This window comes from Martes martes, assembly GCF_963455335.1.
Source record: "Martes martes genome assembly, chromosome: X".
NCBI lineage: Eukaryota > Metazoa > Chordata > Mammalia > Carnivora > Mustelidae > Martes > Martes martes.
The window spans coordinates 97964426-98036514 of NC_137897.1; the positions used below are offsets into that span (position 1 = coordinate 97964426).

General features: G+C 37.0%; 1 protein-coding gene across 1 annotated transcript in view; it reads right to left on the reverse strand.

Annotated features, from left to right (window-relative positions):
* LOC308337732 (DDB1- and CUL4-associated factor 12-like protein 2) overlaps window positions 1-22 on the reverse strand; it is a gene marked incomplete at its 3' end in the record, with an annotated part of 1416 nt that extends 1394 nt beyond the window's left edge. Inside the window, exon 1 of the mRNA XM_080795901.1 lies at window positions 1-22. This exon is cut by the window's left edge and continues 1394 nt beyond it.
* Window positions 23-72089: the final 72067 nt, after the last annotated feature.

The window sequence follows — 72089 nt, forward strand, 5'->3', positions numbered from 1 at the left end:
TGGGCGGCGGGCGAGTGGCGGCGGCGGCGCGGCGGCGGCGGCGCGTGGCACCCGTGTCGGCCGTGGCGGCGGCGGGGACCGCGGCGCCTCCGCGTTAGCCGAGAGGTCGGGCTCTCAGGGGCCAGGAGGCGGGCGCGACGGCAGGGCGCGGAGCCTACCGAGTCCCGGGCGCGGCAGCGACGAAAGAGGAGAGGGCGGCGAGGGCGGCGGGCCCGGCGTGGAACGCGGGCCCGAGGGAGCGGGGCGCGGGCGGATCGCGGGCGGATCGCGGGCGGATCGCGGATCGCGAAACGAGTGCAGCGACAAGCACGGCGGCGGCGGCCGGGATCTAGGCGAGGGCGGGAAGTGCGGCCGGCGGGGCGGCGGGAGCGAAGTCTGAGTGGGACGAGGACGATGCTGGGGGACCGAGTGTGAGGGGGCGGAGGCAGCAGGAGGAGCCGGTCTAGAGCAAGCGAGGGGCGCAGGGTAGCACACGCCAGGCTGGGAGGGGTCGGAGAGGGGCGGGAAGTGGGGGGAATGGAGCCCGCGGTGGGGAAACTCACCCAGGGCCAGCGCTCCCGGATCCCCAGCCAGCTCTCGAGGACACATCCTAGTGCGCCTGCCCAGGACCTCTTGCTATCTGACTCCAGGCGTTTCACTATCCTCAGGATAGCAACCAACTAGCCTTCTTAAAATCTGTACTTAAATAAAATCTGAAAGCTAAAATAAAGTCAAGTATGAAGCTGGAAGGAGCTCTAACAATTATACTATATGCACAAACGTGTGCTTAGTGCAATCCTAGGAGATCCTTTGCTGTAATTAGTCTTCGAACTTGGCAAAGAATGGGGATGTTTAGTAGAGGCTGGGAGACCCTCCTCTTAGGTCTGTCCTTGCAGCATACCTGTCTCAGCCCCTCCGTTGGGAATGTGTTATACATTTCAAACAATTTCTTCTGAATTCCCAAATTGAGGTCCCTGAGTTTCCACACCATAATCCCTAAGGGGTGTGTTCCAAATGTAGTTGCCTGGGCTGCATTTCCTGCTGGAGGTAAAGTGAGGACCCTGTGATCCAGGGCAGCCTCGGGAACCTTGAGGACTGCATTGAAGATGCCGGTGGGGGCTGGGGATAAGACAAGGGTGTTCCTCCATGGTTTAGAGTTCTCTTGAACCCCAGAGAGGAACCCTGGAGTGGAGTAGAAGAGATATAGGCGAGGCATACCTCTTTCGCTGCTCCAGGGAGGAAAGAAAGGTTCAGTCCCCACTGTCAGTCCCAGAAGGAATCCCAGGTACCTGGGCATAGGCTTGTCTTGCATGGGATGGCCCCTGGGGCATGGGGGTGGGGGGCGGAATTCATGGATTTCCATAGGCACAGATGGGGAAGAACTTTCCAGAAGGACATAACCACGTAGACACAATTATGAAGTGTGGTTATTCAGATTATCTATTTAGCAGCCTCAGAATTTGGATGCTCCATATCTGGGTTTGCAGCTTCAGAGCAACCAATTTGGCTGGAAAGCCTATATTTAGACATGCTCAATTGCACAGTAGCAGTTATCAGCTCTGCAGACACCCCAGTCTTCCTCCCAAATCTTTGCTGAGTGGGTGCATGTGAGGAGGTGAATTAACTTTTCTGATCAATCAAGGGAGAGCATGGGAGTTACTTTGTTGTTGATTTTCTCCTCCTTCTCCGAGCCCTTTTGCACCCTCACCTCAAATGCAGACTCCAAGAACAAAAACCATAGGCCCTTTGCACCACTGCCATCCAGCTGGTACATACCAATACGGACACCTCCCCCATATTCCTCCCTATGTTTAATGCCCTATCAGAAGGGTGAGGGTGGTGAAGAAGGAGTGGCCTGACAATGAAAAACATGTTGACCGCTTCATAATTAGAACTCTTATTACTAGAGAATAAATGACTACAAATTAATTTAATTTACCATAATGTTTTATTTTTAATTCCGCCTCAGAACAATGGATGTTATATAGTAAGACTTCATGCCATACTTTTTACCATTGTAAAGGCTGAACATTTGGGAGATTGATAGATACAGATAGGTATAGATCGCTAAATATAGATATATTTCAATTGTAAAAGTAAATAATTCTTATAACATTTATTATTTATTGGGAGCCTATTTGTGTCATTGGCTGGAGGACTGTGCTAAACATTTCAAATGCACATTCAGCTTCACAATAACTTTGTATGGCAGGTTCTATCTTTATAGCCATATTTTAAAATGAGGGGACTGAGGCCCTGTAAGACTAATAACTCCCCCATGGTCACACAGCTAGTAAATGGTAAAGACATGTTGTGGAATCCATGTCTGACTCCAAAGCTTTGAAGACTAACAAATGCCCTATATTATTCAATAAGTACAATTTTTCTATTTCCATCTCTTTAAAAACCATGTAAACTATCCCTGTGATGGAAATTTTAGAGATGTTGCATCTTGTGCACTTTTGAAACATGGTCAGAATTCCTAAAATAAAGGAATAAATACTGAATGCCTCTTATAAATAACACTCCAAATTATATATAAAGGCAAAATATGATTAATGAGATATATTTTCTTTTTTACAAATTCTTTTTAACTATTATGAAATACAATAATATGTGTCTACATTGTTGTAAAAATAACACCCGTATAAATAGTCTAGGCATTATGTCTCTCCAATTTTTTGATAATATAATTATGCAATATTTATGTATAATGTGTTTGTAGTCACTGTTCAGATTACTATTTTGTATTGATAAATGAGGTGTGATAATTTCGTCTAAAATACTGGGTGTTATATGTAAACAGTGAATTTTGGAACACTACATCAAAAACTAGTGCTGTACTGTATGATGACTAACATAAATAATTAAAAAAAATAATAATAATACAATATATGCAACACATTTAATTTATGTCTATACTTTCAATTTTTTCTGAGTTTTTAATTTAAAGATATAAGATTTATAGACCAGAGTCAAGTGATATTGAGAAATTTAGAGTGTTGTATATCAGCTTGCAAATTTGAACCTTCTTTATTGGTATCTCATTACTTCCATTTTTAGGAAACCACAATGTCTGCTAAAACCGAAGTTATACACCGTACATTTATAGTTAAAGTAATATATGAAATGACATGATAAAATTTCAGGAGTCTGCATGGTCTTCTGAGTGTCAGGGTCTGTCTTAGGTATTTTTGTTATCTATGAGGGCCACTCTGTATGAGTGCAAAAATCTTGTCAGTCATTACTAGTTTATTTCTGTATTTGTTACTACTTTTTGCTACTAACAGACCCCTGGATAAATTTGTATTAGCCATACCTATTTCCCCTACAGATTCCCCTCCACTGGGTGAGGACTTATATGAGTGGTTTCAGATCACTATCTTATCCTATTCTCTAGTTACTTCATATTTTTAAATGTTATTTTCTTAATCAGATTATAAAGTCCTCAAGGGTTTATTTAACATTTCCTACTTCATTCACACCACCGCATAGTTCTAGGTATGCACTAAATGATTTATAAAACTTGTAATTATCCTGTTAATAAACTAATAAAGGAGAGAAAGCAAAATGAAATATCAAAAAGTGGAAGTAAGATCTTTTGAAATCAAATGACTTGAAATGTAAAAGTGAAGGATTTGAGTTGATTTGTAATAATGCCACATAACTTGTTTGAAGTTATCCTCTAGATAATATAAATAACTTCAAACAAGTTATGTGACATTATTCTATTTATCTCTCTATATTTATATGTTTCTTTTCAGCTTATTGGACAATTTTATCAACTGTGTCTGTCCAGCTTTCTAATCTCTAAATGAAAAAAAAAAAAGGTCTATTTAGCCAGTAAACAAGTTAGGTTACTAATTTAAAATTAGTTAAGGCAGAAGATTCATTTCACTATGGTAGCATGAATATAAGTTTGGCTATTAGGTATGATTCAAATTATTTTGAAAATGTTACTAATTTTAGCCTCAAAGCTAAAGGAGAAAGAAAAAGTGGGATAATAGTAGAACAGATGGGCCAGTAATAGTCTTTTTTGTAGAAATATTCAATTATGAAAGTTTATTTTATATATTCTTCTATACAAAAATAGATTTTATGAATATAGACTTAATAGATTGGAGCAGATTCTCAGGTACAAAGGCATCTGGCTTCAGAAATGGGATTATATAATCATTTCTGATATATTGTGTAATGATATAAAGTAAGGGGCTCCTTAACACTATTTTTGACATCTTGTCTTCATTTGAATGTACAGACCTTGGATTATCTTTATCGATAAATATAAAACCCTAAAAAATAAAATATAGTTAATTAAGCTTATTTTAAAACAATATATAATAATGATAACCTGTTATTTATAATATGCATAAGGCAAACTACTCTTGAATTATTACATTGGATAATTTTTCACCTAGTCTCTAATTATAATACAGTCCTACCATTTCAAGCTGTGATCTTGTCAAGTCTCCTAAGATAAGCAGCTGTGAAGGCTTCCTCCAAACCTCATGATGCAGAAACTGGTAGAGATGACTCAGCAGGCTATGTTTCCCCTACCAAGGCACTACTAAAGTCATATGGTGTCAGATGGGGGAATAAAGGAAAGAGTTATCACATTATTTAATTTACTGGAAACAGAATCATAGGGAAGAAGGTAATTTTGATTCCATGACCTCTGTTTTGCCCTACCCCTTTCCAACTTCTCTAAGAGGAAGGAATGTGTCAGAGCCCAAACTTGGTCTTTGTTTAATAAGAGAGCAGATTCAGTGCTATTATTTGTTTTATGGAAGGCACAACAGTGCATTGATCAAAGGAGTGGACTTCAGAGCCACATAATGTGGTTTGAATTCTAGTTCTATGGTTTGTTAGCCTTGGAACTGGGTCAGCTGGTATACACCCTTTGCATTTTGTCCCTTACCTATATATGTGATGATAATATCACCTGTGCTCTGGGGTTGTTCTGATGATTAAATGAGTGTGTACACACACACACACACACACACACACACACTAAGAACATGTAAACCCTAACGGCTTTCCCTTACTTAGCTTTACAAGAACAACTTGGCTATGGTAATGAGGGTTTTTGAGTGCACACTGCAGTACAATGCACACTTACCATTACCAAAGTCTAGTACATGCAGGGATACAATGTTTGTAGAGCTAGATTTTTGTATACTCATGTACAGCTCATCATTCCTTATTATCTTTCCAGTCTATAGATAAATATTTATATGGGATTATATTAGATTATCAAGGGATAGTTTGGAAGGTTTTGTTCTGTGAACCAGCCATATTGGGGTTCCTCCTGCCAGTAGATACTGATACCAAAATAAATATGCACCCCTGTACAAAGAGTAAATCTTTGTTTAGATTTAGGGCTTTTTCCACTTGCTGATTGTAGTTAAATTGGACAGAAGTGACCGAAAAAAAGTATGTAGATTACGTTCTAATGTCAGATAAGGTACATAAAGGAAGGCATGAATGAGATTATGCTTCTAAAGTTCATTGACAAATAATTCTATTCCATGTTCTATAATGTCTTAATTTGATATATGCCGAGTCATATTTATTTTTCCTAACTTAGACACCAACTTACTCCTAGCTTCAACTCCACCATATATACCAATTTCTTCTAATTCTTTATCTTTCCCCTGAACTGACATGTCCAACTTCCTACTTGGTATCAAAACAGAACTTCACATTCAGCATGTATAAACTCAAGATCTTGATTTTGACCCCCACACTCCTGAACTTTGATTGCCTCTTATCTTTTTTTAAGTATATTGCTTCCTATCTTAATGAATAGTACCACCAACCATCCAGTGTGCAAACTAGAGTCCTAAGAATTATTCTTGACATACAATGCTTCCTCATAATTCAGGCCCAGTATCCTTCTCATAACAGTTTCAAATCAACTCAATTCTCACTCTGTCCATTACTACCATCTTTTCCTAAGCCACTCTTTTGGCTTGACAAGTAATGGCTTCCTAATTGATTTTCCTACAACCATTTTTGCTCTCTTCCATTCAGTTTTCCACACTGCAGTTAGAGTGGTGTTTCAAAATGCAAATATAGTCATGTCACTGTACTGATTTAAACAAACCAACGCTATTGTCTTAGGATAAAGACCCAAATTCTTTTTTTTTTCTAAATTTTTCAAAAATTTATTTTCATTGTTCCAGAATTCATTGTTTATGCACAACACCCAGTGCTCCATGCAATACGTGCCCTCCATAATACCCACAACCAGGCTCAAATTATTTTTTTTAAGATTTTTATTTTATTTATTTGACAGACAGAGATCACAAGTAGACAGAGAGTCAGGCAGAGAGAGAAGGAGGGAAAGCAGGCTACCCGCTGAGCAGAGAGCCCGATGTAGGGCTCGATCCCAGGACCGTGGGATCATGACCTGAGCCGAAGGCAGAGGCTTTAACCCACTGAGCCACCCAGGTGCCCCACCAGGCTCAAATTCTTAATGCAGCTTATAAGGCCCAGCATATGACCTATTTTCTCCAGCCACATTTTTACCTTTTTCTCATTACTTTTCCTGCTCCAGGCACTCTGGCCATTTTAAACTTCATCAATTTATATTATATAACTTCATGCCTTGGATCCTTTCTTGCATGTTGCTTTCTGTGGTTGGAATGCTTTCCATCTGTGGTGTCTCCCTACCTTTTACCCTGCACAGGAACCTTACCTTGCTAACTCCTTACCTTTCAGATTTTAGTTAAGGTGTCACTTTCATTTTTTTTTTTTATTTGACAGAGAGAGATCACAAGTAGGCAGAGAGGCAGGTAGAGAGAGAGAGGAGGAAGCAGGCTTCCCGCCAAGCAGAGAGCCCGACGCGGGACTCGATCCCAGGACCCTGAGATCATGACCTGAGCTGAAGGCAGAGGCTTAACCCACTGAGCCACCCAGGTGTCCCAAGGTGTCACTTTCTTAAGGAAACCCTTTTTGACTCCTCAGACTAGGTCAGGTCTATCATACATAGGGATCCCCTTAACTTTATTTTAATGGAATTTACCACAGGTGAAATTGCATGGTTATTTCTGTGATGCTTTGTTTAATATCCCTATCTACCAAAAGAGTGAACAAAAACTCCATGAGGACAGAAGAAGTATCCATTGTGCTCACTACTGTATCTCCAGTATCTAGCATATCATAGAAACAATCAGTATTTGCTGAATAATGCTGACTGAAATTTTAGAGACCCTGGATCTCTGTTTAACTGGTAAAACAGAAACCAGCTCTTCATGCTATTTGATCAACCACCTCTAATTTAACACAGCTTAGACGGAAGAACTTTTGTTACCTTCAAGTCATATCTCAAAAGTTACCCCCATTATGATAACCTCTTTGACTCTGCCAGGTCAGTTTGAGGGCTTTTGTAAAATAGTACACACTTCCCTTATGGCACTTAACATTCTTCATTGCAGGGATTGACTTGTCTAATTCTAAAATAAGTGCAAACTCCTTTGAAGTAGGGGTATTTTTAAAAACATATTTAGATTCCTAGAACCTATCACAGTACCTGGCATATAGATGGCCCATACACATTTGCTGAATGAATGAACAAATGAATTTGGCTTTTATCCAAACCCTTGCTAATAAAATGTAGTAGCATTCTGAAGCTTGATTCATGTAATTTCAGTTTTATTCTTGAATTACCTCAGGCCACCAGACATCCTGGATCACAGGATACTATTAGTTCAATATTTGCTGGATCAGTTTCACTCACTTGCACTTTAATGTTACACTTTAGGCAGTTATCAAAGGCCATTTTAAAAAGAGCCAAACAGTTATACGGATATCACTTCTGAATTTATTGTAAATCTGTTATGAAGGGCACCGTTTATCATATTGCTCAATGTCCCCTTTCTACAATGTCACACTTAAAATTAATTTTATAATTTAATGCCAAATCTTTTATCTCTGTGGAATTATTGTTTTATCCCTTCTGACCATGAGAAATATATAAGAGTGCAGACTATGAAGTCAGAGAGACCTTGATTTGAATCTTGGCTCCACTTAGGAGTTTAGTTTTGTGACACTAGGCAAGATAGTTTTACCAACCTTAGTAACTTCCCCTGTAAAATGAGAGTAATACCTATTCTCCATGGTTGGAGTGAAGATAGGTATTGTTTCAAAGCACCTCACAAAGTTTCTGGTACATTATACATGTTCAGTATATGGTAACAATAATTTACTTCCCCTGTCTTGGCTGCTAGGAAGCACAAACACAAGCGTGATATTAATCATAGCAACTATATAAACCTTTCCACTTTTTATTTCTTGATCCTTCCTGATCGTGATTTTTTGAATTTTATTCTTTTTTTAACTAAGTTTTTAATTTTAATTCCTATATAGTTAACATACAATGTTATATTAGTTTCGAGTGTACACTATAGCAATTTAACAATTCTATACACTATTCAGTTCTCATGATGAGTATTCCCTTTAATCCCCATCACCTAGTTCACCTATCCCCCTGCACATCCCCCCATAGAAATCATCAGTTTGTTCTCTATATTTAAAAGTCTACTTATTGGTTTGTCTCTTTTTTTCCCCTCGTTCATTTGTTTGGTTTCTTAAATTCCACATAAGAGTGAAATCATATATTTGTCTTTCTCTGATTGATTTATTTCACTTAGCATTATACTCTTTACCTCTATCCATGTGCTTGCAAGTGGCAAGATTTCATTCTTTTTCATGAGTGAATAATATTCCATTGTATACATATACCACATTTTCTTTATCCATTCATCCATCAATGTTAAATTTTATTCTTAAAAGCAACCTCAGTTAATTATAGAAATAAGGCATATAAAACATATAAATATTCTTTAATTGAATATATAAATGCATATATATAAATATATAAATGTTTTCTAACTGCATAAAACATAAATGGATTATTACCTGTGAACTCTGAGCAACAAAAACCATTAGTTTTATTATAACTCTAAAGTTATAATTATCATAGACTGATGTAGAGTAGTAAATGTTGAATTTAAGGGACATGGAAGAAAACCCCAATATTTCTATAAGTTTCCCCCACTTTAGGTACCACAATATCATAAGTACTACGAGTAGAGTTCCTCTCCCAGCTGGTCATGAATATACATGAAGGTGTTATTGACTTATTTTCATCAATAACAATAGAATCAAAGATAGGAAGGATTGCTTAGAAGAAAAGGACATGAAGAAAAGAACAATAGAAGGAGAAGAATATGGTTAAAATATTTTAAGAAGAAAAAACTAGAAAATTTGGGGAGAACACAGAATATTGACTTTGCTTACATCCTAATTTCCTTCAGGTTGCCCCTATAATACTATTCTTCAAGAAGCAACTTAAAAACTAAATAATCACTTTACAACATGTCATTTAACTAAAGATACATATTATAGAACATGCACTTGAGTTTATCACAGATATATTTGTGGGGAAAAACGAGTTTTGAAAAGTGGGCAAGATGATAGGGCAATAAGGTAGTTTGAAATGTGAATGATTAATAACTAATGGTTGCATTTATTTTATAATGATTTATTACACACATGTGATATGCTAAGAAGGTATTAGATATTGGGAAATACAAATATTTATGAGATATAAAGTCTTTCCCTTCAATGAATTGTCATTCTAGTGTGATAAAAAGATAAATGGAAGGTTCAGGAAAAGAGGTCAAGTTTATTCACCAGACACCTATATGGATAACTATTATGTATCAGGATTTTTTCAAGGACCTAGTCATCATATATATTTTAAATTAAAATTTGTCATTCACATGTATTTGCATATATTTAAAAATATACACATTTTATATTTAATTATAATAGCCTCTGGTTTTTGATAATCTATGTTGCACTATGGTTTTACATATATTGTTGCTGTTATTCACAACAAATCTGCATAATAAAGGTCATTCTTTCAACTTTACAGATGAAGACACTGAGGTGAACTATTTCATAGGTGAACCTATTTCAGGTGAACTGAAATAGCTACTTAGTAGAGATGAGATTGCAACCGATGGTCATGCCTTTTCCCCTATTGCACTGTGTCTACTACAATATTTTTTCCTAGCCTTTGCCAGGGCAAAAAAAAAGGGGGGGGGTAAGTGGGGCATGAGGATGGGATCAGGCAAGACAATATGCTCCAGTCCCAGTGCCTGGCCACTGATAGATTTGGAGAGCTACCAAAACCTGGGTGGTCCCCAGACCTTCCTACCTTGCCCTGTCAACATTTGCTAGGTATGGTAGGTAACCTCTAAGGTGGCTCCCAATGATCCCCGTCTCCTAGTTTCCACAACCTTATGTAATCTCCTCCTCTTGCATTGAACTGCCCAATAGAATATTCTATAGTAACCCCTAGAATATGGCAAGATAATGGGATGTCACTTCCCTGAAAGACTGACATTCCTCTCTATGCCCCCACCATCCCTCTCTTATTCTTTCACTAGTTATCTCTGAGAGAATGCCAGATGCATATTGTGAATTTGCCTTATGAAGAGACCCACTTGGTAAAGTGTTGAAGTCAAACTGCCTACAGCCACATGAGTGAGCTTGAAAGTGGATTTCCCCTCCCCTGCCCTAGATAGGCTATGAGATGAGTCCACAGCACTGGTTGACACCTTGATTGCAGCCTGATGAAAGACCCTGAGCTGTAGAAACCCAGATAAGCTATGCCCACATTTTCCTGATCTACAAAAACTGTGAGATAATAAATTTGTTTTATTTTAAGTTACTGTCTGTTGGGGTGATTTGTTCCACAGCAATAAATAATGTATACACTAGGGAACTGATGTTTCCCAGATTTGTAAATAGTTGATTCATCAAGAATGATGGCTGGGCACTGACTCAACACAGTACAAGTCTTGAGTTCTTGAAACATTAAAATATTTGCTACATATTTACCAAGCACTAGACCCATAGTCTATCATTTTAGTTCTTCAAAAAAACTCTATGAAAATACTATATTCAACCTCATTTGGCCAATGATGTAACTAAGATACAGAGTTTTCCAAGTTTGTACAGCCAGTGAAGTAGCAAAGCATTGATTGTACCAAATACTGTGACTCTGGAGTGAACGTTCTTAAACAGTTAGCCATATTGTCTCAACTATTTTATATATTCTCAGTATATTTCCTAGAGGTTTCCTAGGTGGTTCTGTCCCTCCCAGTTTTTTTAATAAGGAAATGAAAGGAATAGTGATCAAATTTATAGGTAAAATTGAACTGGAAAATAGAGTGAATATTATACCTAACAGAAATATATATATATATATATCTATATATATATATAGATAGATATAGATATCTATATCTATATCTATATCTATATCTATATCTATCTATCTATCTATCTATCTATAAATATAAATTGGGGCACTTTCCCACATCTAGCATGGTTACACTTAATGGGAATATGCATTGTATTACCATATTTAAAATATTTAAGTGTAAAATGGAAACAATGTATCTTCACACTTAGAAACTTTGGGATTTTATTTGATAGTAAATTCAATGAGTGAATGGTCCTCTGATTTTAGGCTATAATAATAGAAGTGTAGTACATAGACTGAAGCAAGAGATAAATTTACTCCTTATAAGTAGGTTAGATTATATGTGAGGTGACACAGTTAATATTGGCCGCCTTATTGATCCACTAGAAGGGTGCATTATCAGGACATTGTTGGGGGTGTTGCTTGTCCCCAAGGGGACACTTGGAGAACTTGAAGGTGTGTTTTTTTGTCTTAAAGTTTAGTTGTACCTGACACACTGCAAGCACTTTATTTTATTATAAATTTATTTTATTGCATTTGCTCAAGAAATACATAGTTTTTATAATTATGTGTCTAGGTAGGTTTTATTATTTATGAATTTAAATTCAGTAAAGGGGATGTTGCAAAATATGATCATTAGATCTGATGAGCTTGATAAGAACAGCACTGGAACATATTTAGGGTAAATGAGCAGGGTGGTGAGGAGACCTGAAACCATATCATTTTGGAAACTGTGGGAGGAGTTGAGGTCGTGTGAAAAGGAAAGAGAAATGTTACTCTACGGTAGCATGACAGTTATTTTAAATATTGGTGGCTTGTCCTCCAGAATAGACACTAGAATTGTTTTATGTTTTTCTAAGAGCTAAAATGAGACAAAGAAAGGAAATTTCAGAGGGAAGATTTTAGTGAGATACAAGGGAGACTTCAACAAGGCATTCTTTGATAGAATAGACACCTTCACACGGTTGAATTGCAAGTCACCACATGTAGTCAAGTACTATCTGCTTGAGCAAATAGTACATGTGAGATATTCAATGAAAATGTGTTGAGTAAATAAATAAATTTCATATAAGGGAGTCAAGCATTAAATAGGTCATTTGAATTAAGATAAACTCTAACGTTCTTTCCTACTCTGAAAGTTTGTAATTAAGACTCTAAGAGAAAAATACAAGTATGTTATATATTGCTGTAAATCATGTATTAAAAATGTGGGGGCCACATATATGACAATGAAAAGAAAAATGAAGGCATATTTGATCTATATTTAGAAATGTTCAATTACCTATAGTGCAAAATAGGTGATGACTATCAATCTGTGCAAAATTGCCAAAGTCTCTTCTGATAAAGCATAGATTACTAGTTCAAGTTTGGTAAAAATTTTTAAGTGTACAGGCTATGTAAAACAAGGAAATACTTTTGTTTTGTTAAATTAAATGATGGAAGAAGGCATACATAGCAAGTGTTCTCATTTACTGGATGTATGGTCTGGTGGCAGTAAGTGAAAAATTCAGAAATGAGATTTTAACTCATTTAACTCTTTTTATCAATAAATATTGATACTCTCTTTATAAATAGACACTCATTAATGATCTACTAAATGTATAATGATATGCTAAATTCTGTAAAGCACCTGTAAAATAATGCCCAATGTCTTCAAAAAGGTTCTACTTTGGTTAGGAAGATAGGATAAAAATAATACAGCACTTAAAATAAATTTTTAAATTCTGAACTATAAAATTAAGTGCCAACATAAGGAATCATAAAGAAGTTTTAAAATATAGGAGAGTAGAGAAGGAAATTCCTACTACAGGCTGTGGTATGGAGAGAATTCATGGATGAAATATGACCTTCTTGAACCTTGGATATTATTTGGACAATAAGAGCAGCACCATATAAAACTAGCCTAATGGAAGCAGAATAATTGTGTTATGGAAAAGTGGGAAATTGACTTAAACAATTAAGCTAAGGGTCACCCAATTTATAGAGGGCCTTGGAAGTCATGAACGGTAGTACCAGCAAATAGGGAAGTAACATAGCTTTTTGATAAGATGAATCATACAATGGGTGTATCATCTGAAGGAAATTAGATTAGCCATGATTTACTGGGTGGACTTAATTAGGGGGAAAGCAGACTATAGAGACAAGTAGACTGTAATAATCCATGGGGGAATAGTGTTTTAGAATGACATAATTTCTCTGGGAATAAATTTGGGGTACAAACATGTCTAAATAATACTAACAAGACTTGCATATTGTGTATTACCTGGATATGAAGAAGAGGAATTAGTCAAGTGACTACAATAATCTGAACTTGAGAATTAGAAAAGAAAATTAAAAAGGAAAGGAGAGTAAGCAGGGGGATTTTTAAATTGTTTCAATACTGAACAACTGAATTTGAGAGGGCTCAGTAAAAAACAGCTTCATGACTTGCAAAGTTACTTTAGGATATATCTATCTTTTTATAACTGCCACAAGTACAAAACGGTAGTATTCTTTGGCTTCTTAAACTGGAAGATATAACAGATACAGTAGACTTTTGAATTTGTTACTTAATAATGCTAAAAATTAATAATTCCTAAACAGAGTGTAGTGGTAGGTATCAGGGAAAGCAGGAAGCTACTCCAGCATCATCATTGTTCTCATTCTTTAGAAACTTAGTAAAGGAGAAAAAAATATATAGAGGGATGGAGGATAAAGCATTGAAAGAGGTAGAGGTTTGAGTGCTGGTTGTAATTTCATATCATCCAAATGTTCTCATTAACCATTTCTTTATCTTGGCAAGAAAGACTCTATTTTGCTTTAAAGAACTGCCTTCAGTATCATTGCTTTTTGAAGGCAGATACCCTTAGTTTGGTCAGTACCCAAGCTATGGTAGAAATATAGAGAGTTGCATCCTATATGCATGTGGGAAACTTAAAAGTAAACAGCATATTTTTTCATACCCAAATGTCCTAGGAAATTACTAATGGGATTACAAAACACAAATAATAAAGAAGAAAAAAAAAATCAAGAGGTTTGAATTTCTAGACCTTGGGTCCTATCCATATTATGTTAAAAAAATCTGGTTTAAAATTCCAAGAAAATTGCATTCAAACCAGCTAGATATTATATCTGACTAAAGTGGATCACAGTGCACTGCACATAGTAGGCATTCAATAAATGTGAATGATGATAGTAATGATCCAATAAAATTTTAAGCTTTTCAACATGTTGAGTTGGTAAGTAGCTAAAGTCTTACTCTGTTGTAAACAAAAGAACAAAACAAAACAAAAACACTAGGGATCAGAAGAGACCCCGAATTGCTAAGGAAATGTTGAAAAACAAAAATAAAACTGGCGGCATCATGTTACCTGATTTCAAGCTTTACTACAAAGCTGTGATCACCAAGACAGCATGGTACTGGCATAAAAACAGACACATGAACCAGTGGAACAGAGTAGAGAGCCCAGATATGGACCCTCAACTCTATGGTCAAATAATCTTTGACAAAACAGGAAAAAATATCCAGTGGAAAAAAGACAGTCTCTTCAATAAATGGTGCTGGGAAAACTGGACAGCTATATGTAGAAGAATGAAACTTGACCATTCTCTTACACCGTACACAAAGATAAACTCGAAATGGATAAAAGACCTCAACGTGAGACAGGAATCTATCAGAATCCTCGAGGAGAACATAGGGAGTAACCTCTTTGATATCAGCCACAGCAACTTCTTTCAAGATATGTCTCCAAAGGCAAAGGAAACAAAGGCAAAGATGAACTTTTGGGACTTCATCAAGATCAAAAGCTTCTGCACAGCAAAAGAAACAGTCATCAAAACAAAGAGGCAACCCACGGAATGGGAGAAGATATTTGCAAATGACAGTACAGATAAAAGGTTGATATCCAGGATCTATAAAGAACTCCTCAAACTCAACACACACAAAACAGATAATCATATCAAAAAATGGGCAGAAGATTTGAACAGACACTTCTCCAATGAAGACATACAAATGGCTACCAGACACATGAAAAAATGTTCATCATCACTAGCCATCAGGGAGATTCAAATCAAAACCACATTGAGATACCACCTTACACCAGTTAGAATGGCCAAAATTAGCAAGACAGGAAACAACGTGTGTTGGAGAGGATGTGGAGAAAGGGGAACCCTCTTACACTGTTGGTGGGAATGCAAACTGGTGCAGCCACTTTGGAGAACAGTGTGGAGATTCCTCAGGAAATTAAAAATAGATCTTTCCTATGACCCTGCAATTGCACTGCTGGGTATTTACCCCAAAGATACAGATGTAGTGAAAAGAAGGGCCATCTGTACCCCAATGTTTATAGCAGCAATGGCCACGGTCGCCAAACTGTGGAAAGAACCAAGATGCCCTTCAACGGATGAATGGATAAGGAAGATGTGGTCCATATACACTATGGAGTATTATGCCTCCATCAGAAAGGACGAATACCCAACTTTTGTAGCAACATGGACAGGACTGGAAGAGATTATGCTGAGTGAAATAAGTCAAACAGAGAAAGTCAAGTATCATATGGTTTCACTTATTGGTGGAGCATAACAAATAATATAGAGGACAAGGGTAGATGGAGAGGAGAAGGGAGTTGAGGGAAATTGGAAGGGGAGGTGAACCATGAGAGACTATGGACTCTGAAAAACAACCTGAGGGTTTTGAAGGGGCGGGGTGGGAGGGTGGGGGAACCAGGTGGTGGGTATTAGGGAGGGCACAGATTGCATGGAGCACTGGGTGTGGTGAAAAAACAATGAATACTGTTACGCTGAAAATAAATAAAAAAAATTAATTAAAAGAAAAAAAAAACACTAGGGAACTAGAATGATAACTCTAGCTGACTATACTGGTCACCTAAAAACTTTGTTTTGTACCCTTAACCAACATCTCCTCATTTTCCCCACATCCCTGCCTCTGGTAAACATTGTTCTACTTTCTGCTACTGCGTATTTGACTTTTTAGATTCTACGTATGTGAGATCATGCAGTCTTTTTCTTTCTGTGTCTGGCTTATTTCATTCAGTGTAATGTCCTCCAAGTTCATCCATGCTGTCACAAATTGCCTTCTTTTTTAAGGCTAAATAATATTCACTATACATACATATCTTGTGATTTCTTCATTCATCCACTGATGGACACTTAGATTTTCCTATGTTGACAATTGTAACTAATGCTACAATGAATAGAGTAGTGATTATTTCACTGTATATATGCATGGCAAATCATCAGGTTGTACCTCTAAAGTATATATGCTTTTTATTTAAAAAGTAAAGAAATAAAAAAAAAAAAGTGGGAGACTCCTGGGTGGATCAGTTGGTTAAGCATCAGCCTTCTGCTCAGGTTCTTGGGAGTAAGCCCCATGTAGGGTTCCCTTCTCAGCGGGGAATCTGCTTTTCCCTCTGCCCATCCCCCTGCTTGTTCTCTCTCTCTCTTTCTTCTTCTCTCTCCCCCTCATTCCATCACTTCCTCCCTCCCTCAAATAAATAAATAAAATCTTAAAAAAAAACAAACTGGAACACCCTGCTTTCCTTTGGACTGTATACAGAGTCCTGGTTCCCATAAAGGGAATTGAATTATAACTACCAAGACTTTAAAATTTGGTTCAGTCTCCTTGCTCTTTGTACATATTATGCCAATAGTAGAAAGAATGAAAACAGGGTAATATATGGAAACATCTTTGATAACAATAGAGAATAAACTCTCTAGGCTTTGAAATGAAGGAGAGATTAATTTACATCTACAGAACCTTATGTTCCTAAATGAGCTATTTTTGTTCTCTTGCATGCACTCTCTCTCTTCTCTTCCTGCTGGGTTCCAAAGACAAATCAAAATAAATTTACAGTAATAAAATTAAGTGCTTAAACATGCTGTTCTTGTATATATTCATAAAGGTTTTTTCCCTACCTACTGCTACTTGACATGGAGTTTCAAATACTCTTTATTTCCTTGGTAGGAAAGCTATTTTATCACAAAAGTACAAAATGTCATTTGGGAAGATTAATAACTTTTAAAAAATTACATTGTAGACCATAAAGAATGTAACAATTCGTGGTTGTTATAGAAATGTTACTGAATACATTGAGTTAACATATGCAAACAGCAACAACTCTCCTTCCTTTTTTAACTTTCCAGTCAAAAATATTTTTACAAGTTTTAGATGAAATCATGTTCTGAAATTTAAATCATATGCTTTCCTTGGCATGAGAAAGACTACTGACCTTCCTTAAGTACATAAAGCAGGGTGTCTCATGTTGTTTGAAGATATTTTGAGTTTACTTGTTAATGTGAGCCCTATGTGAACAAGGAGCCTTGCTTGAGCCTGTTTTGAAAGTGGAGGGAGTGCCAGATCCCAGTTCTCCAGTGGAGAGCTGGCAAGTTGCCCTACTCAATATTCATCCACTGAGCAGAAAAATATTGATGTTCACAGAAGAAAAGAATTAAATATGTACTTTAAAAGTGTAAATAAAATGTGTCACTTTATAAGCATTTGAGGATTAGGAAGAATCAGACATTGCAGCTTTTACTGACACACTGACATCAGCCATGGTTAAAAAAGAAAAAAAAAGATAGAATGTCATAGGGTTTACTTACAGTGTCTTGAAATTCTCATACTAATAAAAGTATTATTACTTGAAGCATATAAATACATGAATTATCTAACTTTTACAATCTCTGCCAACAAAACAGAGATCTAAAGTTATAATACTATACAGCGAGGGAAACAGAAGACATTTATTGGTCTTTTTTTAGACTTGTGCTTTTGTTATGGATTAATTTAATCCTCTCTGAGCTATTGACTCACTGATTTACAAAACTCAGGACATGAAGGTAGGCAATTTCACAGAGTATTTTATTTGCTTGACCAGATAAGCAGATATTATTGGGACAAGTTAAAATGATCAGACACATATATTATCACAAGATAATTATATAAATTATATTTCCTACAATGTGTAAATTGGACCAAGATGTCACATTAAAGTTCAGCTATCCCAAAACTCTCTGACCTTGGCAATTAACCCTCTAGACAACACTATAACACTAAGCAAAACTGGGGCAGATGGTGAATCTCAACATACATTCATTATGCAGCATAAATGAATGAAAATAATGTTTCTTTTTGTTTGGGAGCATTTGGAAGTGGTGCTGTAAACAAATACTTTTAAGTTGACCTGGAACTTTAAAAATGAAAAACTAGAATAATTAAAAAGTTCTAGAACTAAGTCCCTTCTTCTATTTCATGAGTGATCAAAGTATGGAAGTAAATATACAACTCATTCTCTTTGTGCCCATCTTTCCATTAGATGCTCAATAAATATTTCTTGAATAGATGAATGAATGAATCTCTTATTAGCTTCCTAAGAAAAAGAGCCATGATTTAAACATCTCTGTATCCTCAGAGCCTAACAGAGTGTATGACACAAACCCTCAGCAAAGATTTATTCCACATACACTCTAAAATATAGAAGAAATGTATAAATACATGTCAAGCTTATCATCAAGTTTCTCCCTAAAAACCTCAAACTCTGCAAAAATACCTCTTATCTTGAATTCTTAAGCATCTGAGGAATTCCATTTAGGGTAACCTATATATTTAATGAAAATATTTATATGTGAAATATAAAAGTAGTGCCTATTCAAGGAAGCACAAAATATCAAATTTTTTCAGCTTTATAGAGGTGTAATTGACAAATTTGTAATATATGTAAAGTGTACAGTGTAATGATTTAATATATGTATACATTGAGAAAAGATTACCACCATTGAAAAAATAACTCTTTTTTTTAAAAAATTTTATTTATTTGTCAGAGAGAGAAAGAGAAAGAGAGCACAAGCAGGGGGAGAGGAAGGCAGAGGGAAAAGCAGGCTCCCCGCTGAGTAGGGAGACAGATGTGAGACCCAGTCCCAGGACGGTGGGATCATGACCTGAGCTGAAGGTGCTTAACTAACAGAGCCGCCCAGGTGTCACTAAAAAAATAACTCTTTTCTTGATTGTTTACATGGCTTAGAAATAAGCAAAATCTTGAGGGACAGACAAATATATTTGTTTGAATTCTGGCTCCACCAAGGTACAAACTGCACAATCTGATGTAAGTTATTAGACCTTTCAGAGTCTGTTTCCTCATATATAAAACATGATTAATAATCTCTCAGTTAACTAAATAACAGATACAAAAGTTCATTGGGGTATAACTTAACTGGATAGAACAGATACTCAGATACACTAGAGTTTTTCAAATCTGTCATTTCTGAATACTTTGTTTCTTACTATCCATAGTTTTGTGAACTTTGCTAAGGTGCATTTAATTAAAATGAAGTTAGTTGATAAATGATGTTTGAATTCTAACAAGAATGTTTAAACATTTATCTAGAGAAAAATTATAAGTTGTGAGTTTCTACTATGCTTTAGTATTAATATTTGCTATGTTTGGAGTTATATTAGAACCCTGACTCTTTTCTTCCTAGCTCTGACTTTGGAAAAAGTAATTTAACCTCTCTGAGTATTACACGTCACACCTCTAAAATTAGGATAAATATACATACTTTACCTGCTTCTAAGTTCGTTCTGAGAAACAAAGGAGGTAATGGGCATGAAAATACTTTGTAAAGTGCCAAGTACCATGAATTTGCAAAATATTTATTATCATTGCTTTCCTTGTGTTAAATTTGGCTTGGTAGTTATGTTCATTCATTTGTTAGAACCTATTATTTACTGCTTAAGAGAATTGATGGAGAATAATGACAGAAATTTCTTAAGAAATACATCACATATCATCTAAATAATACATTTTTATTTTAGTCTCTAGGATAGATATTATCCATGGCCTTGAAAAAATAAATTACTTTTTCATTTTCTGGTTCTCAAAATGAAAGCAAGAACAACTCTAGTGCAGGGTAATATGAGGATTGCAAAGGTAATAATGCATAGTGAGATACTGGATTAAGAAGAACACTGTAATTACAAATATGTCAGGGTGTTTCCTATGGTCAGTAAGAATTTTTCATTATCCAATCTGTTTCTTTGGCTAAGAAAAGCATTGAGTTAGATTTTCCCCTGCCATTAAACTACTATGTTAACATTTTACTAAATGGAATTGTAGTAGTTCCAAAATGCAATATAATTAGCTCACTCCCAGGGAGTAGTTTTTCCATTGTAAAAATTTGGCTTATTCATTCATGCTAAGAACATCCCAAGAATGAACCCTTAAAATTTACTATAGGATATTTCTCCAAATGTGAAACCATTTACATTTAGAATTGACATTAAGAATTATCATATATAAGAGGGTTCCCCTTTCTCCACATCCTCTCCAACACACGTTGTTTCCTGTCTTGCTAATTTTGGCCATTCTAACTGGTGCAGCCACTTTGGAGAACAGTGTGGAGATTCCTCAGGAAATTAAAAATAGAGCTTCCCTATGACCCTGCAATTGCACTGCTGGGTATTTACCCCAAAGATACAGATGTAGTGAAAAGAAGGGCCATCTGTACCCCAATGTTTATAGCAGCAATGGCCACGGTCGCCAAACTGTGGAAAGAACCAAGATGCCCTTCAACGGATGAATGGATAAGGAAGATGTGGTCCATATACACTATGGAGTATTATGCCTCCATCAGAAAGGACGAATACCCAACTTTTGTAGCAACATGGACAGGACTGGAAGAGATTATGCTGAGTGAAATAAGTCAAACAGAGAAAGTCAAGTATCATATGGTTTCACTTATTGGTGGAGCATAACAAATAATATAGAGGACAAGGGTAGATGGAGAGGAGAAGGGAGTTGAGGGAAATTAGAAGGGGAGGTGAACCATGAGAGACTACAGACTCTGAAAAACAACCTGAGGGTTTTGAAGGGGTAGGGGTGGGAGGGTGGGGGAACCAGGTGGTGGGTATTAGGGAGGGCATGCATTGCATGGAGCACTGGGTGTGGTGAAAAAACAATGAATACTGTTACGCTGAAAATAAATAAAAAAATTAATTAAAAAAAAAGAATTATCATATATAATGTCTTTAAACTTCAGTGATTAGTTAAACATGAAAGAACTAATTAAAATAAACTGACAGAGAGCCCCAGTTCATACAAAAATCTGAAATGGTGTTTTATTGCCAAGTAATGATTTTTCTAATGGCAGCGAGATGAGGGGGGGTGGTGTGTGGAGGCCATGAAGTGGTGGAACACTGTTGGTAATAGAGATATTTAATCAAGAAACTATTGTAACTAATAATTGAAAAATAAATCTCTATCTGTTATAATCAGACTCTGTATGTAGATATGGGATTTGTATGGGTGACAGAAAGATTGAAGTCACTGGAAGCTTTGAGCCATGAAAGAGTTGTGCACTGTAAACACTCAAATCAAGATCTTTCATCCATGACAGAATGGCTTGTTACTTTGCACAAAGGACAATAAACTGGATCATAAGCAAAGTCAGTAATTTTTTGAAACACTCTACTGCATATATAACAATCCTTGTAACCTGTCAAGCACATCACTTGTAAATACAAAAAAAAAATAATTCAAAAATAATCTTAAGGCCAGAAAATCAAGGAGAAAAACTTGGGTGGAAATCAAATGGATCCAAGAAATAGGTAATGACAAACTCTGATAAATAACCTATTACAAATTGCCTTCTTGCTGATATACTTCTAAAATGGAAAATACTATTGAAAGATGGTTGTATTTACTCACTGAGTGGGAGAAGAAATCTAGAGGCTAGATTTTTTTTTTTAACTTTTCCATCTTCCTGATGAAGTCTTAGTGAAAATAAATATGCAAGTCACAGACATACAATTATTTTCTATAGATCCAAATGACACACAGTTAATAGTACAAAAAAAGCATGTTTGCTACAGTGAAGTAAATGCTACCATAACAAAATTTTGAATGCAGATGTAACTTTAACTTTCCAATAAAAGGAACTTAATGTTCTTCTTCCTTTGATAAGATGCTGCAAAAGATACTTTAGTCAAGTCTAAAACAACAACGATGATGGCAATAACAGAAACCAGAAGGAATGTTTTGAAATGGAATCAAAGGTTAGGATACAACAAAACAAAAATGACTTGCACTCTTAAAAAATCAATTATCTTTCATTTGGATTACATCAAGGCATAATAAAGGCTGTTTGCCAAAGGTTATTCCATATTTAAGGAATTCACTTATGCTTGAAATAAATTATACTTTTAATAGGTCAATATATTTCCTGTTTAGTGGACATGAAAGAAAAATTACTACAAAAAACTTTCCCACATCTAGCCTCAAATTAAAATTTAACAGTCTCATTAATTTATATCTTGGTGGTTAGGCCCATCAAGAATGAAGGATTAAAATATACTTCACTTTCTTGAATTTTAGTATACCTCACTTACTTGAACTCCCCCCTCTTTTTTAAAGATTATTTATTTGACAGAGAGAGAGCACAAGCAAGGGTAGCAGCAGGCAGAGGGAGAGGGAGAAGCAAACTTCCGCTGAGCAGAGAGCCTGACCTGGGGCTCCATCCCGAGACCCTGATAACATGACCAGAGCTGAAATCAGACACTTAACCAACTGAGCCACCCAGGCACCGCTTGATTTCTCTCCTTAACAAAAGCTAAATTGTGTTTTTCCACAACCTCCACTTATCTCTCTCTCTCTGCCTCTCTTTCTTTCTTTCCTCTCTCCCTCTAACACTTTTACACACATACACGTGCATACATATATACATGCGCACAGACACAGACACATACATACTCACACATATCATTCTTTCAAGGAAACCGGTCACTGAGAGGACGTTTTCCATCCACATAACACTTAATCCTTTTCAGTCAATATACAAAAGGGTTACAAAACATGCAAATGTTAAAAGAATAACTTTAGAAAGCTATTCTGAAATGATGTACGAGAAAATAAAAATCTTATAATAGACATATTAGACATAATAGACATAATAGACATAATAGACATAAGATAGACATAGCAATTAGCTGTCAATAGACTATATTTTAATAGATGACTGACTTTTATTATGAAAATGCACATGTGGGGTGCCTGGGTGGCTCAGTCATTAAGCAGTTGCCTTAGGCTCAGGTCATGATCCCACGGTACTTAGCTGGAGCCCCTCATGGGGTCCCTGCTCAGCAGGCAGCCTGTTTCTCCTTCTCCCTCTGCTTGTGTTCCCTCTCTCGCTGTGTCTCTCTTTGTCAAATAAATAAATAAAATCTTTTAAAAAATCAAAAAAAGAAAAATGCTCATTTAAGACACTTTAAAATATGCTGAACTTAGTAAAACTTCAATTAATAAAAATGGTTGAGGAAAGAGATATTGATGGAGGTTTAGGGTTTTATTTGCTGCTGTTTTTTGTGTTGTTTTTGTTTTGATCTGTCAAGTCTTCAGAAAAAAAGTCTCTTGTTTCAATATCAGATGTTGAAGATTGTTTTTCTCATTTTTTTTCCTTTTTTTTTCTTTTTTTTTTCCTTTTCTTTTTTTGTTCATATTTTTAACCTGAGAAGGTGAAATTTATATTTTCCAGTTTTATTAAGGTATAATTGACAAATAAAATTGTTATATATTTAAAATGTACAACATAATGATTTAATATATGTGTTTATTGAGGAAGTAATCAATAATAAAGAAAACTGTAGAATTTACAAATATGTAGAGATTAAACGACATGCTCCTGAATAACTAATGTGTGAAAGAAGAAATTTTGAAAATATTTTGAGACAAATTGAAAACACAACATATCAAAACTTATGGGATGTAGCAAAAGCTGTTATGAGAGGGATATTTATAGTGATAAATGCCTATATTAAGAAAAAAGTAAGATCCCAGGGCACCTGTGTGGCTCAGTGGATTAAGCCTCTGCCTTCTGCTCAGGTCATGGTCTCAGGGTCCTGGGATCAAGCCCCGCATCAGGCTCTCTGCTCAGCAGGGAGCCTGTTTCCCACTCTCTCTCTGCCTAGCTCTCTGCCAACTTGTGATCTCTCTCTCTCTCTGTGTCAAACAAATAAATAAATTTTTTTTAAAAAAGGAAAAAGAAGAAAAAAGTAAGATCTCAAAGAACTAGAAAAAGAGCGAAATAAGTTCAAAGTTAGTAGAAGGGAGGAAATAAAGATTAGAACAGAAATAGGGACTAAAAAGACAACAGAAAGATTGACAAAACTTAGAACTGTTTTTTGAAAAGATAAAATCAACAAACTTTTAGCTAGACTAAGGAAAAAAAAGAGAGAGAGAAGGCTCAAATAAATAAAATCAGAAATGAAAGAGGAGACATTATAATTGATACCACAGAAATACTAAGGATAAGAAACTACTGTAAACAATTACATGCCAACAAATGGGTTAACTTAGATAAATGGAAAAATTCCTAGAAACATACAACTTACCAAGACTAAATCATGAAGCAATAGAAAGTATGAACAGACCTATTACAAGTAAGGAGACTAAATGAGTAATTTTTTTAAAGATTTTATTTATTTATTTGACAGACAAAGATTACAAGTAGGCAGAGAGAGGGTGGGTGGGGAAGCAGGTTCCCTGCCGAGCAAAGAGCCCAATGTGGGGCTTGATCCCAGGATCCTGGTATCATGACCTGAGCCAAAGGTAGAGGCTTTAACCCACTGAGCCACCTAGGCACCCCTAAATGAATAATCTTAAACCTCCCAACAAAAAAAATCCAGGACCAGATGGTTTTACTGGTGAATTCTACCACACATTTAATGAAGGCCTTTCTAAATTCTATAGTCTACATGCTTTTCTTGATGAGGTATTATGGACATAAAATAATCAGGTCAGTAATGTAAACTTTGGAGTCCTTGGAAATTACTGTTTTTCTCATAGCAGAATAGTATGGAAAGAGAAAATATACTTCATAGAACTCTAGTTAGAATGAACTCTAGCCTTGAGACCTGAAAGTAGGTCTCTAAAATAGATTCCTGATATTATCCCATTTCCTTTTTAATTCTTTTTACAGAAGAAAAGAAGGGAGTTTTCTCATCCTGCTCCCTAAAGAATACAATCTAATCTTGTGAACTTCAGATGTTTATTACTACTAGATTGTTTTAATAGGAGAAAATAATAAATAGAAAAGAGTTTCTCAGAATGGTTTATAGAAATTCACACATAATACAGGAACACTGAGGGCATTATTATTGTTATTATTATTATTTTAACATTGAGGATATTATTATGTTAAAATTATTATGTTAAGTAAACTCTTAATCTGTGATTTGTGAAATGTGACCACCTGCTCACTGGGTATTTTATGTGGCAGTTTTATTTATAACTCGTATACTGTAAACCTCTGTTTTAAAAACCATATCCTCTGCATTTTGGAAATTATTTATTTGTACCTTCAAACATAGTAAATTATTTTTAAAAATCTTTGTTTTTAAATTGAAAAATACATTCATATTTTCCCAAGATGATAATAGTTCTGTTTAGTTCATTTCTGCCTGCATAACTATGGATCACATAAATGTGTATAAAATGTTGCTTTGATTTATGAACCACATTACAGATCTAAAGGTTTCAATTCATTAGCAGTGAATATAATGACTTTGGAAACACTGAGGTGTCTCATGTCACATGTAGCTATCTAACATCCAAAAGCCCTGCAATAAACATCAATATCCACTGGGTAGAAAATTTATATCAAGACAAACCTTCCTAAGAATAAAATGTCTTTAAAGTTGTTTTGTCTAATGAAAAAAGGCCATCATCTATCTGACATGCAAGGTAATACTGATTGTGTATTTTTTTTCCTGGAGTAAGAAATTCACATCACTTTGCTTTCAATTTTAATCTCTTGTATTATTTAAATAATAGGAGCACTGGAACATGAGATTGGGATCAGATACAAGGTCACATAGACATTCCTATATTCTTACAGAAGAAACATGGATTGTTTTTAGATAATTTTGCTTAGGATAGGAAGGTTTTTCACATTTCAAATTAATATATTTGCAATTTTTACTCTAAAATCCCTTAACCAGTACTTGATATTATTTCATTCATAAAAATTTAATATTCTACATTAATGATAATAATAGAAAATCACATAATTAGGATTTTGTACATGGCAGTTCTAAAACATTATAACTTAGAAAGGTTTGGTTATATGCAAATAATGAACCATGAAACACTACATCAATAACTAATGAAGTACTGTATGGTGACTAACAAAACATAATAAAAAAGAAGAAATAAAGGTTTTGGTGATATTGGTTTGGTGAAAACTATTTGGATAGTCAAATAAATTTTAAGGGTGCCTATTCCACAATATACTCATGTATGCTAGTACTTGATTGTCTAAAGGCAGATAATAACAACATATTTATGAAGTGCTTATTATGTGCTAGGCACTGATCAAAGCATTTTACATTATAATCCCCCATTTTGTAGATGAAAGATCTGAAGCTAAAAGAGATAACGTCATTTGCCTAAAGTCACATTACATGTATTTGGTGAAAGCAAATATATTTAGACTCTAAAGCCAATATCTTAATCTCTAGACTTTACTGCATGTAATAGCAATCCACTGCGATTGAGGGAAACAATACAAAAATACTTCCATTTTCAAGTTTTTCTGCTGATAAGGGAACATCAGATCTTACCAAGGCTCTGAACATCACAAACAGCTCTCCTTGAACAAGTCATCTCTTCCCTCTGAGCCTCAGTTTCTTCATTTAGAAAATAAGAATCTGAATGACACAGTATCTAAATTTCCTTCAGTTTTGAAATTTGATGTTTATATGACTTTACTCAAAGTTCAAAGAAGTAGGAATCAATGCATTGCCTACTTACAGTGTAGAATATGGAGAAAAAAGGACAATTGATTCCTAAATTCACTTTGTCTGATGCCACACAAATGTACATCAAACAAGATTATAAATATAACCTTTGAATGCTATTCTTCCTGTTTAGGAAATGTCCTTTCTTTATTTATGTTCTTTATTTGGCCCATTCATACTTATGCTTCAAGACTCCCTTTTTAAAGGTTTTATTTATTTATTTGAGAGAGAGAGAGAGAGAAGCCAAGGAGGAACACAGGGAGAGGAAGAGAGAGTATCCACAGACTGCACTGAGTGTGGAACTTGATGGGTGGTGGGGAGCTCAATCCCACCATCTAAGATCATGACCTGAGCTGAAACCAAGAGCTGGATGCTTAACTGACTGAGCCACACACGCACTCCTGCTTCAAGATTTCAATCAATATTCACCTTATTCAGGAAGTCTTCTCTTTTCTTCAGGAAGCATTCTTTTTTCACTGCCATATCACATATTCAGAGAGATGACCTTCATTTTAATCATATCAGTGCCTTTACACCTCTCTTTTTGCTGCTCCATGCAGCTCAACATCTCTTATTGCCTGGCTGCCTTCTACTCATCTTTTGATAGCTTAAGTATTATCTCTCTAAGTATCTCTCCATTGATTTAACCTCCTTCCATAGCTGACTGAAATGTCCCTGTTTAGAGTTTCAATGTCATCTGACCCATATCTCTTTCAGAATGCTCAACAGATTGCATTAAAATGAGGTATATACTTGGCTTCCTCAATCATTATATGATCTGAGAAGACAGGGGTCATGTTTTATTCATTTTTATAAACCTAGAGACATTATCTGGAATGGAATATGATCAATCTATACTTGATAAACTGAATTTAAATGATGATTCAATACAGAGATACCCTCAAGGTGGTTCTTTACCACATCCTAAAGAAAGGGCATTCACACTTTACTTTTTTTTTTTTTAATCTTATAGAAAATTATGAGAACTAGTTAGATAAACTACTAGTTTGAGGTCTTAAGACTGAATGAAACACAAAGATGCAGTGCATAAATGAGCTACCATTATGCCTAATAAACATCTGAACACTGACAATGTTTCCAATAACAGTAAGTTATATCTCACAAAGATGGACTTATTTTTTAGGATACAAACACTGAAAGGGTTATAGTGAACTTCGTGGGTGAATCTCATACATAAGTTAATTTAAAAAAATAAAATAAACACTTATTCAAATAGAAATTAGCATAATATGCTGGCTGTTAAACTTTCCCAACTGGTGCTCTCAACAGCTATGATCTGGGATTTAAGTGAATGTTAAATACACTAGAGAGGTTGCTGATGAATTAAAGAAGAACATGGGCTCATTACAAATTCTTAAGTGGAGACTAGCATAAGAAAAACAAGCCAAACTTGACATATTTTATCAAAATCCTTAGTGCCATATAGTAAACCATGTTTACTCAGCTCAGTAGACCAATTCCTTGACTGTTGTGAAGCATAACACTTCTTTCCCTTACTCCCTCTCTCCCTCTCTTCCATCATTTGACAAACATGGGCACTTTTACAGATGCTAAAAGGAGGATTGAGATTCAAAGATTAATACATAGTCTGTGAATCTTCTCAAACATAATCAAATGTAGAAAGACAAAAATATATTTCACTCTGACTAAGGCTAACAGGTTCAACAAAATTAATAGCTTTATCATTCCTATTGACGTAGATAGCTTTACTTGTTCATATGCTGCCAACCCAGAATTAATGTGTCAACTTCAATAAGTCAGTCCCAATTGCTATGAATAGAATTTCATAACAATTCATTTAGGGATGATCTGTCTTTTGTGGAAAATAATTGTATATTTAAGTTTTTACTTTAATGAAAAACATCCATTATTAGAGACTACAAGGGAATAGTGTGGATACTTTTTGACTTTCTTTTCATATCTACATATTTCATTAGATTTGGGTTTAGGGAATGACACTGCATCTTTAAAGAATACCTCTGATATAGGCAACATTACTCAGGGAAATTTAATACTCCAAAGAACTGTCAGACGAAGTATTTCAAAAATGATGAATTAACAACATGAGAATTTAAGGACATCTTGATGGATTGGGCCAAAATCTGTTAAGTATGATCCCATGATATCAACAAATGTGTGTATGATATGTTATGAGAAAAACAAAATAATTGTACTTACTTTTTAAACAACATTTAAACTGTTAATTATACTCATCATTATAGCACCAGAATATCATAGAATCTCTATCAGATAAAGTAGAACATGCATTTTGCAGTATACATTGCCATTTATGGTTTATCATTGACATCAATAATTATTACCTTAGGCTTCAGGAACAGCAAAGAAGAAAAAAAAATAAATCCATGTGTTTCATTTCATAATGGAAGGCATAGAGTTCTTGGAATTGAGATGTTACACTTGAGCACATTTAGTGTTCAGCAAATAATTTTTGAATGTCACAGATCCTAGATAGTTTAAAAAAAACAAAAACACTTCCCTTTACTTTGAAAGATGTGTTGTGCTGCATTTCATTACTTTTCTCCTTATATCATTCTGCTTTTGCTTTAAAATAAGTGATGAGAGTTTTGGTGAAGATTAAGTACTAGCAGGCAACAATACAATGACCCGAACAGGTTTTTAATTGGAACCCCAAATTCTGTGGAAAAATAAGAAATTAAATCATAAATAAAATTCATTTCCAAGAAGATACAAAGTTGATATATGTTATTTTTAGAAGGCTTAATTATTTTCTCCTATAAGATTCCCAATAGACATATTTGTGAAATCTAAAATTCAGTAACCATGCCATATTAAGGTTATATAATAAAACTAAAGACTTTCCAAAGTTCCAAATATCAAGACATAGATAAGAAATCCATAGTGATTTTCCTTTTATAAAGTGTAAGTACTTTTATGTCAACATTAATCCTCATGTTTCCTTACAGTGTTATAGTACATTCGTTACTTAATGCAATCCTGGAAGTACCACTGAAGTATTTCAATATGACTCAAGCAAAACCATGGCACAGTTTTAAACAAATCAAGCTGCCACATACCTGAACATTTGAAATGTAATGTAATTTCTCGAGGATGAGAGAAGGTGGTGGAGGCGTAGGGGACTCTATTTCAACTGATCCCCTAAATTTAGCAAGATATTTAGCACAAAATCAGCCTGAGATGTAAGAATATATATCCGTATCTCTATAAGCAGAAAATCTCTGGTGGTCTTGAGATGTGAAGGGTGGATCTGTGATTCTGTGACCAGAAGTTAAACAGAAGGGAGAGGGAGCCTCCATAAGCTGGTGCAGGGAAGGTGATATAAAACCAGAGCACAAAAGCATCCCATATTGGGGACCGGGTACAGACTCATGGAGGAGTAGCAGCAGGGAAAGTACTTTAGTAGAACCATCAGACTATATCCAGGAGCCCCAGAACCAGAGGTGACTTGCAGTTTTAGAAGCACAAAAGGCAGAAACAGGTCCGGCCCTGGGATCAACCTCTGGGAGAGTTGCTGTGGGGGCCACAACCAGAGAGACTGCGATTTTCAGCAGCACAGAAAGAAACGGAGACTGTGTGTCCTGGAAAGCTCAGTGAAGAGAACATTGTGATTTCTCTGTTCTGGGACAGAGGTTTTGGTGCAGTCACTTCTGCTCTGACTCTCAGAAGAGGTGCAGAAAGCTATGAGGGAAAGCCGCCAGAGAGTAAGAACTCAAAAAGCAACAGCAACAATGACAACAAAAACTGGTCCTCACTGAGACCACCCCACTCCCAATAGGGGACAGAGCAAATCTGTCCAAGCAGGGTTGCCTGAGCAATAGTATGGCAGGCCCCTCCTCCAGAAGACAGGGTGGGAGAACAAGAGGATGACAACCCTAAGGACCCTATAGAACAGGTGAATCTTTCTTGTGTCATGGTTAATACTTTGGACTCTGTACAGTCCATCAACTACCACTCAAAAGAATGACTAAGAGGAGGAATCCTCAACAAAGAAAAGAAACTATGGCATCTGCCACAGACCTAATGAGTATGGATATAAGCAAGATGTCAAAGATATGAAGTCAATATCAAGGCTTGAGAAAAATATTAGTGACAATATAGAATCTCTAAGGGCAGAAATGAGATCTAATCAGGCCAAACTTAATAATGCTATGAATGAGATGCATTCTAAACCGGATACTCTGACTGCCAGGGTAAATAAGGCAGAAGAACAAATTAATGAGCTAGCAGATAAGATGGCAGAAAAGAAGGAAGCTGAGGAGGCCTGGGAAAACCAGCTTAACATCCAAGAGATCAGACTGAGAGAGATTAATCACACCATGAAACATTCCAATGTCAGAATTATTGGGATCCTTGAAGGGGTGGAGAGAGAGAGACGTCTAGAAAATATATTTGAGCAAATCATAGCTGAGAGCTTCTCTAATCTGGGGAAGGAAATAATCATTCATGTCCAAGAGGCAGAGAGGAGCCCTCTCAAGATCAGAGAGAACAGATCAACACTTCAACATATAATAGTAAAACTAGCAAATCTTAGATCCAAGGAAACAATCCTGAAAGCACCTAAGGAGAAGACATTTCTTACATATAGAGGGAGGAACATTAGAATAATGTCAGACCTGTTCACAGAGACATGACAAGCCAGAATGGGCTAGCAAGACATATTCAGAGTACTAAATGAGAAGAACATGCAACCAAGGCTGTCATTCAGAATGGATGGTGAGACAAGGAGTTCTAGGACCAGTAGAAACTGAAAGAATATGTAGCCACCAGCAGGCTTAGCAAAAAATATTAAAGAGGGTTCTATAAAAAAAAAATAAGAATAGTACAGATCAGAAATTTACAGAGACAATCTATAGAAACAGGGACCTTACAGGCAACATCATGGCACAATCATATCTTTCAATAATCATCATCAATGTGAATGGCCATAAATGCTCCCATGTAACAGCACAGGGTTGCAGATTGGATAAAAAGATATGATGAATCCATATGCAGTCTATAATAGACTCATTTTGAACCCAAAGATTCATCCAGACTGAAAGTGAGGGGATGAAGAACAATTTTTCATGCCAACAGACCACAAAAGAAAGCTGGGGTAGCAATTTTATATCATACAAATTAGATTTCAAGCTAAAGACTGTAGTAAGAGATACAGATGAACATTATATCATTTTTAAAAGGTCAATCCAACAAGAAGATCTAACAATTATAAATGCTTATGCCCCCAACATGGGAGCAGCCAACTATATAAGCCAACTGTTAACCAAAATAAAGAATCATATTGATAATAATACTTTAATAGTAGGAGACCTCAACACTCCACTCTCAGCAATAGACAGATAATCTAAGCAGATCAACAGAGAAACAAGTGTTTTGAAGGACACACTGCACCAGATGGACTTCACAGATACATATAGAACTTTCCACCCTAAAACAACAGAATACTTATTCTTCTAGAGTGCACATGGAACTTTCTGCAGAATAGACCACATACTGGGTCACAAAACAGGTCTCAACCCATACCAAAAGATTGAGATTATGCCCCTTGTATTGTCAGACCACAATGTTTTGAAACTGGAACTCAATCATAAGAAAAAATTTGGGAAGAATCCAAACACTTGGAAGCTAAAGACCATCCTGCTAAAGAAAGTTTGGGTCAACCAGGAAATTAAGGAAGAATTTAAAACCATTCTAAAACCATTGAAACCAATGAGAACAAAAACATATTGGTCCAAAACCTGTGGGATACTGCAAAGTTGGTCCTCAGGGGGAAATACATAGCCATCCAAGACTCTGTCAAAAAAATTAGCAAAATTTCGATTGTACAAGCTAAACTTACATCAAAAAGACCTAGAAAAACAATAGCAGCTTTTGTGGAGGACAAGAGGGTGGGGAAGTAGGAGGAGGCACCATTTCAACCTGTACCCTAAAGTGAGCTGATTACCTACCAAAGAACTCCGATCACCCATGAAATCAGCCTGAGATCAGAATTATACACGTCTGGATCTCTATGGGGGCAGAAGACGCCAGTGGACAGGTAAAGCGGAGTGGGAAAGTCAGACTGATATCAGAAGATAAACAAAAGGGGGAGGGAGCCACCAAGGGGACCCACTGGAAAGTAATACCCCAATACGAGAGTGCCCTGCATCTGGGGACCAGCATTAACTTGGAGTCTGGTTGAAAGCACTCAAAAAGAGCAAAGGATCATGGGGGGGGGAATTGTGGGAACTGGGGCAGTTAGGGACAGGGGTTTAAATCCCTGGACGCAGGACAGCCACCCGTGATGCTGAGCCAGAGAGAGTGCAGCGGAGAAACCAGGTCTTGGTCTCTGAGCCATGAGCGAATCTGAGAGCCCATGGGGTCTAGCTCCTATGAGGGGCTGGGAGCCTCGCCAGCCAGCAGAAGCACAGACTTTTTGTAGTCCCCACACATGTACCATGCTGTGTTATCAGAGCCTGAGTAGCGCCCTACACCCTCCCCTGACAGAGGTACGCACGGCGCCAGCCTGGCGCTCTCGGACCCGGAAAGACCAGGCACTCCCAGCCCGGGCCAGCGGGAAAGTATCAGTGTGCGATCACTGCTTGGAACCTCTCTGGTGGTCTGGAGCTGCCCAGACAGCTGCTGCTGTCATGGTTTTGGGTACAAGCAGGAGTTCCTGTGTCCCCAGGGACCGCGACTCAAACGTGCTCTGCCAGCAGCCAAGGGGGAACGTAGTGCTCTGCAGCACCCAGAGGGGAATAGACTGAGGCTTCTCTCTGAGAGGGAGGTCTGGGTGCAGTTTGCTTTCCTCTAAACCTTCAAAAACCATCAAAAGCTGTCAAGGCGAGAGAAAAGAAGTGAACAAACATAAAAACCACCAGAGAACAAAAGCTTGAAAAACCGGTTTCCTCAGAGCCCACTCCCTTGACGTGGGTGGGAGGACTTAACTCAGGGAACACTGCCTGAAAAGCCACGTGGCAGGCCCCTCCCCTAAAAAGCCAACCGGGAAAACAAAAAACAAAAAACAAAAAAACGACAAAAGAACCACCACCACTACTTCACAGATACAACTTTTATTTTTAATTTGTTCCCACTATTCTGGTTCATTTTTTTTTATATAGATAATTTTTTAACCTATTTACCATCACAGTTAGATGTCCAGTACATCAAATTCCATAATAACCTTTAAACCTGAACTTTTTGGTACATATACCCATGTTTTTCTTTTGCTTTTCTATTTTTTTTTAATTTTTTAAATTTTCTTTTAGTTTGGTTTAGTATATTCTTTTTTATTTTTTTATTTTTTAATATTCATATAGAGTTAAACTTCAAGGTAATCCCCTTCCCCCAATCAATGCTACCCCTATAGGTAAACGAATTTTTAAACCCCTTTATTTTAGGAAAGTTGAGTCCTTTAACAAAGATATCAAGATACATCCAAGAAGAATCAAAATAACCTTCCTCACCCACACTGAGAATTTATAACCACTCTCCTTTTTTTCGGCCAGTGTTCTGTGTATCTGTGTTTGTCCTGACAGTATATAAATCTTATACTTGGGGTTCTTTTTGACGAGGTTCTTTTTTTTATATTTTTGGCTTTTATATATATATATATATTTTTTTTCTTTTCACATACTTTTATCAGTCTTTTTGTTTGTCTGTTTTTGTTTGTATACTTCATAAATCTTACCTTGGGGCCCATTTGGACTGAGCCTTCTCTTTTATCTTCCTTTTTTTTCCTGTCTCTCTCTCTCTCTCTCTGTTTTTTCCTTTTTCTTTTTTCTTTAATGTGGGTAGGGACTCTTCATTGCTCAGAAGCGTTCCAGGGTGCACCTTGACTGCACCATGGTCGATACATCCAGCTACATCCGTTCAGCCATCTCTCATCAAAATGACTAGGAGGAGGAATGCCAAACAGAAGAAAAATTCATTGCATGGGCCTTCTGCAACTGACCTAATGGCTATCGACATAGACAATATGTTGGAAGGGGAATTTAGGCTAACAATTATCCAGGCAATAGCTAGATTCGAGAAAACCATTGATGACCAAAAGGAATTGATTAGGACAGAACTGAAAGCCACCAGGGTTGATGTTCACAATGTTAGGGCAAAACTGAAAGCCACCAGGGATGATGTTCACAATGCTCTCAATGAGTTCCAATCTAATCTAAATTCTCTAAAAGCTAGGGTAACTGAGACAAAAGATAGAATTAGTGATCTGGAGGACAAACAGAGAGAAAGGATCAGGAGGAAGCAAAAAACAAACAGCTTATAAGCCACGAAAACAGAATCAGGGAAATAAATGATGCCATGAAATGTTCCAACGTCAGAATTATTGGAATCCCTGAAGGGGAGGAGAAAGAAAGAAGTCTAGAAGATACAGTGGAACAAGTTCTTCATGAAAATTTTCCCAATCTCACGAATGGAACCAGCATTCATGTACTGGAGGCAGAAAGTCTCCCTCCAAGATTATAGATACTCAAATGTCTCCAGATACCTACTAGTAAGAATGAGGAATTATAATTGTAGGCAGGCCTTCTTGAAGGCTGGTAGGACAAAGAAGCTCCTTAGGTAGAGAGGAAAGCCCATCAGAATAACGTCAGACCTGTCCACAGAAACCTGGCAAGCCAGAAAGGGCTGGCAAGATATATTCAGGGCACTAAATGAGAAGAACACGCAGCCAAGAAAACTTTATCCAGCAAGACTGACATTCAAAATGGATGGAGAGATAAAGAGTTCCCAAGACCGGCAAGGCTTAAAAGAGTATGCAACCACCAAGCTGACACTGCAGGATATATTAAGGGGGGTTCTATAAAAGAGGAAAAATCCTAAGAATATCATTGAACAGAAATATAGAGACAATTTACAGAAATAAAGACTTCAAAGGTAACATGATGTCAATAAAAACGTATCTATCAATAATCACTCTCAGTGTGAATGGCCTAAATGTGCCCATAAAATGACACAGGGTTGCAGACTGGATAAAACAACAGGACCCATCCATATGTTGTCTACAAGAGACCCATTTTGAACCTAAGGATACACCCAGACTGAAAGTGAAGGTGATGGAGAAACATCTTTCATGCCTCAAAAGAAGGCTGGGGTAGCGATTCTCATATCAGATAAATTAGATTTTAAAATAAAGACTGTAGTCAGAGATACAGAAGGACACTACATCATTCTTAAAGGGACTATCAACCAAGATGATCTAACAATTGTAAATATCTATGCCCCCAATATTGGAGCAGCCAATTACATAAGACAACTATTAATCAAGATAAAGAGTCATATTGATATGAATACATTAAGAGTAGGCGTTCTTAACACGCTTCTCTCAATAATAGACAGATCATGCAAGAGGAAAATCAACAAAGAAACCAGAGCATTTGATGACACATTGGACCAGATGAACCTCATAGATATATACAGAACATTTCACCTAAAACAACAGGATACTCATTCTTCTCAAGTGCACATGGAACCTTCTCCAGAATAGACCACATACTGGGTCACAAATCAGGACTCAACCAATACCAAAAGACTGAGATTATTCCCTGCATATTCTCAGATCATAATGCTTTGAAACTGGAGCTCAATCACAAGGAAAAGTTTGGAAGGAATTCAAACACTTGGAAACTAAAGACCACCTTGCTTAAGAATGCTTGGATCAACCAGGAGATCAAAGAAGAACTTAAACAATTCATGGAAACCAATGAGAATGAAGACACCTTGGTCCAAAACCTATGGGATACAGCAAAGGAGGTCCTAAGGGGGAAATACATAGCCATCCAAGCCTCCCTCAAAAAAGTGGAAAAACCCAGAATACACCAGCTGTCTCTACACCTTAAAGAACTGGAGAATCAACAACAAATTAAACAAACTCCACACATAAGAAGGGAAATAATCAAGATTAGAGCAGAGATCAACGAGGTAGAAACTAGAGATACAGTAGAACATATCAATGAAACTAGAAGCTGGTTTTTTGAAAGAATCCATAAGATCGATAAACCATTCGCCACACTAATCCAAAAGAAAAGAGAGAAAGCTCAAATTAATAAAATTATGAATGAAAAGGGAGAGATCACAACTGACACCAAGGAAGTAGAAACAATCATCAGAAGTTATTATCAGCAGTTATATGCCAATAAGTTAAGCAAACTAGATGAAATGGATGCATTCCTGAAAAACTATAAACTCCCAAAATTGAACCAGGAAGAAATTCACAACCTGAATAGACCGATACCTAGTAATGAGATTGAAGCAGTGATCAAAAACCTCCCGAAAAACAAGAGCCCAGGACCTGAAGGATTCCCTGGGGAATTCTACCAAACTTTCAAAGAAGAAATAACACCTATTTTCCTGAAGCTGTTTCAAAAATTGAAGCAGAAGGAAAACTTCCAGACTCTTTTTATGAAGCCAGCATTACACTGATCTCCAAACCAGGCAAAGACCCCACCAAAAAGGAGAATTTCAGACTAATATCACTGATGAATAACAATGTTAAGATTCTCCACAAGATCCTAGCAAACAGGATCCAACAGCACATTAAAAAGATTATCCACTATGACCAGGTGGGATTCATCCCTGGGTTACAAGGATGGTTCAACATTCACAAATCAATCAGTGTGATAGAACAAATCATTAAGAGAAGAGAGAAGAACCACATGGTCCTCTCAACTGATGCAGAAAAAGCATTTGACAAAATCCAGCATCCATTCCTGATTAAAATGCTTCAAAGTATAGGGATGGAGGGAACATTACTGAACTTCATCAAATCTATCTATGAAAGACCCACAGCAAATATCATTCTCAATGGGAAATAGCTCCCAGCCTTCCCGTTGAGATCAGGAACACGAAAAGGATGCCCACTCTCAACACTCTTGTTCAACATAGTATTAGAAGTCCTAGCAACAGCAATCAGACAGCAAAGAGAAATAAAACATATCCAAATTGGCAATGAAGAAGTCAAAGTCTCTCTCTTCGCAGATGACATGATTCTTTATATGGAAAACCCAAAAGACTCCACCCCCAAACTACTAGAACTCATACAGCAATTCAGTAACGTGGCAGGATACAAAGTCAAAGCACAGAAATCAGTGGCTTTCTTATACACTAACAATGAAAATACAGAAAGGGAAATTAGAGAATCGATTCCATTTACTATAGCACCAAGAACCATAAGATACCTCGGAATAAACCTAACCAAAGAGGTAAAGGATCTGTACTCGAGGAACTACAGAACACTCATGAAAGAAATTGAAGAAGACACAAAAAGATGGAAGACCATTCCATGCTCTTGGATCGGAAGAATAAACATTTTTAAAACGTCTATACTGCCTAGAGCAATCTATACTTTTATTGCCATTCTGATCAAAATTCCACCGGTATTTTTTAAAGAGCTGGAGCAAATAATCCTAAAATTTGTATGGATTCAGAAGAGGCCCCGAATTGCTAAGGAAATGTTGAAAAACAAAAATAAAACTAGTGGCATCACGTTACCTGATTTCAAGCTTTACTACAAGGCTGTGATAACCAAGACAGCATGGTACTGGCATAAATACAGACACATAGACCAGTGGAACAGTGTAGAGAGCCCAGATATGGACCCTCAACTCTACGGTCAAATAATCTTCAACAAAGCAGGAAAAAATATACAGTGGAAAAAAGACAGTCTCTTCAATAAATGGTGCTGGGAAAACTGGACAGCTATATGTAGAAGAATGAAACTCGACCATTCTCTTACACCGTACACAAAGATAAACTTGAAATGGATAAAAGACCTCAACGTGAGACAGGAATCCATCAGAATCCTAGAGGAGAACATAGGCAGTAACCTCTTTGATATCAGCCACAGCAACTTCTTTCAAGAAATGCCTCCAAAGGCAAAGGAAACAAAAGCGAACATGAACTTTTGGGACTTCCTCAAGATCAAAAGCTTCTTCACAGCGAGGGAAACAGTCGACAAAACAAAGAGGCAACCCACGGAATGGGAGAAGATATTTGCAAATGACAGTACAGACAAAAGGTTGATATCAAGGATCTATAAAGAACTTCTCAAACTCAACACACACAAAACAGATAATCATATCAAAAAATGGGCAGAAGATTTGAACAGACACTTCTCCAATGAAGACATACAAATGGCTATCAGACACATGAAAAAATGTTCATCCTCACTAGCCATCAGGGAGATTCAAATCAAAACCACATTGAGATACCACCTTACACCAGTTAGAATGGCCAAAATTAGCAAGACAGGAAACAACGTGTGTTGGAGAGGATGTGGAGAAAGGGGAACCCTCTTCCACTGTTGGTGGGAATGCAAGTTGGTGCAGCCACTTTGGAGAACAGTGTGGAGATTCCTCAGGAAATTAAAAATAGATCTTCCCTATGACCCTGCAATTGCACTGCTGGGTATTTACCCCAAAAATACAGATGTAGTGAAAAGAAGGGCCATCTCTACCTCAATGTTTATAGCAGCAATGGCCACGGTCGCCAAACTGTGGAAAGAACCAAGATGCCCTTCAACAGATGAATGGATAAGGAAGATGTGGTCCATATACACTATGGAGTATTATGCCTCCATCAGAAAGGACGAATACCCAACTTTTGTATCAACATGGACAGGACTGGAAGAGATTATGCTGAGTGAAATAAGTCAAACAGAGAAAGTCAAGTATCATATGGTTTCACTTATTGGTGGAGCATAACAAATAATATAGAGGACAAGGGTAGATGGAGAGGAGAAGGGAGTTGAGGGAAATTGGAAGGGGAGGTGAACCATGAGAGACTATGGACTCTGAAAAACAACCTGAGGGTTTTGAAGGGGCAGGGGGTGGGATGTTGGGGGAGTCAGATGATGAGTATTAAGGAGGGCACCTATTGCATGGAGCACTGGGTGAGGTGCAAAATAATGAATTCTGTTATGCTGAAAAGAAATAATAATAAAATAGCAAATAAGGCCTCTAATTCAAGCAGGAAAAAAATAAAAGTATAGAGCAGAAATCAATGATGTATAAACCAGAAACAGTAGAACAGATCAATAAAACCAGAAGCTTGGTCTTTCAAAGAACAAGATCGATAAATATCTGGCCAGACTTATCCAAAAGAAAGGAGAAAGGAACCAAATTAATAACATTATGAATGAAAGGGAAGAGATCAGACTAACAGGAAAGAAATAAAAACAATTATTAAAATCATTATCAGCAACTACATATCAATAAATTAGGCTGCCTGGGAAAAACGGATGCCTTTCTAGAAACCTACAAACCACCAAGCCTGAAACAGGAAGAATTTGACATTCTGAATTGACCGAGAACCAGTGACAAAACTGAAGCAGTAATCAAATCCTCCCAAAAAACAGGAGTCCAGGGCTAGATGAATTCCTGGGAGAATTCTACCAAATATTTAAAGAAGAAATAATACCTATTCTGAAGTTTTTTCAAAAAATTGAAACAGAAGGAAAATTTCCAAACTCATTTTATGAAGCCAGCATTACCTAGATCTCAAAACAGGCAAAGACCCCATCAAAAAGCAGAATTACAGACCAATATCCCTGAATAACATGGATGCCAAAATTTTCAAAAAGATCCTAGCTAATAGTATCCAACAGTACATTAAAAGCGTCATCCATCATGACCAACTGGGATTTAACCCTGGGATGCAAGGGTGGTGCAACATTTGCAAGTCAATCAACATAATAGAACACACCAAGAAAAGACAAGAATCATATGATCCTCTCAATTGATGCATAAAAAACATTTGACAAAATACATCATTCTGTCCTGATTAAAAATCTTCAGAGGATAGGTATAGAAGGAACATTCCTCAATTATCAGAAAGACTATGAAAAGCTCACAGCAAATATCATTCTCAATGGGGAATAGCTCAGAGCCTTTCTCTTAAGGTCAGGAACATGACAAGAATGCCCATTCTCACCACTATTATTCAACAAAGTAATAGAAATCCTAGCAACAGCAATCAGAAAACAAAAAGAAATAAAACATATTCAAATTGGCAAAGAAGAAGTCAAACTTTCTCTCTTCACAGATAACATGATACTTTATCTGGAAACCCAAAAGACTCCACCTCCAAATTACTAAACTCATACAGTAATTCAGTAATGTAGCATGATACAAAATCAATGCACTGAAATAATTTGCTTTCTTATACACTAACAGTGTAACTATAGAAATAGAAATTAGAGAATCGCTTCCATTTACAATAGCACCAAAAAACATAAGATACCTTGGAATACACCTAAACAAAGATGTAAAGGATACATAATCTAGGAACTACAGAACACTCATGAAGGAAATGAAAGAAGAGACAAAAAGATAGAAAAACATTTCATGCTCATGGATCAGAAGAATAAACATTGCTAAAATGTCTATGCTGCCCAGAGCAATCTATACTTTCAATGCCATTCCATGGCACCATGATCAAAACACAAATGGTGTTTTTCAAAATGCTGAACTAGACAATCCAAAAATTTTTATGGAATCAGAAAAGACCCCAAATTGCCAAGGAAATGTTGAAAAAGAAAAACAAAGCTGGGGACATCACATTGCCTGATTTCAAGCTATATTACAAATCTGTGATCATCAAGATAAGATGGTACTGGCAGAAAAATAGACACATAGACCAGTGGAACATAATAGAGAGCCCAGATATGGACCTGCAACTATTTGGTCAACTAATCTTCAACAAAGCAAGAAAAAAATATATCTAATGGAAAAAAAGACAGTCACTTCAATAAATGGTGCTGGGAAAATTGGACAGCTATATGGAGAAGAATGAAACTCGACCATTCTCTTATACTGTGCACAAAGATAAACTCAAAATGGATGAAAGACCTCAATGTGAGATAGGAATCTATCAAAATCCTGGAGGAGAACATAGGCAGTAACCTCTTCAACGTCAGCCACAGCAACTTCTTTCAAGACACGTCTCCAAAGGCAAGGGAAACAGAAGTGAAAATGAACTTTTGGAACTTCATCAAGATCAAAAGCTTCTGCACAGAAAAGAAACAGTCAACAAAACAAAGAGGCAACCCAAGGAATGGGAGAAGATATTTGCAAATGACATTTCAGGTAAAGGGCTGGTATCCAAGATCTATAGAGAACTTCTCAAATTCAACATCCAAAAACCCAAAAATCCAGTCAAAAAATGGGCAGAAGACATGAACAGACACTTCTCCAAAGAATACATACAAATGGCTAACAGAGACATGGAAAAATGTTCATCATCATTAGCCATCAGGGAAATTCAAATCAAAACCACAATGAGATACCACTTTATACCAATTAGAATGGAAAAAAAATGGCAAGACAAAAACAACAAATGTTGGAGAGGTTACAGAGGAAGGCGAACCCTCTTACATTGTTGGTGGGAATGCAAGTTGGTGCAGCCACTTTGGAAAACAGAGTGGAGATTCCTCAAAAAATTTAAAAGAGTTACCTTATGACCCTGTAATTACACTAACAGGTAATTACCCCAAAGATACAGATGTAGTACAAAGAAGGGTCACATGTACCCCAGTGTTCATAGGAGTGATATCCACAATAGCCAAACTGTGGAAGGACCCAAGATGTCCTTCAATACATGAATGGGTAAAGAAGATATGGTTCATATATACAATGGAATATTGCTCAGCCATTAGAAAGAATGAATATCCATGGGACGCCTGGGTGGCTCAGTTGGTTAAGCGGCTGCCTTCGGCTCAGGTCATGATCCCAGCGTCCTGGGATCAAGTCCCACATCGGGCTCCTTGCTCAGCGGGGAGCCTGCTTCTCCCTCTGCCTCTGCCTGTCTCTCTGTCTGCCTGTGCTCACTCTCTCTGACAAATAAATAAATAAAATCTTTAAAAAAAAAAAAAAAAAAAAAAAAAAAAAAGAAAGAATGAATATCCACCATTTTGCATTGACATGGATGGAACTGGAGGGTGTTATGCTAAGTGAAATAAGTCAAGCAGAGAAAGACAATTATCATAGTTTCATTCACATGTGGAACATAAGAAATAGCATGGAGGACCACAGGGGAAGGGAGGGAAAACTGAGCAAGAAGAAATTAGAGAGGGAGACAAACCATGAGAGGCTCTGGACTCCAGGAAACAAACTGAGTTTTACAGAAGGGAGGGGTAACTGGGTGATGTGCATTAAGGAGGGCCCATGGTATAATGAGCACAGGGTGTTATATGTAAATAATGAATCACAGAACACTACATCAAAAACCAATGATGTACTGTATGGTGACTAACATAACATAATAATAAAAAAAGAAATGTAATGTTTCTGAAGACTTGCAAAGACACTAATTGTAAATGCCCCAATTAAAGAAAATCATAAGAAAAATTTTGTGGTGAGTTATACCGGGCATGTGACTAAAGTACATTATACAAGTAAAAATGCAGAGGACACGTGGGAGGAGAATTATGATCTTATTAAAAAAAAAAAAACTTCATTATGCATTTGGTACATTAAGAGTTATTGAGAAACTGGACCCAGGTTTGCTTAGGAGTAATTTAAAAGTAGTTTATATTGAAGAGTTTAAATCTAGTTGGGTGAACCAATTGTAAATGTTACAACTATAAATGAATCCATATATATTGGAGGTAATGATTCAAAGGTAATGATTAACCACTCAAATGTTTTGTTATTATACTTCATGGTTACTTTGGGTGATCTATTTTAAAGGATTGGAGTTTATTTATTTATTTATTTTTAAAGATTTTATTTATTTATTTTACAGACAGAGATCTGAAGTAGGCAGAGAGAGAGGAAGAAGCAGGCTCCCTGCTGAGCAGAGAGCCCAATGCGGGGCTCGATCCCAGGACCCTGAGATCATAACCTGAGCTGAAGGCAGAGGCTTTAACCCACTGAGCCACCCAGGTGCCCCGGATAGGAGTTTATTTTTGTAAAGGACATGTTTCTCTATTTTATAATTAAGATGAGTATATATGTATAAATATATACTACATTCCATAACATGTTCTATAAAGACTTGTACATGCCACTGCAATGTGTCACCTTTAACTCTTTGGTAGCAAGTGTAAGCAATGAAAAATTATATATAGTATAAACACCTACATCTTTACTTTCCCTTGCCTCATTGATTTCAATCAGCTTATTTGCTTGATAAGCCTTCATACGATAAATGTCTATATTACCAAGATTTTAAATGTCATACATTTTTCAAGTGTATATCCATTTTAACTTGCTACACTAAGGCACTTATTCTGTCATATGCTGATGACAGGATGTATCGCAAAGATTATCAACATGATTGCAATTTTCCTCTGCTTTTGTTTGCTGTTTCTAATGTATTATCTTGATATCTCAACCACGCTTTGCATTTGGATAAGCATATTCAAATCCAGCCAACTACATAAGACAATTGTTAATCAAGATAAAGAGTCATATTGATATGAATACATTAATAGTAGGGGATCTTAACATGCCCCTCTCAGTAATAGATAGATCATCCAAACAGAAAATCAATGAAGAAATAAGAGCATTGAATGACACATTGGACCAGATGGACCTCATAGATATATAGATATATAGAGTGGAATGTTCTCATTCCACCCTAAAATAACAGAATGCTCATTCTTCTCAAGTGCACATGGAACTTTCTCAAGAATAGACCACATACTGGGTCACAAATCAGGACTCAACCAATACCAAAAGATTGAGATTATTCTCAGCATGTTCTCAGACCACAATGCTTTGAAACTGGAACTTGACCACAAGAAAAAGTTTGGGGGACGCCTGGGTGGCTCAGTTGGTTAAGCAGCTGCCTTCGGCTCAGGTCATGATCCCAGCGTCCTGGGATCGAGTCCCACGTCGGGCTCCTTGCTCGGCAGGGAGCCTGCTTCTCCCTCTGCCTGCCACTCTGTCTGCTTGTGCTCACTCTCGCTTCTCTCTCTCTCTCTCTCTCTCTCTCTCTCTGACAAATAAATAAATAAATAAATCTTTAAAAAAAAAAAAAAAAAAAAAAAAAAAAAAAGAAAAAGAAAAAGTTTGGAAGGAATTCAAACACTTGGAAGCTAAAGACCACCCTGCTTAAGAATGCTTGGATCAACCAGGAAATCAAAGAAGAACTTAAAAAAAAATCATGGAAACCAATGAGAATGAATACACATCGGTCCAAAACCTATAGGATGCAGAAAAAGTGGTCCTAAGGGGGAAATACATGGCCATACAAGCCTCCCTAAAACAAAACAAAACAAAACAACAACAACAACAACAACAAAAATCCCCTGAAAAATCCAGAGTATATCAGCTCTCTTTACACCTTAAAGAACTGGAGAATCAACAACAAATAAAGTGACCCCACGCACAAGAAGGGAAATAATCAAGATTAGAAGAGAGATCAATGAGATAGAAACTAGAGATACAGTACAACATATCAATGAAACTAGAAGCTGGATTTTTGAAAGAATCAACAAAATCGATAAACCATTGGCCAAACTAATCCAAAAGAATAGAGAGAAGACCCAAATTTTTAAAATTATGAACGAAAAGGGAGAGATCACAACTAATACCAAGGAAATAGAAACAATTACCAGAAATTATTGTCAAGAATTATATTCCAATAAGTTAAGCAAGCTAGATGAAATGGATGCATTCCTGGAAAACTATAAACTTCCAAAATTGAACCAGGAAGAAATTGACAACCTGAATAGAACAATATGCAGTAAGGAGACTGAAGCAGTGATCAAAACAAGAGCCCAGGACCTGATGGATTCCCTGGAGAATTCTACCAAGCATTCAAAGAAGAAATAATACCTATTCTCCTTGAAGCTGTTTCAAAAGATAGAAACAGAAGGAAAACTTCCAGACTCTTTTTAAGAAGCCAGCATTACCCTCATCCCCATCAAAAGGGAGAATTTCAGACCAATATCCCTGATCAATATGGATACCAAGATTCTCAACAAGATCCTAGCTAATAGGTTCCAACAGTACATTAAAAAGATTATCCACCATGACCAGGTAGGATTTATCCCTGGGTTGCAAGGGTGGCTCAATATTTGCAAATCAATCAATGTGATGAAACAAATCAATAGGAGAAGAGAGAAGAACCACAGGATCCTCTCAATTGATGCAGAGAAAGCACTTGACAAGATACAGTATCCATCCCTGATTAAAACACTTCAAAGTATAGGAATAGAGGAAACATTCCTCAACTTCATAAAATCTGTCTATGAAAAACCTGCAGCGAATATCATCCTCAATGGGGAAAAGCTGACAGCCTTCCCTTTGAGATCTGGAACATGACAAGGATGCCCACTCTCACCACTGTTGTTCAACATAGTAATAGAAGTCCTAGAAACAGCAATCAGACAACAAAAAGAAATAAAAGGTATTCAAGTTGGCAAAGAAGAAGTCAAACTCTCTATCTTCACAGATGACATGATACTTTATATGGAAAACCCAAAAGACTCCACCCCCAAACTACTAGAACTCATATAGCAATACAGTAATGTGGCAGGATACAAATCAATGTACAGAAATCAGTTGCTTTCTTATACATTAACAATGAAAAGATAGAAAAGGGGGGCACCTGGGTGGCTCAGTGGGTTAAAGCCTCTGCTTTCAGCTCAGGTCATGATCCCGGGGTCCTGGGTTGAGCCCCGCATCAGGCTCTCCACTCAGCGGGGAGCCTGCTTATCCCTCTCCCTCTGCTTGCCTCTCTGCCTACTTGTGATCTCTGTCAAATAAATAAATAAAATCTTAAAAAAATAGAAAAGGAAATTAGAGAACTGATTCTATTTACTATAGCACCAAGAACCATAAGATACCTGGGAATAAACCTAACCAAAGAGGTAAAGGGTCTGTACTTGAGGAACTACAGAACACTCATGAAAAAAATTGAAGAAGACTCAAATCCATTCTTTCAACAAACATTTATTGATCACTGAAAATATTCTACTAAGTGCCATGCAAAAAAAAAAAAAACACAAACAAAAAAAACCAAAACAAACAAAAAAAACAGGGGCGCCTGGGTGGCTCAGTGGGTTAAAGCCTCTGCCTTCGGCTCAGGTCATGATCCCAGGGTCCTGGGATCAAGCCTTGCATGGGGCTCTCTGCTCAGCGGGGAGCCTGCTTCCTCCCTTCTCTCTCTGCCTACCTCTCTGCCTACTTGTGGTCTGTCTGTAAAATAAATAAATAAAATCTTAAAAAAAACAAAAACATAACACAACATAAAATAAAATAAAATAGTAAAATGGTGAATCAGATATGAATTCTGCCTTCAAGATGCTTATAGTCTAGAAAGAGAGATGAAAAATCATTACTAAAAAGAATGTAAAAATGAATATTATAAGACATATAGTGAGCAAAACAAGCTAAACTAGTGTAGAGGAGAAATGTTTCCTTCCAACTGTGAGGATCAAGGAAGATTCTGTGGAATATATCACATTTCTTCAGGTCTTAAAAGGATTTGGACAATTAGAAATCAAGCAGTATATTTGTCAGAGAGAAAAGTGCATGGAAAAAGGCTTAAGGGGAAAGCAGAGGACAGATTTGGAAACTAGTGGGCAGCTTTATTTAGCTGAATTACATGGTACTTGGATTAAAGTAGTAGAGGTAAGAGTTCAAGGATAGATGACTTTCAGACAATGGATAGACTTAAATATAAGCTTAAGGAAATGGAACTTTTTTTCTCTAGACAGTAAGACTCACAAGTTTTTCTGATACAGGGAGTGATGTGATAGAATTTTGTTTTATAAAGATTAATCTGGCAGAAACATGAATAATGAATTTGAGAATTAGAAGTAGATGAAAGGTGGGGCGCCTGGGTGGCTCAGTGGGTAAAAGCCTCTGCCTTCGGCTCAGGTCATGATCCCGGGGTCCTGGGATCGAGCCCCACATCAGGCTCCCTGCTTAGTGGGGAGCCTGCTTCCACCTCTCTTTCTCTCTGTGCCTGCCTCTCTGTCTACATGGGATCTCTCTCTGTCTGTCAAATAAATGAATAAAATCTTAAAAAAAAAAAAGAAGTAGATGAAAGGCATGGGGGCAGTTAGGAAGCTATTGTGATCATCTATATGATATATATTAGGGACTTGAATTAGGACTGAATCAATGAAAATGAAAAAAAAAAGGATGGTACAGATGTGAAAACTGTTTTTCTAACTACATCGCAACAGACTAGATGTCTCTGAAATGTTGAGCATGGGAAACTGGTAGGATGGTGGTATCAGTCACAGTGATGGGAAATATAAGAGAATGGGCTAGTACGTATTATAGAAGAGGATAGGAAATAAATTTGGTTTATTTCAAATTTCTAGTGCTGGCAGGAGGAGGCCCTGAAAGCATATGGAAAGATATAACTGGTGTCCAGAGAATTCTACCGGGCCTAAATAGATGTGGGAAGTATCTGTATTCATTCATTTGATTAACATTTAACTAGCACCTAAGATATGCCAGACATTAGAGGTGTAAAGGTAAATACTACACAACCGCCTCTTCCAGGGGAGATTAACTGTCTAATAAAGGGGAGAGTCCCAGTAATAGAAAATTATGATTAAGGAGGTAAAGTTCTGTCATTGAGGTTTGAATTAATGTAATTATATATCTGGGACACTTGATACATCATAAAAAAGAGAATAAATCTGAGAAAAAGTGATACTGACCTGATTTTTAGAGGATAAGGAAATATTTACCAAGTAAAGTGGCAGTATTTGAAATAAAAGAAACAACAGGAGCAAAGACGTGATAGCATAAACACTTTGGTATATGTGAAAATATTTTAAGTTTTTGCTATAACAACAAGAAAGATATAGGAGGACATAGTACTAGTGTAGTTTAGGGTAGATTGTCCACATTCTTGGACACCAAAATAAGGTAGTTGTATTTATTTAGTAGTCAATGGAGAAGTGAATGTTTTGAGATACAAGGGTGATTTAATTATATCTATGCTTTAAGAAAATTTAGTAGAGGAATTCAGGATTAATTAGAATGGGAAAAACCTGTAGTTGTGATGAGCACTAGGTGTTAAATGTAAGTGATGAATCACTAAATCCTACACCTGAAACTAATATTACACTGTATGTTAACTAACTGGAATTTAAATAAAAACTTGGAGGGAAGGTTTTAAAAAAGGAAAGACCTGTAGATGGAGGGGACAGTTAGGAGGCTACAGCAAAATTCCAGATGAAAATAATGAAGATCTTACACTAAGGTACTGGTACAAGAAATAGAAATATGAAATATACAGAATATGTGTTCTAGAAGCAGGATTGACTATAGTTGACTGCTTTAATGTGGTAGGAAACCATAATTATACAGTTTATAACTGCATCCTCAAACTATATTGAAATTACTTACCTTTACATATCTTCAGCGTTGGTTACACAACTCACCAGACAAGTAATTGACGTGAATCAATCTTTCTTACTAAACAAATGGTATATTAGATCTAAAATCACTCCCTACCATAGTTTTTTAAAATTTTTGAATTTAAAATCAATTTAGTTAACATATACTGTATTATTAATTTTAGAGGTAGAATTTAGTGATTTATCAGTTGCATAGAACATCCGGTGCTTATTACATTAAAGGCCCTCCTTAATGTTCATCACCCACTTACCCCATTCCTCTACCCACTTCCCCTCCAGCAGCCATAAGTTTATTTCTCATAGTTAAGGGTCTCTCATGGTTTGCCTCAGTCTTTGTTTTCCTCTTATTTTATTTTTCCTTCCCTTTCCCTATTTTCATCTGTTTTGTTTCTTAAATTCCACATATGAGTGAAATCACATGGTATTTGTCTTTGGCTGACAGACCTATTTCACTTAGCATAATACTAGTTCCTTCTATTCCACTGCAAATGGCAAGATTTTATTCATTTTGATGGCTAATATTACATTGTGCATATGTACCACCTATTCTTTATCTATTTATTTGTCAATGGAAATCCGGGGTCTTTCCATATTTGGGCTATTGTGGACATTGCTGCTATAAACATTGGGGTGCATATGCCCCTTCAAATCTTTATATTTGTATCCTTTGGATAAATACTTAGTAGTGCAATTTCTGGGTTGTAATAGGGTAGTTCTGTTTTAAACTTTTTGAAGAACCTCTATATTGTTTTCCAGAGTAGCTGCACCAGCTTGCACTCCCACCAACAGTGTAAGATGGTTCCATGTTCTCTGAATCCTTGACAACATCTGTTGTTTCCTGACTTGTTAATTTTAGCCATTCTGACTGGTGTGAGGTGGTATCTCATTGTGATTTTGATCTGTAGTTCCCTGATGCTGAATGATTTGGAACATTTTTTATGTGTCTGTTGCCCATTTATATGTCTTCTTTGGAGAAATGTCTGCTCATGTTTTCTGCCCATTTTTTAACTGGACATTTTGTTTTTTGGGTGTTGAGTTTAAGTTCTTTATAGATTTTGGATACTAGTCCTTTATCTGATAAGACATTTGCAAATATCTTCTGTTCTGCAGGTGCCTTTTAGCATTGTTGACTGTTTCCTTTGCTGTCCAAAATTATTTTATCTTAATGAAGTCCCAATAGTTCATTTTTGCTGTTGTTTCTTTTGCCTTTGCCTTTGGAGATGTGTCTAGAAAGAATTTGCTGTGACTGAGCTCAAAGAGGTTGCTGCCTATGTTCTCCTCTAGGATTTTAATGTATGCCTGTCTCACATTTAGGTCGTTCATTCATTTTAAGTTTATTTTTGTGTATGGTGTAAGAAAGTGGTCCAATATCATTCTGCATGTAGCTGTCAAATTTTCACAGCACCATTTATTGAAGAGACTGTCTTTTTTTCCACTGGATATTCCTTCCTGATTTGTCAAAGATTAGTTGATCAAAGTGCTGAGGGTCCATTTCTGGGTTCTCTATTCTATTGCATTGATCTCTGTGTCTATCTGTTTTTGTACCAGTACCACACTGTCTTGATGATTACAGCTTTGTAATACAGCTTGAAGTCTGGAACTGTGATGCTACCAGCATTTTTTTTAAGAATTTATTATTTATATGAGAGAGAGTGACACGAGTTGGGGGGAGGGGCAGAGGGAGAGGGAGAAGCAAACTCCCCACTGAGAAAGGAGCCTGATGCAGGGCTCAACCCCTGGACCCTGATATTATGCCCTGAACCAAAGGCAGATGCTTAGCCGACTGAGCGACCCAAGTAACCCTGGTTTTCTTTATCAACATTACTTTGGTTATGTTTGGTCCTCACCATAGTTCTTATCCACATGTGAATAGCTGTGATAGCATCATAATTCACTTAGAATTTATGAGGAAACATTCATATGTACAACTCCTTTTTTCTTATTTTCCCTTTAGATTTGTCATAGAAGTAGGAGTGGAGCTTTAAACAAACACATATGATTTTGCAGTAGTTCCATATGCAAAGTCCATGTGGAATTCAGTTTCGATTTTGCTTGTTTAAATGGACATTCATTATCACTTCACCTATGAATAAAAAAAAGCTGGCAAGAAAACATAATCCATGTTTTTCCTCATGTTTATGTGTACTTATTGTGAAAATATTTAAAATGGTAAAATAGTGTACATAATTTTTCCACATAGAGATATAGATAGAGATATAACTACAGAAGTAGATAGATCTAATTTTGTAATGATAAAAATGTCAAGTTTGGGAATAAGGAATCTAGTACAGAACTTAATACAGTTTATTTACCAATTGATCTAGACACTAGAGTCATAAGCCTTTGAGAAACTTATAAAATGATTACAAAGACAAAACTGTCACACATGCATACACATGTATTTTTCAGCTTCTGAATCAGAGGTCTTTACAGGTGGAGATATAAAAGAAGCGACTCTTAGGAGAACACCAATTTTTCTCTTTAAGAAAAAATTTTCAATTTTTCTTAAAGGCTCTTGGCCTTTATCTAGTGTTTCAAAACATAAATGAGAGGGTTAACCTAGATGGGCTCTAATGTTGCTTCCTTCTCCAAAATTCTCGGAGTCTGTGATTATGAAAAGGCTTATAGAAACACCCAATCTCTGAACCAAAAACACATTTTGAATTATAAAGTTTGATGTTTTGATTTGAATTTTGCTAATTTTAAGCTGGCTGAATAAAAGCTAGTAAGAAGTAGGACCATTATCTTAATTCTTTCTAAAGGTAGTAACTAGACTGTTTGGTCTAGTTGGTATATGTCTTTTAGTACAGTGGATGAAGAACTTAGTCCAATCTGATCCTCAGTAAAAATAAAAATTTAAATGATGGCCAGCAAAATAGAGATAATTGGTCAAATGTCTTAATTGCATATGTAAAGTCATTAGGATATAAGACAATCTTAATTTCCCAAACTAACATTCTGTACATTGAATTAAAAAAAAAAACACTGGGGGAAAAAAGACCAAAAAAAGTTGGAAGCTTGCATTTTTCATCATTACATCAACTAAGAAAATATCTAAAGCACCACTGAAACTATTTGACAAATTTTGAAACTATATTCAGTCTCTTCTTTCTAGTCAGAACTAAAATTAAGATAATGTGTAAGAAATTTAATCTCCAATATCTAGGAAATCATCACAAATAGTAGTTAATATTTATTGAACATTTACTATGTATTGGCATTGTTCTAACTGCTTCAAACTCACCCTTGCATTTAATTATCTCAAAAGCCTAGTGAGGGGGCACCTGGGTGGCTCAGTGGGTTAAAGCCTCTGCCTTTGGCTCAGGTCATGATCCCAGGGTCCTGGGATCGAGTCCCACATCAGGCTCTTTGCTCAGTGGGGCGCCTGCTTCTCCCTCTCTCAATGCCTGCCTCTCTGCCTACTTGTGATCTCTCTCTGTCAAATAAATAAATAAAATCTTAAAAAAAAAAGCCTAGTGAGGTAGGCACTATTATTATCTTGACTTGAGAAGCAAGACAATGAAGACATGGCAAAAGAAATAAATTGCCCAAGATCAAATAGTTAATAAGTGGTGAGATGAACACTTGAACTCTTGAGTCTATTGAGCTGCAGATCAGGTTGAGCTAAAGTTCACCATTGTGGGTTTTTTTGTTTGTTTTTTGTTTTTTGTTTTTTGTTTTTTTTTTTTTCTTTTCAGCGTAACAGAATTCATTGTTTTTGCACCACACCCAGTGCTCCATGCAATGCATGCCCTCCATAATACCCACCACCTGGCTCCCCCAACCTCCCACTCCCACCCCTTCAAAACCCTCAGGTTGTTTTTCAGAGTCCATAGTCTCTCCTGGTTCATCTCCCCTTCCAATTTCCCTCAACTCCCTTCTCCTCTCCATCTCCCCATGTCTTCCATGTTATTTGTTATGCTCTGCAAAGAAGTGAAACCATATGATACTTGACTCTCTCTGCTTGACTTATTTCACTCAGCATAATCTCTTCCAGTCCCATCCATGTTGCTACAAAAGTTGGGGATTCATCCTTTCTGATGGAGGCATAATACTCCATAGTGTATATGGACCATATCTTCCTTATCCATTCATCCGTTGAAGGACATCTTGGTTCTTTCCACAGTTTGGTGACCGTGGCCATTGCTGCTATAAACATTGGGGTACAGATGGCCCTTCTTTTCACTACATCTGTATCTTTGGGGTAAATACCCAGTAGTGTAATTGCAGGGTCATAGGGAAGCTCTATTTTTAATATCTTAAGGAATCTCCACACTTCTCCAAAATGGCTGCACCAACTTGCATTCCCAGAGGAGAACATAGGCAGTAACCTCTTCCATATCAGCCACAGCAACTTCTTTCAAGATATGTGTCTAAAGGCAAAGGAAACAAAAGCGAACATGAACTTTTGGGAATTCAAGATCAAAAGCTTCTGCACAGGGGCGCCTGGGTGGCTCAGTGGGTTAAAACTCTGCCTTCGGCTCGGGTCATGGTCCCAGGGTCCTGGGATCGAGTCCCGCATTGGACTCTCTGCTCAGCAGGGAGCCTGCTTCCTCCTCTCTCTCTGCCTGCCTCTCTGCCTACTTGTGATTTCTCTCTGCCAAATAAATAAATAAAAAAAAATAAAATCTTTAAAAAAAAAAAAAAAAAAAAAAAAGCTTCTGCACAGCGAGGGAAACAGTCAACAAAACAAAGAGGCAACCCACGGACTGGGAGAAGATATTTGCAAATGACAGTACAGACAAAAGATTGATATCCAGGATCTATAAAGAACTTCTCAAACTCAACACACACAAAACAGATAATGATACCAAAAAATGGGCAGAAGATATGAACAGACACTTCTCCAATGAAGACATACAAATGGCTATCAGACACATGAAAAAATGTTCATCATCACTAGCCATCAGGGAGATTCAAATTAAAACCACCGTACACCAGTTAGAATGGCCAAAATTAGCAAGACAGGAAACAACGTGTGTTGGAGAGGATGTGGAGAAAGGGGAAGCCTCTTACACCATTATGTTTTGATAAAAATCCTGTTTAAGCAAACTAAAATAAAGTGCTAATAAAACGGAAAGGATATTTACCCTATTTAAAATAAAAATAAGTTATCTTAAATGAATTATTTGGTTGGAAGGAAATAATTAGGTCAATCACACCTGCATCTTAGTCTCTTTAATTATAATTTTATAGGAGTTATACATAAAACTTTTAATAAATTTATTTATTTTTAAAGATTTTATTTATTTATTTGACAGAGAGAGAGAGATCACAAGGAGGCAGAGAGGCAGGCAGAGAGAGAGAGAGAGGGAAGCAGGCTCCCTGCTGAGCAGAAAACCCAATGTGGGGCTCGATCCCAGGACCCTGAGATCATGACCTGAGCTGAAAGCAGAGGCTTAACCCACCGATCCACCCAGGCACTCCCATAAAAATTTTTTAAAAGTTTTTATTTAAATTCCAGTTAATTAACATACAGTATAATATTATAGTGTACAATATAGTGATTCAACACTTCCATATAACACCTGATGCTCATCACAAGTGCACTTCTTAATCCACACAATCTATTTCACCTATATTCCCACTTGCCTCTCCTCTGGTAACCATCAGTTTATTCTCTATGTTAAAAGTCTGTTTCTTTGTTTGTCTCTCTCTTTTACCTCTTTACTCCTTTGCTTTGTTTCCTACATTCCACATATAAGTAAAATCACATGATATTTTTGTTTCTCTGAATTATTTTACTTAACATAATACCTCCTAGCTCCATCCACATAATTCTAAATGGTAAGATTTCATGCTTTTTTATGGTGGAATAGTATTCCGTTGTATGAGGGACAAGATATTTACAAATGACATATCTGATAAAGGGTTAGTATCTTGTGTTTTAATTTAAATCTATTTTTTCAGTGTTCCAAGAATCATTGTTTACGCACCACACCCAGTGCTCCATACAATATACGCCATCCTTAACACCCACCACAAGGCTCACCCATCCACCCCACCCACCACTTTGTTTCTCAGAGTCCACAGTCTCTCATGGTTCATCTTCTGCTTTAATCTCCCCCAAATCACTTCTTTCCATCTCCCCATGTCTTCCATGTTATTTCTTATGCTTCACAGATAAGTGAAACCGTATGATAATTGGCCCTCTCTGCTTGACTTATTTCACTCAGCATAATCCAGTCCTATCCATGTTGATACAAATGTTGGGTATTCATCCTTTCTGATGTAAGCATAATACTCCATAGTACATATGGACCATATCTTGTTTATCCATTCTTCTGTTGCAGGGCATCTTGGCTCTTTCCACAGTTTGGCGACTGTGGCCATTGCTGCTATGAACATTGGGGTACATATGGCCCTTCTTTTCACTATATCTGTATCTTCAGGGTAAATACCCAGTAGTGCAATTGCAAGATCATAGGGTAGCTCTATATTTAATTTCTTAAGGAATCTCCACACTGTTTTCCAAAGTGGCTGCACCAACTTGCATTCCCACCAACAGTATAAGAGGGTTCCCCTTTCTCCACATCCTCTCCAACAGTTTTTGGTTCTTTTCTTGTGAATTTTGGCCATTCTAACTGGTGTAATGTGGTATCTCAATGTGGTTTTGATTTGAATCTCCCTGATGGCCAATGATGAACATTTTTTCATGTGTCTGTTAGCCATTTGTATGTCTTCTTTGGAGAAGTGTCTGTTCATTTCTTCTGCCCATTTTTTGATGTGATTATCTGTTTTTTGAGTGTTGAGTTTGATGAGTTCTTTATAGATTTTGGGTATCAGCCCTTTGTACTGTCATTTGTGAACATCTCTCATTCTGTGGGTTGGCTTTTTGATTTATTGACTGTTTCCTTTGTTGTGCAGAAGTTTTTGGTCTTGATGAAGTTCCAAGAGTTCATCCTCACTTTTGTTTCCTTTGCCTTTGGAGACATGTCTTGAAAGAAGTTGCTGTGGCCGATGTCGAAGAGGTTACTGCCTATGTTCTCCTCTAGGATTTTGTTAGATTCCTGCCTCACTTTGAGGTTTTTGTTTTTGTTTTTTGGGTTTTTTTTTCCATTTTGAGTTTACCTTTGTGTATGGTATAAGAGAATGATCAAGTTTCCTTCTTCTACACATAGCTGTCCAATTTTCCCAACACCATTTATTGAGGAGCCTGTCTTTTTTCCACTGGAGATTTTCCCCTGATTTGTCAAAGATTATTTGACCTTGGAGTTGCAGGTCCATATCTGGACTCTCTACTCTGTTCCACTAGCCTATGTGTCTGTTTTTGTGCCAGTATCATGCTGTCTTGGCACTTTGAAAAATGCCTGTGGAATTTTGTTTGGGATGGCATTGAAAGTACAGATTCCTCTAGAGAGTATAGGCATTTTAACAATGGTTATTCTTCCAATCCATGAGCATTGAATGCTTTTCAATCTTTTTGTGTCTTCTTCAGTTTCTTTCATGAGTGTTCTGTAGTTCCTCGAGTACAGATCCTTTACCCTTTTGATTAGGTTTATTCCAGGTATTTTATGGTTCTTGGTGTTACAATAAATGGAATCAATTCTCTAATTTCCTTTTCCATATTTTCATTGCTAGTGTATCAGAAAGTAGCTTATTTCTGTACAATGATTTTGCATCCTGCCACATTACTGAATTGCTGTGAGTTCTAGTAGTTTGGGGTGGAGTCTTTTGGCTTTTCTATATAAAGTATCATGTCATCTGTGAAGAGAGATAATTTGACTTCTTCTTTGCCAGTTTGACTATCTTTCATTTCTTTTTGTTGTATGAGTGCTATTGCTAGGACTTCTATTACTATGTTGAACAACAGTGTTGAGTGGGCATCCTTGTCATGTTCCTGATCTCAAAGGAAAGGCTGTCAGATTGTCCCCATTGAGAATGATACTCAGTGTGGGTTTTTCATAGATAGATTTTATGGAGTTGAGGAATATTCCTTCTATCCGTGTACTTTGAATTGTTTTAAACAGAAATGGATGTTGTCTCTTGTCAAATGCTTTTTTGTCATCAATTGAGAGGACCATGTGGTTCTTCTCTCTTCTCTTATTGATTTGTATGATCAAATTGATTGATTTGCAAATGTTGAATGACACTTGCATCCCAGGGATAAATCCCACCTGGTCACGTTGGAGAATCTTTTTAATGTACTGTTGGATCCTACTAGTTAGGATCTTGTTGAGAATCTTGGCATCCATATTCATCAGGCATATTGGTCTGAAATTCTCCTTTTTAATGGGGTCTTTGCATGGACAGGGGATCAGGGTAATGCTGGCTTCCTAGAAAGAGACTGGAAGCTTTCCTTCTGTTTCTGTTTTTCGAAACAGCTTCAGGAGAATAGGTATTATTTCTTCTTTGAAAGTTTGGTAGAATTCCCCAGGGAATCCATCAGGTCCTGGGCTCTTGTTTTTTAGGAGGTTTTTGATCACAGCTTCAATCTTGTTACTCCATATTGGTCTATTCAGGTTGTCTGTTTCTTCCTGATTCAATCTTGGAAGTTTATAGGATTCCAGGAATGCATCCATTTCTTCCAGGTTGCTTAACTTATTGGCATATAACTGTTGATAATAATTTCTGATGATCGTTTCGATTTCCTTGGTGTTAGTCTGATCTCTCCCTTTTCACTCATACTTTTATTCATTTGGTTCCTCTCTCATTTCCTTTGACTTCGTTTGCTCAGTGGTTTATTGATCTTATTGATTCTTTCAGAGAACCACCATTTAGTTTCATTGATGTTTTCTACTGTTGCTCTATTTTCTATCTCATTGATCACTGCTCTAATTTTGATTATTTCCCTTCTTGTGGGTGGGGTTAGCTTAGTTTGTTGTTGACGTTCCAGTTCTTTAAGGTGTAAAGAGGGCTGGTGTATTCTGGATTTTTCCATTATTTTGAGGGACGCTTGGATGGCTATGTATTTCCCCCTTAGGACCACCTTTGCTGTATCCCATAGGTTTTGCACTCGAGAAGAATGAGTATTCTGTTGTTTTAGGGTAGAATGTTCTGTATATATCTATGAGGTCCTTATGGTTCAATGTGTTATTCAATACTCTTGTTTCTTTATTGATTTTCTGCTTGGATGATCTATTACTGAGAGTGGTGTGTTAAGATCCCCTACTACTAATGTATTCATATCAATATGACTCTTTATTCTGATTAACAGTTGTCTTATGTAGTTGGCTGCTCCCATATTGGGGGCATAAATATTTACAATTGGTAGATCTTGGTGAATAGACCCTTTAAGAATGATGTAGTGTCCTTCTTTATCTCTGATTACTGTCTTTAGTTTAAATCTAATTTATCTGGTGTGAGAATCCCTACCCCAGCTTTCTTTTTTTTTTTTTTTTAAGATTCTCTTCATTTATTTGACAGAGAAAGAGATCACAAGTAGGCAGAGGCAGGCGGCGGGGGGGGGGGGAGCAGGCTTCCCGCTGAGCAGAGAGCCCAATGTGGGGCTCCATCCCAGGACCCTGAGTTCATGACCTGAGCTGAAGGCAGAGGCCCAACCCACTCAGCCACCCAGGCACCCCCTCCCACCCCAGCTTTCTTTCGAAACCTGTTGACATTAAAGATGGTTCTCCATCCCTTCACTTTCAGTCTGGATGTATCTTTAGGTTCCAAATATGTCTCGTAGACAGCATATGGACAGGGCCTGTCATTTTATCCAGTCTGCAACCCTGTGCCAGCTTGGTGGTCACATACTCTTTTAAACCTTGCCCATCTTGGAAGTTCTTTATCTCACCATCTATTTTGAATGTCAACCTTGCTCGATAAAGTATTCTTGGCTGCATGTTCTTCTCATTTGCCCTGAATATGTCTTACCAGTCCTTTCTGGTTTGCCAGATTTCTGTGGACAGGTCTGACATTATTTTGATGGACCCTCCTCTTTACCTAAGGAATCTCTTCCCCCTAGCTGCCCTCAGAAGCTCTTGTCTAAAATTATGATTTGTGAGTTTCACAACCAACTGTCTTGAGGTTTTTCTAGATTCATTGATCTTGGTGAGTTCTTTCTGCCACTAGGACATGAATGCTTGTTCCATTCCCCAGGTTGGGAAAATTTTCATCCAGAATTTGTTAACTATATCTTCTAGTCTTCTGTCTTTTTCACCACCTCAGGGATCCCACTAATTCTGATGTTGGGATGTTTCATGGAGTTATTTATTTCCCTAATTCTGTTTTCATGGCTTCTAAGCTGTTTGTTCCAGGCATCCTCCTGATCCTTCTTTTCTATCAGTTTGTCTTCTAGATCACTAATTCTATCTTCTGCCTCAGTTACCCTAGCTATTAGAGTATTTAGATTAGATTGGATCTCATTGATAGCATTTTTAACTTCTTCCAGGTCAGCTCTCACTTCCACCCTTAGAAATTCCATGTTGTCACTAATGGTTTTCTCCAACCTAGCCATTGCTTGGGTAATTGTTACCCTGAATTCCCTTTCTGACATACTGCCATATCCGATAGTTCTGATGGAGGGGGCACAGTCTGTGAATTTTTCCTCTGTTGGGTGTTCCTCATCCTTGTCATTTTGGTGAGAGGTGGTTGAGGGGATGTATAGCTGAATAACTCAAACAAAATCCAAGCAAGTTGCACCCTGTAACTTTCAGAACAACTGGAAGTCACCACCAAAAAGAAATAAAAAAGAAAAAAGAAAAAAGAGAAAGAGAAAGAGACAGAGAGAGAACCCAGCCAGAATGAGCCCCCAAAGTAAGATTTATAGGGTATATAAACAAAAACGGACAAACAAAATGCTGACAAATGTAAATGAGGAAAAAAAAAAGAACCCAGCCAAAATGTACCCCAAGAATAGGATTTATATAATACCAGAACAAAAGCAAATACACAGAAACACTGACAGAAGAAAAAGTTGGGAGGGTGGTTATAAATCCTCAATGTTGGCAAGGGAAATTATTTTGATTCTTTCTGGGTGTATCTTGATATCTTTGTTAAAGGACTCCACTTTCTAGAGAAAGGGGGATTAAAACTGGTTTATATATAGGGGTAGTATTGATTAGGGAAAGACATTACCTTGAAGTTTATATCTATATGTATATTTAAAGAAGGAAAAAAAAAACATGGGTATACATATGCAAAAAGTGCAAGTTAAAAGGTTATTAGGGAATATGTTGTATTAAACCTCTAGTTGTAATGTTAAGTAGGTTAAAATAAATTAAAAGAACAAGAATCGTGAGAATAGATTAAAAAAATTGTCTCTATGAAATACACAGATTTTAGGGCAACACCTGGAGCTTAATATATTGTTTTTCCCTAATGTCGGGGTTTTGCAGTTTTATGGGGACCCTGTGGTGGTTGTCCTCTTGTTCTTTTGGCTAGCTTTCTGGGGGCGGGGCCTGCTGCATTGTTTTTCAGTCAGTCTTGCTCAGGGTAGTCTGTCCTGCCTGCTATCAAGGGGTTGGTCTTTGTGGAAACCAGTTTCTCAGGCTTTTGTTCTCTGGATTTTTTTTGTTCTTTGGAGGCTTTTTGTGGCTTTTTGGAAGTTTAGTGGAAAACAAACTGCACCCAGACCCCCGTCTCAGTGAGAAGTCTCAGTCTTCTCCCCTCTGGGTGGTCCAGAACACACAGACTCCGCCACTGCAACTCCACTGAACAGCGCAAATTCCCACAAGTGGTGTGCACCACAGTTACTGTCTCAGTGGTCGCACAAGGTGCCCACTTGTCTCTGCACCCCCACGCCACTAAAACAGTGAATGATATTTGTACAGGGAGTCCACTTCCAGTGGCTGCCTTTCCTAGGACTGCTGTCTGAGGTCTAGGCCCATGCAGGGTGCACTCAGACCCCATGGTTACACAGGTTGCAGAAGGCTGCCACTGAGGGATCCCAACCAGAGATTATGCTGGGTTCTTCCATGTGTGGGTTGGGAGCATCCAGACCCTCGTTGGGTGACAGAAGGCCGTGGTCCTAAAGACCACCGGCTGGTGCCCATACAAAGCTCTCAGGTGCAGGCAGAAGTGCACTCACATCCCATGGTTGCACAGGGCACGCAGAAAGCACAAGGCTGTAGACCTAGAGAGCTCTGGCTGGCACCCATATCAGATCCTCTCATGCATGGGTGGAAGTGCATCCAGTCCAGTGGTAGTGTAAGCAGTAGAAGGCCGTGTGTCAGGGACCATGGACTAGAGGCTCTGCTGCACTCTTTCTTGCATGGGTGGTCACTGGTGGTGGCTGTCCTTGGTCCGTGGGCTTAGGCCTGTGCCCATGACTGCCCAATTCCACCAGTTGCCCCTTAAGATCTTTTGCTCTTTTTGAGTGATTTCAACCAGACTCCAAGTTAATGCTGGTCCCCAAATACAGCTTTCATATTGGGCTATTACTTTCCAATGGGTCACTTCTGGTGGCTCCCTCCCCCATCTGCTTATCCTCTGATATCAGTCTGAGTGTTCTCACTCTGCTTTACCTCTCCACTGATGTCTTCTGCCCCTGTAGAGATCCGGAAGTGTATAATCTTACATCTCAGTCTGATTTCATGGGTGTTCAGAGTGTTCTGGTAGATATTTATCTCACTTTAGGGGACCAATTGAAACAGTGTCTCCTACTTCTCCATCATCCAGCCCCTCCTCTCCAAGGGTTAGTATCTTTTTAACCAAACTTTTTAAAAATTTTAAGCAAACATTTTTAGTTTGGAATTTAAGATACACAACAGATGAGTTTTAACCAAAACAATGTAACATATGTTTTGAAAGCCAAAAGTTATATGTGCATAGCTATATTTCTCTATACATGTATATATGTATATATATTTTATTTCAAATTGCTGTCATTCAGTCTTTCCTACTAATTTGAACAAGCTTTAGCTTGAATTACTAAACCTAAGTAGAGTTCTAGTATTCACCGTCTTTCACTTAGTGGGGTCCTTTTCTTTTTTGAGAATATTTTTTTCTTCAACTTTATTGAGGTAAAATTGCATATGATAAAATGCATCCACTTTATGTATACAGTTAGTGTTTTAACAGATGTAATTATTGTTAATGTTTTAGCGCCAGTATGATCAAGAAGCCTTTCTGACTAGTAAATAAAATTGTGATTCTATTATTCGGATGTCAATGAAGTCTTACTCTGAGTCACACAATAATCATCAAATACTTTAAGTATCTCTAATCTCCACAAGAGATAAGATTGTTCAAATTTTGTATTGCTATTCTCTGGGGAAAGAGTGTGCAGGATGCTCCCAGAAGAGGAGAGGGGCACTAATGTATCTCAAGAGTCCCAAACTGTCTGTCACATAGTAGGCTTTCAACAAGTATTTATTGGATGAATGAATGAATAGAATGAAATAGTGATAATACAAGTGGATGTGAGAAAGCAATGTGGAAACAAATGTAAACACATTACCAAAGAGACATTTTCAAGGTATTTGAGAATAAAATCCATGAGTAGGGGTGCCTGGGTGGCTCAGTTAAGCATCTGCCCTCAGCTCAGGTCATGATCCCAGGGTCCTGGGATCAAGCCCTGTTTAAGTTGGGCTTCCTGCTCAGCAGAGTCTGCTTCTCCCTCTGCTCCTCTCTGAGCTCATGCTCTCTCTCTCTCTTTCTCAAATTAATAAATAAAAATCTTTTTAAAAATCCAGCAAATAGAGATTAATGATTAAGACTTCCCCTAAAAGTTACTTGTAGAGACATCTAAATTGGAGCAGAAAATGTACAACTCTTTGCTGATGAATTATCTTATATGTAGAACACTCTAAAGATTCCATAAAACAACTGTCAGAACCAATAAACAAATTCAGTAAAGTGGCAGAAGATATGAACAGACACTTCTCCAATGAAGACATACAAATGGCTACCAGACACATGAAAAAATGTTCATTATCACTAGCCATCAGGGAGATTCAAATTAAAACCACATTGAGATATCACGTCACACCAATTAGAATGGCCAAGATTAGCAAGACAGGAAACAACATGTGTTGGAGAGGATGTAGAGAAAGGGGAACCCTCTTACACTGTTGGTGGGAATGCAAGTTGGTGCAGCCACTTTGGAAATCAGTGTGGAGATTCCTTAAGAAATTAAAAATAGAGCTTCCCTATGACCCTACAATGGCACTACTGGGTATTTACCCCAAAGATACAGATGTAGTGAAAAGAAGGGCCATCTGTACCCCAATGTTTATAGCAGCAATGGCCACCATCGCCAAACTGTGGAAAGAACCAAAATGCCCTTCAACGGACAAATGGATAAGGAAGATGTGGTCCATATACACTATGGAGTATTATGTCTCCATCAGAAAGGATGAATCCCCAACTTTTGTAGCAACATGGACGGGACTGGAAGAGATTACGCTGAGTGAAATAAGTCAAGCAGAGAGAGTCAATTATCATATGGTTTCACTTGTTTGTGGAGCATAACAAATAACATGGAGGACATGGGGAGATGGAGTGGAGAAGGGAGTTGAGGGAAATTGGAAGGGGGAGGTGAACCATGAGAGACTATGGACTCTGAAAAACAACCTGAGGGTTTTGAAGGGGCAGGGGGTGGGAAGTTGGGGGAACCAGGTGGTGGGTATCAGGGAGGGCACAGATTGCATGGAGCACTGGGTGTGGTGCAAAAACAATGAATACTGTTATGCTGAAAAGAAATAAAAAAATTTAAAGAAAAGTAGCAGAATATAAAAACAACATTTAAAAATAATGTTCCATTTCCATACACTAACAATGAAAAATCCAAACTGAAATTAAGAAACAATTTCATTCACAATTGCATCAAAAAGAATAAAATAATTATGAACCAACTTAGCCAAAATGCTATAGGTTTACTAACAAAAAACTACAAAATATTACCAAGACACGAATAAATGAAAAATATCTATGTAGATTTATTAACTAAAAAGTGAAAAAAATGCTGCCAAGAGAAATTTAAAAGACAAATAAATGGAAAAACATCTATAGTTATGAATTGAATGACAATATTATTAAGATGTCAACACTACCCAAAGTGATTTACAAGTTTAATGCAATTCCTCCCAAAATTCCAACGAAATTTTCTGCAGAAATAGAAAAACCCATCCTAAGATATCATCTTGTACCTGTTAAAATAGCTAAAATTAACAACACAAAAAACAACAGGTGCTGGTGAACATGTAGAGAAAGAGAAATCCTCTTGCCCTGTTGGTGGGGATGCAAACTGGTACAGCCAGTCTGGAAAACAGTATGGAGTCTACTCAGAAAGTTAAAAATAGAACTATCCTACAGTTCAGCAATTGTATTAATAGGCACTTATCCAAAGGATACAAAAATATATATTCAAAGAATTACATGCACCCCAATGTTCATAGCAGCATTATCGGCAATAGCCAAAATATGGAAAGAGTCCATATGTCTGTTGACTAATGAATGGATAAAGATGTCATATGTATGCATAATGGAATATTACTCAGCCATCAAAAAGAATGAAATCTTGCCATTTGCAATTTTTAGGTAGAGCTAGCTTGTATTATGCTAGGTGAAACATCAGTCAGAGAAAGACAAACACCATATGACTTTACTCACATGTGGAATTTAAGAAACAAAAGAGTTGAACTTATGGGAAGAGGCAAAAAGAAAAGAGAGAGAAACAAATCATAAGAGACTCAACAATAGGGAACAAGTTGAGGGCTGATGGAGGGAGGTGGGTGGGGGATGGGCTAGATAGATGATGGGCATTAAGGCGAGCACTTCTTATGATGAACACTTGGTGTTGTATGTAAGGGATGAATTACTGAATTCTACTCCTGAAATCAATGTTGTACTGTATGTTAAGTAACTAGACTTTAAAAATAGAAATAGAAATACCCATCACAAATCTCAAATGAAATCTCAAGGGACCCCAAATAGTCAAACTAACCTTGAAAAAGATGAACAAATTGGGACGTCTTCCACTTTATTTTTTTTTAAATTAAATTTTTTATTTATTTTCAGCGTAACAGTATTCATTGTTTTTTCACCACACCCAGTGCTCCATGCAATCTGTGCCCTCCCTAATACCCACCACCTGGTTCCCCCACCCTCCCACTCCCGCCCCTTCAAAACCCTCAGGTTGTTTTTCAGAGTCCATAGTCTCTCATGATTCACCTCCCCTTCCAATTTCCCTCAACTCCCTTCTCCTCTCCATCTACCCTTGCGTCTTCCACTTTAGATTTCAAAACTTTCTACAAATCTACCATAATAGAACAGTGGCACTGGCATAAAGACAGACATATAGACCAATGGAATAGAATACAGGGCTCCAAAATAAACACTTGCATATATGGTCAAATAATTTTTAACAGGAATGCTAAGACCACTCAATGGGGGCAAGACAGTCTCTTCAACAAATGGTGTTGGGAAAACTGATATCCAAATATCAAATAATGAAAATGAACCTTTACTTTATACCATACACAAAAATTAAGTTAAAATGAATCAAAAACCTGTACATAATAGCTGAAACTATAAATCTCTTAAAAACAAACTCAGAAAAGTTTCATGACATTAGATTTTGCAATGATTTCATAGATATGACACCAAATATTGGCTAAAACAAGAAACAAATAATTTGGAATTCATCAAAGTTAAAAAACTTCTGTGCATCAAACTACACTAACAACAGAGTTAAAAGTCAATCCATGGAATGAGAGAAAATATTTTCAAATCATATATCTTAAAAGGGATTGATATCCAGATTACATAAAAAACCCTTATAATTCAGCATTAAAAAAAACTATGAAAAGTAGTCAAATAACTTGAATAACCATGTCTCCAAAGAAGAGGTACAAATGGCCAATAAACACATGAAAAGATGCTCAATATCACTAATCATCAGGGAAACACAAATTAAAACCACAATGTTATATTACTTCACACCCATTAGGATGGCTATTATCAACAAAAAACACAAACAAACAAAAACACAGAAAATAGCAAGTGTTGGTGAGAATGTGGAGAAGTTAGAACTCTTGTATATTGCTGGTGAGGATGTAAATGGTGCAGCCACTGTGGAAAACAGTATAGCAATTCTCAAAATACTAAACGTAGAACTACCATATGATCCTACAATTCCACTTTTGAGTATATATCTAAAAGAAATCAAAGCAGAGACTTGACTAGATATTTGTTCACTCATGTTCATAGTAGCATTATTCACAATAACCTAAAGGTGAAAGCAACACAAGTGTCCATAGATGGATAAAGAGATAATCAAAATGTGGTATACAGTGAGATATGCAATGGGATATTATTCAGCCTTAAACGGGAAGGAAATTCTGATATATGCCACAACATGGACAAACCTTAAAGATAATATTCTAAGTGAAAAATTTAGCTAGTCATAAAAGACCAAATGTAGATTCCACCTATGTGAGGTACCTGGGGTACTCATATTCATTGAAACTGAAAGGAGAATGATAGTTGACAGAGACTAAGAGCAGGGAAAAATGAGGAGTTAGTGTTTAATGGTTTATGAAGTTTCAAATGAGGAATATATTTTGCCATAGTAAAATATGAATTTTTGAAAGTTACCTACAGACCAGCAGAGAATGGCCCAGGAATCAGTCCCAAGCTTTTCCATTTATTAGAATATGTGATCTTAGGCAATCGGCTTGCACAAGACTTATTTCTCTGAGTGGATTTCTTTGTGAAATTAGAATCATATTAGCATTATTCTCATAGACCATTTTGAGTATTAAATTGGAGAATACAAGTGAAATACATAGCACAATATTTGTTACAGAAATGCTTAATAATTTTTGTTCTTGTCATCATTGCTCTTGGTGATGTAATCAGAGGGTGGAGGATTTCCTGCCATATATAATCTTTCCTAAGATATCCTCAAAGAAAATGGATAATAGTCTTCAATGATGGGATCATTAAAGAAACTTAGTCAATATATCCCAACGACTCTATATTGTCTTCTGCCAATAACCCAAGGAAAACTTTGGCAGATTTAGTTGACTAACTGGATATTGAAAGTACTGAAAAGAAGCTGTCTACATTCATTACTGAAGAAAATGCTCAATTAGAGATTAGTGAAAAATAATGAATTAGTGAAATATTTTGTTTTATAATTCCATGACTCTTTGAATTTAGGTTAAGAATCCTCAAAATAATGAAAGGAAGCAATTATGGCTAGATATAGGAGATAAAAGAGATAAAAACAATCTCAATCTTTGTTTCTGATTAATTGGCAGCTTTAGTTAGTTCTCTGTAGGGAAAGGTAGGTTTTTCAAAAGGATTGCTAAACTTGGTACTATGGTGTGAATATTTCTGTCCCTCAAAATTCATGTTGAAATCCTAGTCTCCAAAATAATGGTATTAGGAGGTGGGGCCTTTGGGAAGTGATTAGGTCATGAAGGTAGGTCCCCCGTAAATGGGATTAGTGTCTTTATAAGAGAGACACCAGAGACATCCTTTTCTCTTTCTGCCATGTGAGAACACAGCAAGAAGTTGGTAGTCTGGGAAACAAAAGAGGGCCGTCACTAGAACCTGACCATACTGGTCCTCTGATCTGGGAATGCCATCCTCCAGAACTGTAAGAAATACATTCCTGTTGTTTACAAGCTACCAAGTCTGTGGTATTTTGTTATAGCAGCTTGAAAAGACTAAGACACTTGGTGATTAAGAGCTGACATATAAGAACTTCCCATGGGACAGAAATGTGAGGCAGGAGTACAGGGAAGACATAGACGTGAAATAAACACCAGAAAGAAATTTTCAATATTTACAACTTGAGGCATCTGAATAGTCAACATTCATTTGAAGAAGATAAATTAGGCTGTGCAGTATATAACAGTTTAAGATATACAAAACGGAAAATACATTTTTCCATTTGATACCTATGATAGGTACTTCCACATCATGAGGAGGTTGAACAAGATGACCTCTTGGTTTCCTGCCATATTTTATTTTATAATATTATGAGCTTTAGAAAAAAATTAGGATGAAATATGTCAATGCCTATGTTAAGGAGAAAGATCAGGGGCACCTGGGCTGGCTCAGTTGGGAGAGCATGTGACTCTTGATCTTAGGGTTGTGGGTTTGAACCCCATGTTGGTTTGTAGAGATTGTTTAAAAATAAAATCTTGGGGCACCTGGTTAAGCATCTGACTCAATTTTAGCTCAAGTCATGACCTCAGGGTTGAGCCCTATGGCAGGCTCCACACTCAGCACAGAGCCTCCTTGAGATTCTCTCTCTCCCTCTACCTCTGCTTCTCCCCCGACTTGCACTCTCTCTTTCTCTAAAATAAGTAAGTAAGTAAATAAATAAATAAATAAAATCTTCAAAAATACATAAAATAATTTCTTAAAAAACAGGAGAAAGATCAGGCAATGAAGAAAAACTGTAAGATTTGGTCCTAGGAGTGGGAAGAGAACCAAAATAGTTTAGAATTTAAGAAGTGAAAGAAGAATACAGTTGAAGAAAGATAAGGTTAGTTGTAAATATCTCAAAGATAGAAAAGAAATACTTCATGAACTTCGATAAAACACATTCATCAGAGTTGTAAGGGGGAGGAGACAGGTTGTAAGCAATGAAAAAGTGATAATTTGGTGAAGAGAATTAGGCAAGAAATGTAGATAATTTTTGAAAAGATCGTTGTCCATAATACTAAAAGAGATCTGGTTCTTGAACATCCCAATTTTAGTTTTTGTTTCTCTTTACTCTCATCTCACCTCTTAAAAATCTGTTATGCTGCTTGTATTTTATCATATATGCCTGGTTAGTTCATACTCCATGCTACTTTGATCTTTCACAGTAAGGAACTTTGCCATACCTAACAGTGAACTGGAACATGTGAATACTTTATAGATGTTTATGGAATGGATACAGTGATAAATGCCTGATGGTATAGTAAAGTGAATTTGTACTACTCTTAATATACACTGATCAACCTATGGGAGCAGATAATTATTATTTATTTATTTATTTATTTATTTTTAAGATTTTATTTATTTGACAGAGAGAGAGAGAGATATCACAAACAGGCAGAGAGCAGCAGGCAGAGAGAAGCACCCTCCCTGCCAAGCAGAGAGCCCGATGTGGGACTCAATCCCTGGACCCCGAGATCATGACCTGAGCTGAAAGCAGAGTCTAAACCCACTGATCTACCCAGGCACCCCTGGGAAAAGCCAATTATATAAACCAATTGTTAACTGACAATAAGACAATGAAAAGAAATTAAAAGTATTCAAATTGACAAAGAAGTCACACTCTCCCTCTTCGCTGTTGACATAATCTAAAAATAGATAAATACCCCGACATGTAATAGTGAAACTTACAAATCTTAAGAGTCAAGGAAGATATCCTGAGAGGAGCTGGGGGAGTAAGTTTCTCTTATGTACAGAGGGAGGAACATCAGATAACATCAGACTTGTCCACAGACTCCTAGCAGGCCAGAAAGAGCTGCCAAGAATACTTTACCCAGCAAGGCTGCCATTCAGAATGGATGGAGAAATAAAGAGTTTTCAGGGCAGGCAGAAACTACAAGAATATGTGACCACCAAGCCAGCCCTGCAAGAAATATTAAGGGGGATTCTGTAAGTGAAGAGAAACACCAAGAGTCACATAGACCAAAAAGAAAGAGAAAACCTATAGAAAAGGCGACTTTACAGGCAATACAATGTCACTAAATTATTATCTTTCAAAAGTTACTCTTGGTGTGAATGGGCTGAATGCTCCCATAAAAAAGATATAGTGTTTCAGATTGGATAAAAAAGCAGAATCCATCAATATGCTGCCTATAAGAGACTCATTTTGAAGCTAAAGCCACCTCCAGACTGAAAGCAAGGGGATGGGGAACAATTTGCCATGCAAACAGACCTCAAAAGAAAGCTGGGGTAGCAATTATCATATCAAGCGAATTAGATATTACTTATTTTTTTAACAAATTAGATTTTTAAAAAGATTTTATTTATTTATTTGACAGAGAGACCACAAGTAGGCAGAGAGGCAGGCAGTTGGGGGGGGTGAGCAGGCTCCCCGCTGAGCAGAGAGCCTGATGTGGGGCTCAATCCCAGGACCCTGTGATCATGATCTGAGCTGACAGCAGAGGCTTACCCCTCTGAGCCACCCAGGTGCCCTGCAAATTAGATTTTAAATGAAAGGCTGTAGTAAGAGATGTAGAGGGACACTATATCATACTTAAAGGGTCAATCCAACAAGAAGTTCTAATAATTGTAAATATACATAAACCAATTACTAACCAAAATAAAGAAACACACAGATAATAATACACTAATAGTAGGAGACCTAAACACTCCACTCACAGCAAAGGACAGATCATCTAAGCAGAAGATCAACAAAGAAACAAGAGCTTTGAAGGACACCTTACATCAGGCAGACTTTGTAGATATATACAGAACATTCCATCCTAGAACAACAGAAAACTCATTCTTCTCAAGTGCACATGGAACGTTCTACAGAGTAGATCACATAGTGGGGTCACAAATCAGGTCTCAACCAATACCAAAAGATTGAGATTACCCCATGCATATTTCAAGACCACCGTGGTGTGAAACTGGAACTCAAACAGAAGGAAAATTTTGGAAGGAACTCAAACACTGGAAGTTAAGGAACATCTTGCTAAAGAGTGTTTGGGTCAAACAGGAAATTAAAGAAGAACATAAACAATTCATGGAAACAAATGAGAATGTAAACATATTGGTCCAAAACCTATGGGATATGGCAAAGGTGGTCCTAAAAGAGAGATACGTAGTCATCCAAGCCTCTCTCAAAAGATTGAAAAAATCCTAAGTGCACAAGCTAACCTTACACCTTAAGGACCTGGGGAAGCAAGAGCAAATAAGGCCTCAACCAAGCAGGAGAAGAGAAAGATCAGAGCAGAGATCAATGAAGTAGAAACCAGAAAAACAGCAGAATAGATAAATGAAACTAGAAGCTGGCTCTTTGAAAGAATTAATAAGAGTGATAAACTGCTGGCCAGACTTAACCAAAAGAAAAGAGAAAACATCCAAATTAATAAAATCATGAATGAAAATAGATCATGACTAACACCAAGGAAATAGTATTATTAGAAATTATTACCAGCAACTATATGCCAACAAATTAAGTAATCTAGAAGAAATGGACGCATTCCTAGAAACTTGTAAAATATCAAGCCTGAAACAGGAAGAAACAGACATTCTGAATAGACCAATAACCAACAAGGAAATTGAAGCAGTAATCCAAAACCTCCCAAAAAACAGAAGACCAGGGCTAGATAGTTTCCTAAGGGAATTCTATAAAACATTTAAAGAAGAAATAATACCTATTCTACTGAAGCTATTTCAAAAAATAGAAATAGAAGGAAAATCTTCCAAATTCATCTGAGGCCAAGATTACCCTGATCACAAAACCAGGCAAAGACCCCATCAAAAATAATTACTGATCAATATCCCTGATGAACATGGATGCCAAAATTCTCAAAAAGATGCTAGCTAATAGGATCCAACAGTACATTAAAAGGATTATCCACTATGACCATCTGGCATTTATCTCTGGGATGCAAGGATGGTTCAACATTCACAAATCAATCAACATGCTAGAGCACACCAAGAAAAGACAAGAACCACATGGTCCTCCCAACTGATGCAGAAAAAGCATTTGACAAAATACAATATCCGCTCCTGATTAAAAAACTCTTCAGAGTACAGGGATAGAGGGAACATTCCTCCATATCATAAAAACCATCTATGAAAAGCCCACAGTAAATATCATTCTTAATGGGGAAAGCTGAGAGCTTAAGATCAGGAGC